At 37.4% G+C, this 72089-nt stretch overlaps 4 protein-coding genes and 3 pseudogenes across 4 annotated transcripts; all 7 read left to right on the plus strand.

Moving 5' to 3' along the window:
* Positions 1–8733: 8733 nt before the first annotated feature.
* LOC118978409 (taste receptor type 2 member 20-like) lies at positions 8734–9677 on the plus strand (annotated as a pseudogene).
* Positions 9678–16650: 6973 nt separating this feature from the next.
* On the plus strand, positions 16651–17568 carry LOC118978375 (putative taste receptor type 2 member 33). The gene has a single exon (XM_037033830.1). The coding sequence runs from the start codon at positions 16651–16653 to the stop codon at positions 17566–17568; it is 918 nt and encodes a 305-aa protein (XP_036889725.1).
* Positions 17569–25948: 8380 nt separating this feature from the next.
* On the plus strand, positions 25949–26866 carry LOC118978374 (putative taste receptor type 2 member 33). The gene has a single exon (XM_037033829.1). The coding sequence runs from the start codon at positions 25949–25951 to the stop codon at positions 26864–26866; it is 918 nt and encodes a 305-aa protein (XP_036889724.1).
* Positions 26867–35587: 8721 nt separating this feature from the next.
* LOC118978410 (taste receptor type 2 member 46-like) lies at positions 35588–36506 on the plus strand (annotated as a pseudogene).
* A 14631-nt stretch (positions 36507–51137) lies between these two features.
* LOC118978480 (taste receptor type 2 member 66-like) lies at positions 51138–52055 on the plus strand. Its single transcript, XM_037033966.1, has one exon. It carries the CDS (start codon positions 51138–51140, stop codon positions 52053–52055), a length of 918 nt encoding a protein of 305 aa, XP_036889861.1.
* Positions 52056–60525: 8470 nt separating this feature from the next.
* On the plus strand, positions 60526–61500 carry LOC118978412 (taste receptor type 2 member 31-like). Its single transcript, XM_037033866.1, has one exon. It carries the CDS (start codon positions 60526–60528, stop codon positions 61498–61500), a length of 975 nt encoding a protein of 324 aa, XP_036889761.1.
* An 8307-nt stretch (positions 61501–69807) lies between these two features.
* Positions 69808–70750, plus strand: LOC118978413 (taste receptor type 2 member 31-like; annotated as a pseudogene).
* The last annotated feature ends 1339 nt before the right edge of the window (positions 70751–72089 follow it).

A 72089-nucleotide genomic window follows, 5' to 3' on the forward strand; every position in this document is an offset into this window, starting at 1 on the left:
TCCTTGGTGAGACACACCAAGAATTTGCAGCTCAACCTTATGGGCTCCAGAGACTCTAGCACAGAGGCTCCTAGAAGGGCCATGAAAATGGTGACCACCTTCCTCCTCCTGTTCATCACTTACTTCATTTCATCACTTACTTCATTTCCACTGTAACAGCAACTTGGAGCTTCATTCAGGTACTGGGAAATCAGGCCATGATGGTCATCATGGTGATTTCCACTCTTCCTCAACCTACTCTTTCACTATAATTTTGTGGAAAAGGAAGCTAAGACTTGTCTCTGGGAGACGACTGTGGCATCTTAAATTGTCTGAGAAAAGCAAAACCACTCACTTGATAGACAGAATTTGAAAGAACTTTTTGTATTCTATGGGAAAATATCTAACAGAAAACCTTGTAGGATCTCTTTCAATTACAGCATTTATCTTCATCAGGTTCTTTCAGGTTTTGTTAAATAGCACTGAAATTTTCCTTATAGCATGTCTTTAAGTAATTATATTTTCTCAAGCAATTTGACGTAATTTTAGTTGTAGGGAAATAATTCTGCTATAATAACACTTTCTTGTAGCAAATATAGTTGAGAAGGAAATTTAGAAAATTATATTTTGAAATAATGATAAATGTATATACAATATGCAAATCAATAGAATATATATACATAAAATTACAGCCACAGAAAGTGAAAAAGTATTGCAATTTTTTTGTCTAAAGTTGAAGGCAAAATTAGAAGAGAAAAAGTATCATAAAATGTTAAGTGTAATAATAATTTACTAAATACAAAAGTATAAATATTAGTGTGATGTTTTCAATTTTTAAAAGGATCTGAGACAATGGGAATTTCATACTATAATCCTATTATGAGTTGGTAAAACAACTTGGTGCATCAGTACGCCTTCTGTTTTTTAGGTGAAGAGACACACCCTAAGACCCATTAATTGTACTTATATTTTTATACTAGAGCATTTTTGGTACTTGTGCATGAGTATATATATATTTACCATAATATGAATGTTCTACTGTTCTCCTTCTAAGCCAAATGAACAACCATGTTCAAAAGTGGGAATTCTGTCCACTAGGAGGGTTTCCCATCAGCACTGGCCTTTGAGGATGTCCCAGAAAGGGATACAGTGCTGCTGCAGGGGTCCACTTGGGACGGCACCTGCATGTTGTGGGGAACCAGCTGTTAATAAGGCTCAAGTCTTTTCTTCATTTGTCACGTAATTGCCAGGAACTCCCCAGGAGGCAAATGATGGGGACAGGAAAACAAAAAGCAGTGCAGTATGAGTGACATTATGGGCTCTTAGGTCACTTCATGCAGCTTCCTGGTGCGCCAGGGACTGCTTGGGCCTGACCTTGTAGATGCCATGTGCATCTGATGATTGCACACGCCCACCTCTATAGCTCTGTGGGTCGGATAACAGTTCATAAGAAGCAGCTTAGGTCACATGGTAACTTGGTGCCCCATGGTTGAGAGTTTTGTCTGGTAAGGCCCCGTAGCAGGCTAAGAGCTATTTCTCTAGCTGCAGAGGATGGGATGGCTTTGCTTCACCATCCTCAGGACCTGCACTGTGATTCACCTATGAAGGATTGCCAAAGGCTCAGTATAGCATTTCTCTCTGTCACTGACACTGTGTATAAAATACTATAGAATCTATTGTATTATTAATGTTCTCCAGAATAGGCAAAGATTTAATACACAACGTAGAGGAAGGCTTTTGTTAATTGTGTATAGACATACAGAGTGTGCTGTGCTTATTGTACAATTTCAGTGTCAGCTCACGATTATTGGGAACCTATCTGCGTGGTATGGTGGACATAGGCCAGCTTCTGACTTGGAAAAACTAGTGGGGAGTGAGTCAGCACATAAGAACCAAGCCCGTGGATCTGTTTTCCCATGGGGAATCAGGCCTGCATTGTACCTAGGCTGCTTTGAGGCTTGCTTTTTGTTAAAACTCCCTCACCCTGGATTGAGGCAGCAAATGATTACTGCATATCTCTAAAGTACCTTCCTAAAATCTGTGCTAAACCTCCCAAGTATGGAGTGCAACCAGTTCAACCACTTTTCCTCCTTAATCTGAAACATCCTTCTCTTTGAAGTAATTCTCAACATTCTTTCCTTTGTTATCTGTAAAAGGTCATCACCCACAGCAAACCTGTGCATAGTAAATGAGGGTGATCCTCAATGTAATGTACCCAGAAAAGCAATAAAGGCCTGTCTAAGTAGGGGTCAGGGCCCTCTCTCACTCAGAGAGCAGCTGCGCCATTCTTTTTTCTCCACAGGACTTCTATAGTTTGTGTGAATTTGTTCGTCTCAGCCACAATCCACGGACCCCATGGGCCAGAGTCCGCATCACACAATAAATATAGATAACAGCAATTCAGTAGTACAGATCTAAAAGCACCACAACCCTTTCCAGAAGAAGGATATTCTTACACAGGCACATAGACAAACCCAAGACTAGCAAAGCAAATTCTGGGGCTTTTCTCAACAGACAGAAAAGAAATATTTCTCTACCAAATAGATCAAAGCTAAACCCCCAGTGCTTGGTGCTCTTTTTATTTGCAATTGCTGCTTAACAGATTAACCCAAAGTTAGTGGCTAAACCCCACAAACACATGGAAATATTATTATCCATTTATTAGGTCGGGCGTCTGGACAAGGCTTAGGGGTGTTCTCTGCTTCAGGGCCTTCCCAAGCAGCCATCAGAGTTTTCAGTGCACTGCCTTCTCATGGTCAGGCTTGACTGGAGAAAAATTCACTTCCAAGCTCACACAATTGGTTGCCAGAATTCATCAGCAGCTCTCTCCATAGAGAATTCATAACTTGGCTGCTTCTTTTTTAAGTTTTTGAACTTATATTTTATTGATTATGCTATTATAGGTGTTCCAAGTTTTCTCCCTTTACCCCCTTCAACCCAGCACACACTCAGACAATCCCCCCCCCCCCCACTATTTGTGTCAATGGATCATGTATGTAAGTTCTTTGGCAACTCTATTTCTTATGCTTGCACTTAAGAGCCCCCAACCTATCCTGTAACTAACAATTTGTACTTCTTAATCTCTTCAACTTTACTCTCATTGCCCCAGACACCTCGTCCAAGTGGTCACCATCCAATGTTCTCCATATATAATTCTGTTTCCTGTTTGTTTCATTTGTTTTTATATTCAATTGTTGATAATTGTGTATTTGTTGCCATTTTAATGTACATAGTTTTGATCTTTTTCTTAAATACCATTAACATTTCATATAACAATTGTTCGTTGATGGTGAACTCTGGCTTTTTTGTTGTCTGGGAAGTGGTTTATCTTCCCTTGATTTTAAATGATAGATTTACTGGGTAGAGCATTCTTAATATGGGTCCCTACTTTTCATGTCTTCCAATATTTGTTGCCAATCCCTTCTAGCCTGCAAAGTTTCTTATGAGAAATCAGCTGACAATCTTGTGGAAACTCCCCGGTAGGTAACTAACTGCCTCTTGCTTCTTTTAGGATCCCCTCCTTATCTTTAACCTCTGGCATTTTAATTACTATGTGGCTTGGAGTGGGACCCTTTGCATCCACCTTTCTTTGGACTCCTTGTGCTTCCTGGATGTGCTTGCTTATTTCTGTCACCAAATTCGGAAAGTTTTCTTTCATTATTTTTTCAAAATGATTTCCAATTTTTTGCTCTCTCTTCTCTTGTTCTGGCACCCCTATGAGGTGAATGTTGGAATGCTTAAAATTGTCTTTGTGGCTGCTTACACTCCTCATTTTTTGGATTTTTTTCTCCTTGTTTTTATTGGTTGTTTTTTTTCTCCCTGATGTTCCAAATAATTGATTTGGTTCTCAGCTTCTTCCACTCTACTGTTGTTTCCTTTTAAACTGATTTTTATTTTAATTAGTGTATCTTTCCTTTATGATGATATTGTTTTTATGCTGTTGAGGTCCTCACTAAGTTCCCTGAGCATTCTTATCACCAGTGTTTTGAGCTCTGCATTTGATACCTTGCTTATTTTCATTCTGTTCAGTTCTTTTTCTGAAGGTTTGATCTGTCTTTCATTGGGGCCATATATCTTTGTCTTCTCATTTTGGCAGCATCCCTGCATTCGTATCTATATATTAGGTTGAGCTGCTATGACTCCCTGTCTTGGTAGCATGGCCTAATCTAGTAAGTGTCCTTTAGGGCCCATTGGCACAGCCTCTGTTAGCACCTAAGATGGGTACTCAAAGTGAACTTTTCATGTGGGCTGAGAACACCCTTCTCTTGGTGTTGAGTCTTGGTTCTGTTGGTAGGGAGGAATTTAACAAGGCCACTCAGCTATAAGGATTGGCTGTGACCATTGACCATCAACATCTAATCTCTGTGGAGGATCAGCTGTGCAGAGGTAGGGTAGTGGTGTGCCCATGAGGTCTGTAGCTTTCCACTGCGTGCAGTGTCTCTGAGGTTTCCCAGGTGGTAGATGTCAATGTCAACCCCCCTCCTCCTGTGTTTAATCCAGGACCACCCTGCTTGAGCAACAAAGCAATCTAAGATAGCTGCTAGTTTTGCTGGGTTTGGGATTCCCAGTCAAAACCAAACCGAGAATCTGGCTGGCTGCTCCTAGTGCTGGGCCTGGGACCACTTAGCAAGAGGTACGTGGGCTGGGGATTCACTAGGCTGGCTGTGGCTTGTTTGAAAAGATTTAGAAAGTCTGGAGCATGAGCCAAGGCCTGTCATTCATGTGGAAAAGCCACTGTAAACAGCTGTAAGGTTGGTGGGCTAGAGCCTCTGGAAGATATCTGGGGTAGGGGAAACAGTGTTAGCCAGGTTGATGGAGTCTCAGACATGGCAGCTTCCTGCTGCCTCCGCGGCTCTGGGCAGGGAGGGAGGTTTCAGAGAGGAACAACGTCCTCTGCCAGTCCTTCTGTGAGGGACAAAGCTGTCCCCCAGCTCTCACCTCGATGTCAGACACTTTACTTCCTCCCTGTGTTCCGCAGGTGCCTTTCAAGCTGCTACCCCAGTGCTGCAGCTCAGAGGAAGTGAGCCTGAGTAATGTGTGGGTTCTTTAAGAGGAACCGCTTGGGACTCCAGAAGTTTCCTCCACCAACTCAATCCCTCCTGTTTTTTTGCAGCCAAAAGTTATGGGGACTTATTTTCCTGGCCCTGGAATCCTGGGCTGGGGAACCTGGTGTGAGTCTGGGACTCTTCACTCCTGAGATATCCCTCCCGAATTTTTTACACCACATGTGGATGTGGGACCAGCTTGTTCTGTATCTCTGCTTCTTCTACCAGTCCGGACACATACAGTTTCTAATATTCTGTAATTATCAAATTTCCATTCAACTAGATTTCTGACAGCTCTGAGTGATGATGGTTCTATAATTTGGTTGTAATTTTGATGTGCTTATGCGAGGAGGTGAGCCATGTTCCCCTCTGTTGCCGTCTTGACCAGTAGTCCTGCTACTCCATGTCAATCTTTATTTGATTAACTCAAAATAAGTTGATTTTGGATCTTAATTGTATGAATAATCCCTTCAGGTTTGCTATATTTTGCAGGGTGAAGGAAACTCATGGGTCCTGCCCTTCTAAGGGGGAGGAAATTACATGGGGCCTGAACATCGGGGAGGAGTAATCATTGAGACCCCTGTGGGGTCCACACAGCACAGCTGCCACAAATGAGAAATAATATCTTTGCAGTGCACAAATTAAAACCAAAACCAGCTTGGCCATGTAAATGTTCCCAGAAACCTCCTCTGTACTAGTCAAACTGCTGTAAGTGCGTCTCCCCCGCAGCTGTAAATCAGCGGAGCATTGAGGGCTGGGATTCTGAGAGGATTGAAATGACCTCATATTGTAACGCTATATATAGTCTATCCTAAGACTTTAATTTTCTTGACTGTGTCTTTAATTCGTTACTTTTTAATTTTGCTTGTAGAGTGTGAACGTGTGGGTTTGCTTTTACATCCTGGCTAAAAAATTGTTGCCTATCCCCAGGTCACAAACACATTCTACATTTTTTTCTTGAAGCTGTATTTTATTATCTTTTACGTTTAGGTCTATGGTCAGCTCAAAGAAATTTTATTGTTGGGTATGAAATAAGAATTGAAGTTAACTTTTTATGCTGTTATTCGCCTTTACAGCATCTCTTACTGAAGAGAATTTTATTTCCCATTGAATTGTTTTAGTTTCAGGGTTGAAAATGAACTGACTGCATATGTGTGGGTCTATTCAATATTCTGTGTTGTCCATCGATGTACTTGTGTAAGTAAACAACAATTCACATGGACTTAATTATTGTAGCTCTACAGTCTTGAAATTTATTTATTTCACAGAGCCAAAGTTTTCAATTTTTATGTAGTTCCGTTTATTGATTTAAAATTTTTATTCTTCACGCTTTCGGTGCTGTATCTAGTAGGCCGACAGATATAATCCAAGTGTATGAAAAATGTATGTGAATACTTACTCTAAAAGTATTATTGGTTTATCTCTTCCATTAATGTCTCTGAACAATTTTAAGTCAATTTTTGTATGTGGTATAAAATGAGGGGCTAAGTTTTTTATTATGAATGTGGATATTCAATTTTACCAGCATCATTTGTTGAAAAAATAAGATATTTTTTTTCCCTATTGAGTTGACGTGGACCCTTTTTAAAATCATCTGACCATGATGGTGAGTTTTTATATCTGAACTTCAATTGTGTTTCATTGACGTATAAAAGTGATTTTCGGCCAGTGAACCACAAGAATTTTTAAAACATGCAAAACCCTATTTAGTCAGGATCGCTTATCTTTTTCTTCAGTTTGGCAAATAACAGTGAATATAACAAGCTATCTGGTGTGAATAAACCAAAATTAAACCTATTTTTTGTAAGATTGGTGAAAATATATTTTTAGGTGAGCTACAGGATTGTAGTAATTTATGTGTGCTGTGAGATTAAAAAAGGGTCGAATATCACTGATATAAATAAGTCTATTGTTATTCAGGTAGGACACTATCATTGTAGCTAGCTTTGGTATTAGGAACTGTTTGCCTCCAACTTCCCTCCTTTAAAAAATCTTTTGGCTATTGTGAGTATGTGGCATTTCCATAAGCATTTTGGAAAAAAATTCACTTTCTGCAAAATAGCCTTCTGGGACTTGATATTGACTGCCCTGAATACATTGATCATCTATCTATTTGTTAAAGACTCTTCTTTTACCTGGGTTTTAGCTCACTGGTCCTCCTTCCTTGCACTGCTCTGATGCAATTAAAACATAATTTTGACAACTTATTTCTCTTATCTTAGGGATCAAATGCATAACAATCCTCCATGCCTGTTTTCTGTACAGAGAGGCACGATCGAAAGCACTCTATCCAAATATTATACGCACTTTTCACAAACACCACTGGAAAGCTTATCGTGATTATCTGATTCTTTCTGGTGATTATACTGAGGCAGAGCAGTTTTAAAAGAGAGTTGAAGGTCAGAGATACACAGAGCAGAGCGTCTGGGTTTATTTTCATGGCAGTCCAGCTCTAAGCTCATCCTCTAAAACAGTTGTAATATAAACACTGAAACAATAACTGATTTTAACATTTATTAATCTTAAAATATGAAGTAGTTAGAAATGAGTTAATCTGAGAAAATAAAACTGAATTTTCATATACAGAGAAATCCAGAGTCTCCAATGGAAACCACATGTTCTTTTAATTTTCTGAAGAGTATTTATAACATTTCTGGACATTTTAATTAGACAATCATTTTAAATATTCAGTAACCTCAAAAGGGCACCATTATCAGAGACCTAACATGAGAGATACATTTGATTTCAATTCATAATGAAATAATGAAATAAAAGATGGATTTAAACCTAGATGACCTCATTGTGTCTCATTTTTCATTCTGAAAACTATGGAACAATACTTCCTTCCATCACTGAGATGTATGTGTGTGTATGTGTATGTTTTTTTGTGCTTGTGCATTTATAAACATACAGAATATAATTAAAGGTTAGTTATTAGCAACCAGCCATTAGTGAGTATTGGCCTTCTTGGGGTACTCAGGAAAAGCTTGATGATTTAATAGAAAAAGCTAGGATTTTCTCCCCATAAATCTGACATAAAAACAAAAAAAAAAAAAAGAAAAGGAAGGGATAAATGGTGGCAGAAGGAAATTGAATTTTTTGTGAACGCACAATATAACATATGGGTGATGTATTACAGAATTGTACACTTGAAACAGATACCATTTTATTAACCAATGTCACCCCAATAAATTCAACAATCATTCATAAAAATTCCATAATGATGATCATCCTATCTATGACCAACCTTTATTGAACAAGTTAGCATTTACTGTTTATTCAGTGTATTGTGATGTTAAATTTCACTAAGGACACAGTTGATGAATGGAAATTACGGAGAGGATAAACAAAGAAAATCGCAAAACAATGAAAGAGAATACGTCTATATTTGCATGATAGGAAATGAGAATTCAGTTTTCACAAAAACATCCATTATGAAATATTCCAGCCTACAGAAAATCCAGTAAGGACATAAAGAATTTGACAAGTAGGTAATTTGAGCTGTGTGGGGCATAACAATGTTTTTCATAAAGAAAGCATTATGCTCTCTCATTAACATGCTCTGGTGCTTTCATGCTTGACATTGGTCAGAGGTTTAAAAAAACATAAGTATTTTATATACATTCAAAACCAGCTGCAAATAGAACTTAAGGTCAGGTTATTAAAGGAATCATGACCAGTGATATTAGATTGGCCTTTTTCCCTAGACATGATGAGTTTATTACAGAGCATTCTTTCTACCCTAGTGATAGCAGAATTCGTTCTAGGAAAATATCACCAATGTCTTAATAGCCCTGGTGAATGGCTTTGACTGGGTCAAGAAACAGAAGCTCTCCTGTGCTGATGGAATTCTCACTGCCCTGGCGGTCTCCAGGATTAGTTTGCTCGGCTCCATGCTATTAAATTTGTATGGAACTGTGTATAATCTAGCTTTCTACAGGTTAGAAATAAAAATTATTGTTCATGTTATCTGGGTAGTAAGTAACCATTTTGGCCTCTGGTTTGCTGTTAGCCTCAGCATACTTTATTTGCTCAAGATAGCCAATTTCTCCAGCCTTTTCTCTCTTCACTTAAGATGGAAAGCTAAGAGTGGTTCTCGTGATATTTTTGGGCTCTTTGGTCTTCTTGGTTTGTCACCTTCCGGTGATGATCTTAGAATTAACAATGTGAATGAATTATAATGAAGGAAACATCACTTGGGTGAGCAACTTGTGGCACACTGCACATCTTGCAAATATGACTGTATTTGCAATTATACATGTCATACCATTTACCATGTCCCTGATGGCTTTACTGCTGTTACTCTTTTCTCTGTGGAAACATCTCAAGAAGATGCAGCTCAGTGGCAAAGGATCCCAAGATGCCAGCACCAAGGTCCACGTAAGAGCCATGCAAACTGTCAACTCCTTTCTCTTGCTATTTGTCATTTTCTTCCTGGCTGAAATCACCTCATTATGGAATTCTAATACTTGGAAGATTAATTCAGTTCACATGGTTTTTGGACTTCTGTATTCTTCACGCCACTCACTCATCCTCATTTGGGGGAATAAGAAGCTAAGGCAGGCTATTCTGTTATTACTGTCACCACTGAGGTGCTGGCTCAAAGAAAGAAAGAAGTGGGGAACCATGTGTCTTCTGGCAGAAAACTGGTAGAGTGTAACATTTTGGTGTTCCCACTACATTTACTAATGTGTATAGGCTTTGATAAGGTACACCTAAAAAATCTTTTACCTTAGCTCATCACAAAAATTTATGCGTGTACATGTTTGTGAAAAATACAAGAAAGATTATGAATGATAATATTTTTTTCATATAAGCAAACTAATTTCTACAAAATAGTGTAAGAAATTCCTCAAGATTGTGAAGTTATGCATTTCATATACATATTCTATGTCATCATTTTAAAATTAATAATTTTATGATCTATGTTTATACATATTTAAAGACTGACAAGTCATCTTGGGAAATCATTCTTAATTTCTGTTCTAATTAGTAGCACACAATGATCCCAGAGTGTGTTTAGATTTTTTGTGAAAAAAAATCTGAACCTCCAATTTTTTGGATAGTAATAATATTCATTCTAAGTCATACATTGAAGATGGATGAGCCCTGGCTGGTGTAGCTCAGTGGATTGAGCGTGGCCTGGGAACCAAATGAAGATGGATGTTTGGGGTAGATATTATTCCAACATGAATTATCACTTCATGGTTAGTAGCTATCAGAACCATTTAGAGAACATATACATAATGAAATTGAAGTGCAATAAAGGTATTTAGAATATGTTTGATATTTATGTAAAATAAAATAAAAATAAGATAAAAGTAGTAGAGATTATTTGGTTTAATATAAGCAGGTAAAAGCTTATAAAAAAGTACTGTGATAGGGATGAAGAAGAAAGCAAAATAAATCAGTTCTTTTTAATGTTGCTATGTTTACATATGCAGTTAGAATAGTCATTTCATAGAGTTTTCAAATTCAGAAGACCTTTTTTGAAGTCAGACTCTGACTTCAGTTTATTCGCTTTACCCCTAAACCATCATTGGGCCTCTGAGTTGCCCGTCATCTTCTCCATCTTGTCATCTAAAAATTTCTTTTAAACTTCACAGAAAGATTCAAACTTCCCTATCTTAAAAATATGCTTGCTATAAAAATAGTAAAAAATTACGGTACCTACATCAATTATTTTTCTGCATATATGAAAATTGTTACTCCTGACATGTATGTAATCATTATAAAACTGTTCTGAGGATCGGTTTTTATTAAAATTGTGTAGAAAATGATAAAATCGAAAGTGTGTTGACATAGATTTGGTCGTAAGGTCTATCATAAGAAAAAATGTGTCACCTTGTTCAATAACTGAATTTACATGTCCATATTATTCTTAGTATTAAGACATTTTAACAGCATTATCTATACCTTAAAATAAATCTTTCCCACATCTTATTTCTTTTACTTTTTAAATCATCCCTCTGCTCCAGTAGAATATAAGCATTATAATGTGGGATGGTATCTATACTGTTTCCTGCTGACTCCTAAGGACATAAAAGCCAATCCAGGCCCTGGCTGGCGTAGCTCAGTGGATTGAGCACAGGCCTGCAAACCAGAGGATCGCGGTTTGATTCCCAGTCAGGGCACATGCCTGGGTTGCAGGCCAGTTCCCTGCAGGCCAACTCCCAGCAGGGAACGCATGAAAGGCAACCATACATTGATGTTTCTCTCCCTCTCTCCTTCCCCTCTAAAGATAAATAAATAAATAAAATCTTTAAAAAAATGGGATAATTCATGAAAATGATATTCTGAAGACTAAATAAATGAATGAATAAACTATATTAGGTATGGAAAACCAATGATCCCACCATGGGGAGGATAGCCTGGGAATCCTGAAACCACATTTCAAAAGAACCTATGCACCCCAATGTTCATAGCAGAATTATTTACAATAGCCAAGTGCTGGAAACAGCTTAAGTGCCCATCAATAAACGTGTGTATCAAACACTATGGTACACTTACACAATGGAATAATATGCAGCATGAAGAAAAAAGGAGCACCTTCCCTTCATGACAATGTAGATGGACTTGGAGAGTATTATGATACATGAAATCAGCCAGGTGGTGAAAGACAAATACCATATGATCTCACCTATAAGTGAAGTTGAGCCTAATCAACAAAACAAACAAATGACCAAATAAAACTAGAGACATGAAATAAAGGAACAAAGTGACAGTGACCAGAGGGGTGGGGCTAGGGGGAAAATGGAGGAAAGAAGGGGAAGTTTATAGTCATGGAACTTGAATGAAGGAACTGGTAATGGACAACTGGTGTGGATTAACGGAGGGAGCAGGGGTGGGCTGGGCAGGGGAAAGCAATGGAGGGAATAGTTGGAACAACTAAAATAAAACAATAAAAAATGAAGTTTCTAAAATAAAAAATAATAATTCATTTTCAGAAATAAAAAAAATCAATGACGAGAAAACTGATTGTAAAATCTATAGGTGGCCTAGATTTCTTGGTTCTGTTTCTTCACCCTCTAAACTCACCTAAATAAATCTGTACATGCTCAGTTCTGATCAGTGCCTTAAACTGGAGAAAGGAACTTCTGCCACAAAAAGGCTCCAAGACATAAAGCGCCTCGTGCATAATCTGAATTTAGTATTGCTTTTCTAACAGTCCTGATGTGTCTGAGGAGCCTCTGTATGCAGAATCAGGCTGATCGAGAGTATGCCAGTTTGAACATGGGGTTTCCAAGATTGCCTTGGAGCCATTCCCATTCTAGTCAACGGGGAGGGGAGAGATGTGTGGGGAGATTTGTGGGGGGGGACAGGCTTGTAAATGACGCACATGATTTTAGCTCACAAGACACTGATCAGATTCAGTCACATTGCCACACCATTCGTAAGGGAGATTGAAACACACAGTCACTCTCTACCCCAGAAAGAAGACGAGACATTGATTTAGGACAAAGGTGTTAGAGGGTACTTAATAACATTTTATTGGAAAAGCCAAGTGCCTTGGCAGGTGAGGCTCCCTGGATTGATTACTGTCCTGCAAACCAAAGCCTTTCTGGTTGGATTCCTAGTCAAGGCACATACCGGAGTTGTAGGTCAGGTCCCCAGTAGGGGGCACACAAGGGGCAACCATACATTGATGTTTCCCTGCCTCCCTCCCTTCCCTCTGTCTAAACAGAAATAATAAATAAAATCTTAATAAAGAAGGAAAGATGACAAGTTATTGTAAGACAAAAGATATTCACTGCTTACAAGGGGGCCATAGCTTGTTCATGTCACTATCATAATTTGACATGCCCTTCCATCAGTGTTGAATTTGTTTCTCTCATTCTTCATAAATTCTAAATAGTTCAAGTTCCCGCTAAATATTCCTGTCTTCATAAAACCATAAATGGTTTTGCATTGTAGTGTGTATAGCCTCCTCATGTAAGTTCTTTACATGTTTTGCTTATAACTTCTGATTTAGCTCCTAAAATATGTCTTACTAATTATGTTTAGTCATTTTGTCTAGGAACTGCATGTTGTCTTTGAACTAGAAATAGTCACTATAAATTATTTTTGTAAATCCAATGACATCAACAAAAATACTTGCTATGTAAAAAGATCTTAAGTGAGTAACAACTAATGACAAAACTATATAAAGTTTCTTTTCTTAGCAATCAGTATTCATTATTCAAAACACTTGCATCTCAGGGAGATGAAAACACAAAGTGGTGAAAAAAGCCTCTCTAATAGTTGCATATTTAGATAGTTGCCTTCACTGTTTTAGTCAGTGGCACGAATGGAAATTTGCAGCAGGTGCCTAGATAGTGGACATCATTTGCCTTTACTTTAGTAATTATATAGTAGGGGACAGTAAGTAACATGATAGTGGTCTATGAATCTTGTTTCTTTATCTTTAGTATATTTTATTGATTGTGCTATCACAGTGGTTTGAATTTTTCCCCCTTTACCCACTTTGCCCAATAACCCAATTCCCTCCAGCACTACCCCCCTTAGTTCATGTCTATGGGCCAAACCTATAGGTTCTTTGGTTTCTCCATTTCCTATGCTGTTCTTAACCGTCCCCTGTCTATTTTGTATCTACAAATTATGCTTCTTAATTCCTGCACCTTTTCCTCCATATTCCCCCTTCCCCCTCCTCACTGATCACAATCCATGTGATTTCCATTTCTGTGATTCTGTTCCTGTTCTAGTTGTTTGCATAGTTTTGTTTTCGTTTGTTTTAGATTCAGTTATTTATTTATTTTTTAATCAAAATTTTAGCTTTTCTCTCTCTTTTTTTTGTTGTTGCCCAAGTACAGTTGTCTCCATTCCCCCCTACTCTGCCTCCACCCCACTAATCCCCACCTTCTACTCTCTGTCCTACCCACCTTTGGCTTTGTCCACATGTCCTTTATACATGTTCCTTGATGACACTTCCCCCTTTTCTTCTTGTTATCCCCTCTTACCTCTCCTATGGTTACTGTCAGGTTGCTCTTAATTTCAGTGTCTCTGGTTGTATTTTGCTTGCTTGTTGGTTTTGTTGATTGAGTTCCGCTTACAGGTAGATCATATGGTATTTGTGTTTTATTGCTTGGCTTTATTGCCATTTCACTCAGCATAATGCTCTCCAGATCCATCTATGTTTCCGTGAAGGGTGGGAGCTCCTCTTTTTCTGCTGTGGAGTATTCCATCATGTAAATGTACTCTAGTGTTTTGATCCACCCATTTATGGATGAGCACTTAGGTTGCTTCCAGCACTTGGCTATTGTAAATTGTGCTGCTGTGATGATTGGGGTGCATAGATTCTTTTGAATTTGTGTTTCAGAATTCTTAGGGTATAACGCCAGCAGTGGAATTGCTGGGTCAAAAGGTAGTTCCATTTTTAGTTTTCTGAGGAAATTTCATACTGTTTTCCATAGTGGCTGCACCTGTCTGCATTCCCACCAACAGTGCACTAGGGTTCCCTTTTCTCCACAGCTTTGCCAGCATTTGTTTATTGATTTGGTTATGATGGCCATTCTGACTGGTGTGAAGTGGTATCTCATTATGGTTTTAACTTGCATCTCTCTGATGGCTAGTGATGCTGAGCACCCTCTCATGTGTCTCTGGGCCCTCTGTATATCCTCCCTGGAGAAGTTTCTGTTTGAGTCTTTTGCCCATTTTTTAACTGGATTTTTTTTGTCTTTCTGGAGTGGAGTCATATGAGTTCTTTATATAATTTGGAGATCAAATCCTTGTCTGAAGTATCATTGGCAAATATATTTACTCATATGTTTGGTTCCCTGTTCATTTTGCTGATGGTCCTCCTTCCTTACTCAGCTCTTTGATGCAGTTAAAACAAAATTTTGACAATTTATTCCTCACATCTTGGTTGTTGCCAGAGGTAATCCCTCTTTTTTCTACTGCTACATGTACTCTTAAGTGGGAGTTCTCTCAGGTTAACTTTGAAGAACCAAATATCATGGCATCAAATGAGTAACAATCCTCTGTGCCCGTTGTCTGTACCAGGCAGGCCCAACTGAGAGTACCTACCCAGACAGTGTACTCCTCCTCAGAAAGACCACTGGAAGCTTGTCATGGTTGCCTGATACTGTACTGAGGATTATGGTGACAGAGAGTGGTTGTAGAGGAGAGTCCAAGATCGGAGGTACACAGAGCAGAGCATCGGGGCTTTCCTTCATGGCAGTTTAGTTTTAAGGATGTCCTCTAAAAATTACTATGACATAAAAACTGAAGCAAAAAATGTGAGGGTAGTGGTATATTTTACAATTATTTATCTTAATATATTAAATAGTCGGGATTGAACAAAAAGGAGAAAGGACTCACAGACATTGGCAGCATTGCATTGATTGCTGGGGCAAGAGGGGTGTAAGGGGATGAAATGGTAATAGAAAACTATATAATAAAATTATATAAAATATATATTCAATAGTCAGAAATACACATTCAGTTGAACAGAGAAAATAAAAATGAATTTTTGTATACAGAGAAGTCTCAACTTTCTGATGAAAATCAAATGTACTTTTCTCATGTTTGTTTTTTAAAGATGTTATTTATTTATTTTTAGAGAAGAGGAGGACAGGAGACAGAGAGGCACATCATTGTGTGATAAACTAAGCAGTACCTCTCACACGCCCCCCACCAGGACATGGCCCGCAACCCAGGCACGTGCCCTAAGTAGGAAATGAAATAATGAAATAAGGTAGACTTAAACTTAGAGGACCACATTCAGACTCATTTTCCATTTTGAAACTTATGAGGTGTGTGCCCAGTTTGCTACCTCTTGCCTTTACAAACAACAAAATTACACTTAAAAGTTAGTTATCAGCAAGCAGAACTTAGTGAGCATTGGTGTTGCTGAGATATTCAAGAAAACCTGGATGCTTTAATAGAAAAAGCTTGAATTCTTTCTTCATAATACTGACATTAAAAACAAAAAACAGACAATGGTGAAAATGGTGAAAGAAAGAGACGTGACTTTTGGTGGTGTTCACCACCAAAATGCAATATGCAATATGCAGATGATATGTATTGCATTGTTCACCACCACAATGCAATATGCAGATGATAAGTATAGAATTGTATACTTGAGACCTATGTATTATATTAACAAATGTCACCCCAAGAAATTCAGGAAAGATTAAAAATGCTATTGTGATGATGATCCTAAATATGACCAAGCTCTATAAAACAATTTAGCATTTACTATATTCAATGTATTTATTGGGACATTAAATGTCACTAAGAACAAAGTTGATGAATACAAATGATGAAGAGGTTAAATAAAGAAAATTCTATTATGGTTAAAGAGAACATGTGTGTATTTGCATGATAGCAAATGAGAATTCACCTTTCACAACAACATCAGCTATGAAATATTCCAGTGTAAAGCCAGGTCATAACCTATTTGAATAGGAATTAATTTGAGCTGTGTGGGGCGTAACAATGTTTTTCATAAACTAACATTGAGTTCTTTCATTACCATACATTGGAGCTTTCATGTTTGACATTGGTCACAGATTTAAAAAAACAAGAATTTTATAACCGGTCAAGATCAGCTGCAAATAGAAATTACGGTCAGAATATTAAAGGAATCACAGCCAGTGATATCAGATGTGGCCTGTTTTTTCTAGACATGAAAAGTTCATTGCTGAGCATTCTTTCTACCCTAGTGATAGCAGAATTTGTTTTAGGAAATTTTGCCAATGTCTTCATAGCCCTGGTGAACGTCATTGACTGGGTGAAGGGACAAAAGGTCTCCTGTGCTGATGGAATTCTCACTGCCCTGGCAGTTTCCAGGATTGGTTTGCTCTGGGTAATATTATTAAATTCATATGCAACCGTGTACAATCCAGCTTTTTATAGTTTAGAAATAAGAACTATTGTTTATATTGCCTGGGTAGTAAGCAACCATTTTAGTCTTTGGTTGGCCGCTAGCCTCAGCATATTTTATTTGCTCAAGATAGCCAATTTCTCCAGGCTTTTCTTTCTTCATCTAAAATGGAAAGCTAAAAGAGTGGTTCTCATGGTCCTGGTGGGCTCTTTGGTCTTCTTGGTTTGTCACCTTGCAGAGGTGAGCCTGAAGTTAAAAATGGGGATGAAGGATAATGAAGGAAACATCACTTGGGCGATCAAGTTGGAGCACATTTTACGCCTCTCAGATATGACTGTATTCACGATTGTGCACATCATACCATTCACCATGTCCCTGATGACTTTACTGCTGTTACTCTTCTCTCTGTGGAAACATCTCAAGAAGATGCAGCTCAGTGGCAAAGGATCCCAAGATGCCAGCACCAAGGTCCACGTAAGAGCCATGCAAACTGTCATCTCCTTTCTGTTGCTTTTTTTCATTTACTTCCTGGCTCGTATCACCTCAATGTGGAATTCTAATACTCTGGAGGACAATTCGGTTGCCATGTTTTGTCGGGTGCTTGGACTCCTGTATTGCTCATTCCACTCATTTGTCCTGATTTGGGGGAATAAGAAGTTAAGACAGGCCATTCTGTCATTTCTGTCACAGCTGAAGTGCTGGCTGAAAGACAATAAATGATCAACCATGTGTCTTCTGGCAGAAAATGAACTGAAGAAGTGCAACATTTTGTGGTTCCCGCTACATCTGTTAATGTGCATAAACTTAGGTTAGATATTTCTAAATAAACTTTTATCTCAGCTTATCACAAAAACTCATGTGTGTGCATGTTTATGAAAATACAAGAGATTATAAAATTACAATATTATTATTTCATATAAGTATTTATTTCACGCACATATTCTATGTTATCGTCTTTCAATTATGTTTTCATTTTCTCTCATAATATGTACTACACATAGCTCCTAGAGTATGTTTATATATTTTTGTTAGAATCTCCAATCTTTTGGGTGGTAAAAATATTCATTCTAAGTCACACAATGAGGATGGATGTTTGGGATTGATATCAACCCACCATGACTTCTTACTTCCTGGTTAATAGCAATCAGTACTGTGAAGAAAAGATATACATAATGCCAATGGGGAGTGATACAGGCATTAGAATATATCTTATATATGTGAACAATAAACAGTACTAGAGATTATTAGATTTCATATAAGCAGGTAAGACCTTAGACAACATTTCTATAGTAGGGATGAAGAAGAAACCTAAGTGATCATGAGGTTTTAATGCTGCTGTGGTTCCACATGCAGGTAAAGAAGTCATTTCTTACACTTTTTGAATTCAGAAGACCTTTTTTGAAGTTGGAAACTGATGTCAGTTTCTTCATTTTACCCCTAAACCACCTTCAGGCCTCTGAAGTCCCAGTGATCTTCTCCATCTTGTGACCTAAAAATTCTTTTACAATTGAAGATAGAATCAAATCTCCCCCACTTAAAAATATGCTTGGTATAGAATAGAAAAAATTATGAAATTTAAGTCAGTGACCTTTCTGGATATATTAAAATTATTACACATAATGTCTGTGTTATAACCATAAAAATGTCTTCAAGATCTGTTTTTAGTAAAATCTTATGGAAAAGTATAAAATAGAAAGAGCACTGAAAAAATTTGGTAGCAATGTCTATTACATGAAAGAAATGTATAATTTTCTTCAACAACTGAATTTACATGTCTGTATTATTATGAGTATCAAGAAATTTTAACAACATTATCTATACTTTAAAATTAATCTTTCCCACATGTGAATTTTTCATTGTTTTAGTTATATATCTGCTGCAGTAGAATATTAGCATTATAATGTGGGATGATATCTACCTTGTTTCTCTCTGACTCCTCAGGACATGAAAGCCAGCCCATGAGACGGTTCATGAAAATGACATTCTAAAGACTAAAACAATGGATGAATAAACTATATTAGTGCTGGAAAACCGATGACAACAAAACCCATCACAAATTCTGCAGGTGGCTTACTTCCTAGTTTTGTTTCTTCATCCTGTAAACACTTGTAAACAAATCTGCACATGCTCAGTTCCAGTCTCTGCCTAAGACTGGGGAAGTGAACTGCAGTCACATACATGCTCCAAAGCACAAAGTGACTCACACATAACCTGACTTTAGTATTGCTTTACTGACAGCCCTGATGTGTCTGAGGAGCCTCTGTATGCAGTTACCTGGGAATCAGACTGATCGCAAACACACCATCTTGAACACAGAGTTTCCAGGATTACCCTGGAGTCATGCCCATGCCAGAGAGAGGGAGGGGGAAGATATATGGAGGAGCACATTTGGGGAGACTTTTGGGGATGGGCTTGTAAATGCTGCACATAATTTCCACTCACAGAATATTGTTCAGATTCATTCACATTGCCACACCATCTCTAAGGCAGGTTGAGACATACAGTCACTGTGTAGCCCAGAAAGACTAAAATAGTGAATTTAAGACAGAGATGTTGGAGGGCACCTCATAACATTTCTATTGAAAAGGCAATAAGTTTTGGTAACACAAAAGAAATTTCTTTGCTTAGAAGGGTGCCGTAGCTTGTTTATGCTACTTTGAAAAATTAGACATGTCTTTACATTAGTCTTAAATTTTTCTCTCTGTCTTCATAAATTGTAAATAATTCAAGTTCCCACTAAATATTAGTCTTCATAAAATGATAATCAACTCTGAATTGTGGCACTTGTAGCTCCCCCATGTGATTTCCCAGTCTGATTTGCTTATAACATCTGAATGAATTTTTAAAATATTTCTTATTTTTTATTTGAACTGTTTGTTCTTGGGTTGGTTGTGGCTTTGAACTAAAAATAACTTCAATTAAACAAATTACATCAAAAATTACTTGATACATAGAAGGATGTTATTGATGAGTAACAAATAGCTACTTAATTATATAAAAGTTTTCTGAGCAATTATTGCTCAAAACCTAAAATATTTCCTTTATTCTTCATTGATTTGTTTTTGATGGCCATCCTGACTAGTATAAAGTGGTTTCTCACTGGTTTTACAATGAAATACTAGTTCATCATGGTCAGAATGGCGACCAGAATTAAATCAACAAACAACAAGTGCTGGGGAGGCTGTGGAGAAAAGATAACCCTACTACATTGTGGGTGAGAATGCAGACTGGTGCAGCAACTGTCAAAAACACTATGCAATTTCCCCCCATAACTGAAAATGGAACTGCTTTTGATCCAGCAATCTCACTTCTGGATTATACTCTAAGAATCCTGAAACACTAATTCAAAAGAACCTATGCACCCCAAAGTTCATAGCAGCACAGTTTACGCTAGCCAAGAGTTGGAAGCAACCTAGATGCCCATTGGTAAATGACTGGATCAAAAAGCTATGGTACATTTACACAATGGAATTCTATGCTGCAGAAAGGAAGAAGGAGCTCCTACCCTTTGCAACATCATGGATGGAACTGGAAAGCATTATGCTGAGGGAAATAAGCCAAGCGGTAAAAGACAAATATCATATGATATCACCATTAACAGGAATCTAAACAACAAAACAAACAAGCAATCAAATTATAACCAAAGACACTGAAATATGGAACAGGCTGACAGGGACCAGAGGGGAGAGGGGAGAGAATCACAGGGGAAAAGGCAAGGACTCACATGAACAAGTATACATGGACAATAACTAAGGTGGGGGGTGGAAATGGGAGGGAGGAGGGGAGAACTGGGAGGGGGGAGCAGGGCTGGGAAGATAAGACAGAAAACTGTACTTGAACAAGAATTAAATCAAAAAATTAAAAAAATGAAAAAAAATATTGTTCAGGGAGATGAAAGTGTGAAGTGATGGAAAACAATCTCTCTCATATTTATATGTTTACATACTTGACTTAACAGTTTAAGTCATTGGTACAAATGAAAATTTGCGGCTGTGCTAAGATAAGTGGGTACCATTTTTGTTTATTCTGAGAGTTACATAGCCAGCCCCACCTCAAGAGGCTGCCATTACTGGACTAAAGCTTAAGGTACACACAGATGGGGTTGGTAGCACAGTAACTTTCTTATCAGTAGGCTACTGGGGCCACCTACTCTGTCTGTACTTCCTTAATTAGGCAACTCTTCTCACGATCCCGCACCATACTATGAGTAGCAGAAAGGTTTACAACCACAACTTTTTTCTTACTTTTAAATAGACAGATTCACAAACACATAAGCAACAACTAACATGCACTGTCCAGCTTAAGGGATTTACAGACAGCCCTCATTTGTTCAGCAGAGCATCAGCAGAGGAGGATTTAAGGGACTTGTCACTTGAAGGGGTTAGCCTAGTAAACCAATATGTAAATGACCTACCAATCTATCCACCACAGAGGAACTGGCCGTAAACATCTAATACAAAACCGAAACCTTCTTGTATTATTAATCTATGGCAGTTACAAAAAACAGCACAGAAATATAGAAAGAAACTTAAGGCTACAACACAAACAAGTATAACTGCAGACCCAGTCTATGTAAGAGTTTGGAGGGATGGTTCCCATAGTCTTCATTTATAGCCCTCACTGAAAGGACCCCTGCCTATGCTCATGTCTTCCCCAGCAGCCATCAAGGTCCCTGTCATCTCCTGCTAAATGCATCGCTCTTCAGTCAAACTGTGGAAGGATCCAACTCCCTCAAGATTTTGGAAACTGCAGGATAATTTCACCTACTCCTGTAGGCTGGCAGAGGACCTCAAATTCCTGTTTAAAAAACAAAAGCCTGTCACCGATAAGTAATACAACAACTGGGCCTTAGTTAATTCTCTCTCTCATATTTGTACCTGCTTGTCAATATGCTCAGCCTCTGCCCTCAAAAAGGAATTTTTGTAACCCTGTTAGATTTAACACTTACCAGATAGTGTCCTAGGCCCTCCACTCTACTAATCTTTCTGTCAAATTTGTCACCCTCAGGATACAACAATCACCATCTACCCTTAGGCTCCTAGGCTTCGAACATCTATCAGGGACCAATGGACATGAACTTCCCTCCAACTCCTCTGACTAGTAATTCGCCAATGGATGGAACCCAGAGCAGTACCAATGTCCCTTTTACAGCAGGAAGTAGCCAGAACAGTCATCTTTCAAAGTCCATAAGATTTGGGTCCTGAATGCTTGAGGGGCGATGTTAGGTGGGATAGGTATTAAACTAAGACTGGAAGGGGGAGGGAGACATGTCTCTCCCATTGACTCAGCAGTTCTGAGCCCGGTCTCATAAGATTGCCAGGTGCTCTGAACGTCAGAATCAGGGATGGCAGGAGGAGGGGAGTCCTTGAGACTCTGTGCTGAGAAGGGGAACCTTGGTAGCAATTTCATTGACTAAGACACAGATCCTCTAAGAGCTGAAAGGGAAACCTCTGTAGCTGTACATTATTCCCCAGGTTTGGAGCCAGAAGAGGGGTACCTACCAGAGGACTGATGTACACAATCCACAACCCCCACAGCAGGCACAACTGAGATGAACTTAGTGCCCACCTGTACCCTTGGCTCAGGTGTAAGGAACAAACTGACTAAGAAACTCACTACAACGTTACTGCCTGTATACACAGGGCATCTAGACTAGCTGGCAGCCTGCTTGCTGCTTTGTGCTTATATGTGTTTCATAAACAAACTTTCTATCTCATTTCCACTATATGCATTGTCTCCACTTGAATTCATGTCCTTCAGCAGGAAAAAAATGGAGGAACAAGCTGCAGGTGGGAGGAGGTGGGGTGGTTCTCTGACTCGGCTCTCTCCCTGTGACAGAAGTATTGAAGTGCATTTTTATACTATTATTCACTTTCCCAGCGGCATTGATGAAGAGCATGTTGCTTCCCATTGAATTTTCCAGTTTCTTCATTGGAAGTGAACTGACCACACATGTGTGGGTCTACTATTAAGCATTGTGTTCTACCCATTAATCTATTTGTATAAGCACCAACCATATCACATTGAGTTGCTTACTGTAGCTGCACATTTTTGAATTCAGAGATTTATATCACTGAGAAAAAATTTCAATTTATGTAGTTTAATTTATTGTTTAAATTTTATTCATCATGTTTTGGTGTTACATTTAATTGTTACCCTAATCCAAGTTTGCACAACATTTCTCCTATGTTTTACTCTAAAAGTGTTATTGGTTTATGTCTTCCGTTTAGATGTCTGATCAGTTTTAAATTAATATCTGTATATGGTATAAAATAAAGGGGTAAATTGAGGTTTAGGTGTGTGGATATTCAACTTTGCCATCACCATTTGTTGGGAAAATGAAAGAGATCATTTCCCCATTGCATTGCCTTGGTACCTTTTCAATGGTCATCTGACCTTGCTCTTGGTGAGTGTGAATATCTGAACTTCAATCGTGTTTCATGGTAAACACCAATAATTTTCAACCAGTGTGGTGCCAGAATATTTAAAACAGTGATACCTGACAATTTAGTCATTGCCACTACCTCTTTTATCTCAGATTGTCCACTGCAGATAAGACATTATGGTCCAATGGGAACAAATCAGAATTTTACCTGTGTTTTGTCAGATCAGGAAAAATATGTATTTCATTGTGCTGCAGCATTTAAGTAGTTAGTTTATGTGCTCCATGAGATTAAAAAGCACTGAAAATCACTGATATATATGTCTGTCATTGTTCAATTGGTATACTATCTTGGTTAAAGAGCTTTGCAGCAAGTTTTAAAATTAGGAACTAAAGAATTATAGTTCCTAATTTTGTTTTTTTAAAGTTCCTGTTTTGTTCTTTTAAAAGATTCTCTGGGGTCTTGTGAGTGCTCTGCATTTCCATAAATGCTTTAGAATTAGTTTCACTTTCTGCAACATAGCTTTCTGATATTGATAGTGATGCATTGAATATGCAGAATACCTGTTCAGCTAAATACTCCCCTTTTACCTGGATTTTAGCTCACTGGTCCTCCTTCCTTACTCAGCTCTGACACGCAGTTAAAACAACATTTTGACAATTTATTCCGCATGTCTTGGTTGTTGCAGTAAGAAATGTGTCCTTTTTCTACTGCTACATGTACTCATAAGTGTAAGTTCTCCCAGGGTGACTTTGAAGAACCACATATTGCAGGATCAGATGAATAACAATCCTCTGTGCCTGTTGTCTGTACCAGACAGGCCCAACTGAGAGCACCTACCTAGCCAGTATACTCCTCCTCAGAAAGACCACTGGAAGCTTGTCATGGTTGCCTGATACTGTACTGATGATTATGGTGACAGAGAGTGGTTGTAGAGGAGAGTCCAAGATCGGAGGTACACAGAGCAGAGCATCCCGGCTTTCCTTCATGGCAGCCCAGCTCTAATCTCTTCCTCTAACGAGCAATTATAATGTAGAAACTGAATCAATAAAATCTAGGGTAGTTAATCTTAATGTATTAAGGAGTCAGAGATGAGTTGAACAGAGTAAATTAACTCAGCTTTTATATACAAAGAAGTCTAGACTCTCCCATGTATATAATATAAACAACCTGTATATATTTCTAAGATAAATACCTTCTTTTAAAAAGATCACATTTATTTCTGTTTAGAGAGAGGGAAACAGAAGGATACGGAGAGAAACACTGCTGTATAAGAGCAAAACAGCTGACACACCCCCACCTAGGGCCATAGTGCACAACCTAGGCATGAACCCTGATCTGGAGTGAAACCAGCGACCACAGGGTTGGCAAGCTGGGCTCAGTCCATTGAACCACAGCAGCAAGGGCTGGAAACCACATGTAAATCTGAAGTTTCCACGGAATACTTATAAGATTTCTGAACATTTTTTTTTAAAGATTTTATTTATTTATCTTAGAGTGGAAGGGAAGGAGAGGTAGAGAGAGAGAGAGAGAAATATCAATGTATGGTTGCCTCTTGTGTGTCCCCTGCCAGGGGCCAGGAACTGGCCTGCAACCCAGGCATGTGCCCTGACTGGGAATCGAACCGCGATCGTGTGGTTCGCAGGCTCGCGCTCAATCCACTGAGCTACACCAGCCAGGGCAGATTTCTGAACATTTTAATTAAAAATTAATATTTAAATATGAAATAGACTCAAACGGGAAACTTCATCAAAGCCCTAACATGAGAGGTGTATTTGATATCTATAAACAAGGAAATAATGAAATAAAAAATGGGCTGAAATAAAAGACCTTATGACATTCATTTTCCATTTTGAAACTTATGGGACAATAAATCCCTCCATGCATGAGGTGTGTGTATGTACATATTCATATCCCAGTGCTCTACAGACAATGAAATTATACTTCAGTGTAAGTTATCAGGAAGCAGATCACAGTGATCATGGGCCTTGCTGAGGTCCTCAAGAAAACCTTGATGCTTTAATAGGAAAAGCTGGAATTGTTTCTTCATATACCTGACACGAAAAGCGAACACCGAAAAGGGGAGATAAATGGTGACGGAGATAAATGGTACACTACTTTGGGTAGTGTATACACAATGCAATATGTAGATGGTAATAATTGAATTGTATTATTGAAACCTATATAATTATACTAACCAATATCACCCCAAGAAATTCAGGAAAGTTTAAAAATGCCATAGTGGCGATGATCCTAACAATGACCAAGTTCTATCGAACAATTTACCATTTACTGTATTCAGTGAATTGGGATGTTAAACACCATCAAGAACAAAGTTGATCAACACAGATTATGGAGAGGTTAAGCAAAGAAAATTCCAAATGGTGAAAGAGAACATGTGTGTATTTGCATGATAGCAAATGAGAATTCACCTTTCACAACAACATCAGCTATGAAATATTCCAATGTAAAGCCAGGTCATAACCTATTTGAATAGGAATTAATTTGAGCTGTGTGGGGCGTAACAATGTTTTTCATAAACTAACATTGAGCTCTTTCATTACCATACATTGGTGCTTTCATGTTTGACATTGGTCACAGATTTAAAAAAACAAGAATTTTATAACCGGTCAAGATCAGCTGCAAATAGAAATTACGGTCAGAATATTAAAGGAATCACAGCCAGTGATATCAGATGTGGCCTGTTTTTTCTAGACATGAAAAGTTCATTGCTGAGCATTCTTTCTACCCTAGTGATAGCAGAATTTGTTTTAGGAAATTTTGCCAATGTCTTCATAGCCCTGGTGAACGTCATTGACTGGGTGAAGGGACAAAAGGTCTCCTGTGCTGATGGAATTCTCACTGCCCTGGCAGTTTCCAGGATTGGTTTGCTCTGGGTAATATTATTAAATTCATATGCAACCGTGTACAATCCAGCTTTTTATAGTTTAGAAATAAGAACTATTGTTTATATTGCCTGGGTAGTAAGCAACCATTTTAGTCTTTGGTTGGCCGCTAGCCTCAGCATATTTTATTTGCTCAAGATAGCCAATTTCTCCAGGCTTTTCTTTCTTCATCTAAAATGGAAAGCTAAAAGAGTGGTTCTCATGGTCCTGGTGGGCTCTTTGGTCTTCTTGGTTTGTCACCTTGCAGAGGTGAGCCTGAAGTTAAAAATGGGGATGAAGGATAATGAAGGAAACATCACTTGGGCGATCAAGTTGGAGCACATTTTACGCCTCTCAGATATGACTGTATTCACGATTGTGCACATCATACCATTCACCATGTCCCTGATGACTTTACTGCTGTTACTCTTCTCTCTGTGGAAACATCTCAAGAAGATGCAGCTCAGTGGCAAAGGATCCCAAGATGCCAGCACCAAGGTCCACGTAAGAGCCATGCAAACTGTCATTTCCTTTCTGTTGCTTTTTTTCATTTACTTCCTGGCTCGTATCACCTCAATGTGGAATTCTAATACTCTGGAGGACAATTCGGTTGCCATGTTTTGTCGGGTGCTTGGACTCCTGTATTGCTCATTCCACTCATTTGTCCTGATTTGGGGGAATAAGAAGTTAAGACAGGCCATTCTGTCATTTCTGTCACAGCTGAAGTGCTGGCTGAAAGACAATAAATGATCAACCATGTGTCTTCTGGCAGAAAATGAACTGAAGAAGTGCAACATTTTGTGGTTCCCGCTACATCTGTTAATGTGCATAAACTTAGGTTAGATATTTCTAAATAAACTTTTATCTCAGCTTATCACAAAAACTCATGTGTGTGCATGTTTATGAAAATACAAGAGATTATAAAATTACAATATTATTATTTCATATAAGTATTTATTTCACGCACATATTCTATGTTATCGTCTTTCAATTATGTTTTCATTTTCTCTCATAATATGTACTACACATAGCTCCTAGAGTATGTTTATATATTTTTGTTAGAATCTCCAATCTTTTGGGTGGTAAAAATATTCATTCTAAGTCACACAATGAGGATGGATGTTTGGGATTGATATCAACCCACCATGACTTCTTACTTCCTGGTTAATAGCAATCAGTACTGTGAAGAAAAGATATACATAATGCCAATGGGGAGTGATACAGGCATTAGAATATATCTTATATATGTGAACAATAAACAGTACTAGAGATTATTAGATTTCATATAAGCAGGATATAAGACCTTATTCATATAAGACCTTAGACAACATTTCTATAGTAGGGATGAAGAAGAAACCTAAGTGATCATGAGGTTTTAATGCTGCTGTGGTTCCACATGCAGGTAAAGAAGTCATTTCTTACACTTTTTGAATTCAGAAGACCTTTTTTGAAGTTGGAAACTGATGTCAGTTTCTTCATTTTACCCCTAAACCACCTTCAGGCCTCTGAAGTCCCAGTGATCTTCTCCATCTTGTGACCTAAAAATTCTTTTACAATTGAAGATAGAATCAAATCTCCCCCACTTAAAAATATGCTTGGTATAGAATAGAAAAAATTATGAAATTTAAGTCAGTGACCTTTCTGGATATATTAAAATTATTACACATAATGTCTGTGTTATAACCATAAAAATGTCTTCAAGATCTGTTTTTAGTAAAATCTTATGGAAAAGTATAAAATAGAAAGAGCACTGAAAAAATTTGGTAGCAATGTCTATTACATGAAAGAAATGTATAATTTTCTTCAACAACTGAATTTACATGTCTGTATTATTATGAGTATCAAGAAATTTTAACAACATTATCTATACTTTAAAATTAATCTTTCCCACATGTGAATTTTTCATTGTTTTAGTTATATATCTGCTGCAGTAGAATATTAGCATTATAATGTGGGATGATATCTACCTTGTTTCTCTCTGACTCCTCAGGACATGAAAGCCAGCCCATGAGACGGTTCATGAAAATGACATTCTAAAGACTAAAACAATGGATGAATAAACTATATTAGTGCTGGAAAACCGATGACAACAAAACCCATCACAAATTCTGCAGGTGGCTTACTTCCTAGTTTTGTTTCTTCATCCTGTAAACACTTGTAAACAAATCTGCACATGCTCAGTTCCAGTCTCTGCCTAAGACTGGGGAAGTGAACTGCAGTCACATACATGCTCCAAAGCACAAAGTGACTCACACATAACCTGACTTTAGTATTGCTTTACTGACAGCCCTGATGTGTCTGAGGAGCCTCTGTATGCAGTTACCTGGGAATCAGACTGATCGCAAACACACCATCTTGAACACAGAGTTTCCAGGATTACCCTGGAGTCATGCCCATGCCAGAGAGAGGGAGGGGGAAGATATATGGAGGAGCACATTTGGGGAGACTTTTGGGGATGGGCTTGTAAATGCTGCACATAATTTCCACTCACAGAATATTGTTCAGATTCATTCACATTGCCACACCATCTCTAAGGCAGGTTGAGACATACAGTCACTGTGTAGCCCAGAAAGACTAAAATAGTGAATTTAAGACAGAGATGTTGGAGGGCACCTCATAACATTTCTATTGAAAAGGCAATAAGTTTTGGTAACACAAAAGAAATTTCTTTGCTTAGAAGGGTGCCGTAGCTTGTTTATGCTACTTTGAAAAATTAGACATGTCTTTACATTAGTCTTAAATTTTTCTCTCTGTCTTCATAAATTGTAAATAATTCAAGTTCCCACTAAATATTAGTCTTCATAAAATGATAATCAACTCTGAATTGTGGCACTTGTAGCTCCCCCATGTGATTTCCCAGTCTGATTTGCTTATAACATCTGAATGAATTTTTAAAATATTTCTTATTTTTTATTTGAACTGTTTGTTCTTGGGTTGGTTGTGGCTTTGAACTAAAAATAACTTCAATTAAACAAATTACATCAAAAATTACTTGATACATAGAAGGATGTTATTGATGAGTAACAAATAGCTACTTAATTATATAAAAGTTTTCTGAGCAATTATTGCTCAAAACCTAAAATATTTCCTTTATTCTTCATTGATTTGTTTTTGATGGCCATCCTGACTAGTATAAAGTGGTTTCTCACTGGTTTTACAATGAAATACTAATTCATCATGGTCAGAATGGCGACCAGAATTAAATCAACAAACAACAAGTACTGGGGAGGCTGTGGAGAAAAGATAACCCTACTACATTGTGGGTGAGAATGCAGACTGGTGCAGCAACTGTCAAAAACGCTATGCAATTTCCCCCAAAAACTGAAAATGGAACTGCTTTTGATCCAGCAATCTCACTTCTGGATTATACTCTAAGAATCCTGAAACACTAATTCAAAAGAACCTATGCACCCCAAAGTTCATAGCAGCACCATTTACAATAGCCAAGGGCTAGAAGCAACCTAGGTGCCCATCAGTAAAAAAGTGGGTCAAAAAATGGTGGCACATTTACACAATTGGAATACTACCCAGCAGAAAGAAAGAAGGAGCTCCTACCCTTCCCCACAGCATGGAGAGAAGTGGAGAACTTATGCTAAGTTAAATAAGCCAGGTGGGGAAAGACAAGTGCCATATGATTTCCCCTACAAGTGGAACCTAATCAACAAAACAAATGAACAAGCAAAATATAACCAAGGGCATGGAAATAAGGAACACACTGACAGTAACCAGAGGAGAGAGCAGAGTAGATAATGGAAGTCTAATACGAGAAGGATCATCAAATAACGTGGATAAAGGACCCACGGACTAAGTGAAATAGGGGAAGGATTGAGGGTGGGAAAGTGGCAGAGGGAAAACACACACAACTACACTTGAACAACAGTAAAAAAGATTTGTATTTAAATGTATTGTTCATTCATTTTTAGTTTTCTTAGAAAATTCCATACTGTTTTCCATAGTGGTTGTACCAGTCTGCAATCCCACCAACAGTGAACTAAGGTCCCCTTTTCCCCACAACCTCTCTAGCATTTGTTGTTTGTTTCTTTGTTTATGATAGCCATTCTGACCCGTGTAAAGTGGTATCTCATTGTGGTTTAATTTGCATCTCTCTGATAGCTAGCAATATTGAACATCTTTTCATGTGTCTCTGGATCCTCTGTATGTCCTCCTTGGAGAAGTGTCTGTTCAAGTCCTTTGCCCATTTTCTAATTGGGTTTCTCGTCTTCTTTGAGTGGAGTCGTGTGAGTTCTTTGTATATTTTGGAGATTAAACCTTTGTCTGAGGTATCATTGGCAAATATGTTTTCCCAAACAGTTGCTTCTCTTTTTATCTTGATACTCTTTTCCTTAGCCATGCAGAAGCTTTCAATTTTGATGAGATCTCATTTGATTATTCTTTCCTGTATGTCCCTTGCTCTAGGGGATGTATCAGTAAAAATATTGCTAGGTGGAATATCTGAGATCTTCCTGCCAATGCTCTCCTCTAGGGTTTTAATGGTTTCACGGCTTATATTTAAGTCTTTTATAACTCTAAGAAAACTAAAAATGAACGTGCCTTTTGATCCAGCAATTCCACTGTTAGGAGTATATCCTAAGAACCCTGAAACACCAATCCAAAAGAACCTATGCACCCCAATGTTCATAGCAGCACAATTTATGATAGCCAAGAGTTGGAAGCAACCTAGATGCCCATTGGTAAATGACTGGGTCAAAAAGCTATGGTACATTTACACAATGGAATTCTATGCTGCAGAAAGGAAGAAGGAGCTCCTACCCTTTGCAACATCATAGATGGAACTGGAAAGCATTATGCTGCGCGAAATAAGCCAGGCGGTAAAAGACAAATACCATATGATATCACCATTAACAGGAATCTAAACAACAAAACAAACAAGCAAGCAAATTATGACCAAAGACATTGAAATATGGAACAGGCTGACAGGGACCAGAGGGAAGAGGGGAGATAGTCACAGGGGAAAAGGGGAAGGACTCACATGAACAAGTATACATGGACAATAACTAAGGTGGGGGGTGGAAATGGGAGGGAGGAGGGGAGAACTGGGAGGGGGGAGCAGGGCTGGGAAGATAAGGCAGAAAACTGTACTTGAACAAGGATTCAATAAAAAAATTAAAAAATGAAAAAAAATAAATATTGTTCAGGGAGATGAAAGTGTGAAGTGATGGAAAATAATCTCTCTCATCTTTATATGTTTACATACTTGACTTAACAGTTTAGGCCATTGACACAAATGAAAATTTGTGGCTGTGCTAAGATAAGTGGGTACCATTTTTGTTTATTCTGAGAGTTACATAGCCAACCCCACCTCAAGAGGCTGTCATTACTGGACTAAAGCTTAAGGTACACACAGATGGGGTTTATGTGCTCCATGAGATTAAAAAGCACTGAAAATCACTGATATATATGTCTATCATTGTTCAATTGGTATACTATCTTGGTTGAAGAGCTTTGTGGCAAGTTTTAAAATTGGGAACTATAATGTTAACTTTGTTCTTTTAAAAAATTCTTTGGTCTCTTGTGAGTGCTCTGCATTTCCATAAATGCTTTAGAATTAGTTTCACTTTCTGCAACATAGCTTTCTGATATTAATAGTGATTCTTTGAATGTATAGATCATCTGTTTACCTAAATACTCCCCTTTTACCTGGATTTTAGCTCACTGGTCCTCCTTCCTTACTCAGCTCTTTGACGCAGTTAAAACAACATTTTGACAATTTATTCCCCATATCTCAGTTGTTTCCAGAGGTAATCTCTCTTTTTTCTACTGCTACATGTAGTCATAAGTGTAAGTTCTCCCAGGTTAACTCTGAAGAACCAGATATCACAGGATCAAATGAGGAACAATCCTCTGTGCCTGTTGTCTATGCCAGACAGGCCCAACTGAGGGCACCTACCCAGACAGTGTACTCCTCCTCAGAAAGACCACTGGAAGCTTGTCATGGTTGCCTGATACTGTACTGATGATTATGGTGACAGAGAGTGGTTGTAGAGGAGAGTCCAAGATCAGAGGTACACAGAGCAGAGCATCTGGATTTTCCTTCTTGTCATTCCAGCTCTAATTTCTTCCTCTAACAAGCAATTATAATGTAGAAATTGAATCAATAAAGTCTAGGGTAGTGGTTGATTTTAACATTTACCAATCTTAATGTATTAAAGAGTCAGAAATGATGTGAACAGAGAAAATTAACTCAATTTTTAATGCAGAGAAGTCTAGACTCTCCCATGGAAACAATATGTACATTTTTAATGCTAAATTTGCTATTTTAAGAAGATTGTATTTTTTACTATTTAGAGCGTGGAGGACAGAAGGAGACAGAGAGAAACACTGCTATATGAGAGCAAAACAGCTGCCTGTCACATGCCCCCACCTGGCGCCATGGTGTGCAACCCAGGCATGAACCCTGATCTGGAGTGAAACCAGCAACCACATGGTTCTCAGGCTGAGCTCAGTTTATTGAAACACAGCAGGAAGGGCTGGGAACCACATGTAAATTTGAAGTTTCCACCGAATATTTATAAGATTTCTGCACATTTTAATTAAAAATTAATATTTAAATATGAAATAGACTCAAAAGATAAATTTCTTCATAGCCCTAACAAGAGATGTGTTTGATATTTATTAATAATGAAATAAATGATGGGTTGAAATAAGAGGCCTTATTGACACTCATTTTCCACTTTGAAACTTATGGGACAATCAAATCTTTCATCCGTAAGATATGTGTGCATATATTTGTGTCCTTATGTCTTTATAAATAGTAAAATTATTCTTAAATGTAAGTTATCAGGAACCAAATCATAGCAAGCATTGGCCATGCTGAGTCCTCAAGAAAACCTTGATGCTTTAACAGGAAACGCGTGAATTCTTACTTTATAAATCTGACATGAAAAACAAAAACAAAAGTGGGGGCAAATGGTGATGGAAGGAGACTTGACTTTGGGTAATGAACACACAACATGAAGATCATAATGACAGAATTGTATGCTTGAGACTTCTGGGCAAGATGGAGGTGCAAGTAGATACACTTTGATTCTTCACACAACCAAAAAAAGGACAACGACAGATTTAAAAGCAGAAATAAGTAGAACAGCTAGAAAATAGAACTGTATGCAAGTCCAACCCAGGAGTTAAACAAGTCACAGCATTCAGAATGGTAGGAGAAGGTGAGATGGGCAGTCATGGTGGAGAAAACAGGGGGCAAGGTGGTGGCTGGAAGACTGGGTCACCTGGGCTGGAGGCAGCAGCTGGCAGCCTAGGAGGAACAAATGGTGAGTGAGACAGATCGCACCATCCAGGGTTCCAGGGTGAAAAAGGAAAGTCTCAAAACCTCTGGCTGTAAAAATTTGTGGTGGTGGCAGTGGCAGGAGAAACCCCCAGCCTCACAGGAGAGTTTGTTGGGGAGACCCATGGGGTCTTAGAATGTGCACAAACCCACACACCCAGAAATCAGCAACATAAAGACCCAATTTGTTTGTGGGTGGCAGGGGAAGTAACTGAAAACTGGCATTGTTTGCTCTCTGACCTGTCCCCCACATATAGTTCCATAAAGCAGCAAAATGTGTTGCCCTGCCCTGGCAAATACGTAAGGCTCCATCCTTTACAATGCACCAAGACAAAGAAAAATGGCCCAAAAGAAATAATAGATCAAAGCTCCAAAAATAGAACTAAGCAATGAAGAGATGGCTAGCCCATCAGACTCAGAATTCAAAACACAGGTAATCAGGATGCTCACAGAATTGGTTGAGTATGGTTGCAAAACAGAGGAAGAAGTGAAGGCTATGCAAAGTGAAATAAGGAAAAACATGCAGGGAACCAACACTGAAGGGGAAAAAACTGGGATGCAAGTGAACAATTCGGAGCAGAAGGAAGAAATAAACATTGGTCCAGAACAGAATGAAGAAACAAGAATTAAAAAACATGAGGAGACGCTTAAGAACCTCTGGGACAACTTTAAATTCTCTGACATCTGAATCATATAGGTGCCAGAAGGAGAAAAGAAAAGGCAATAAATTGAAAACTTATTTGAAAAAAATAATGGAGGAGAACTTTCCCAATCTGGCAAAGAAAATAGATTTCTAGGAAGTCCAGGATGCTCAGAGAGACCCAAAGAAGTTGGACCCAAGGAAGCACAAGCCAATGCCAATCACAATTACATTACACAAGATTAAAGGTAAGAAGAGATCTTAAAAGCAGCTAGAGAAAAGGAGACATTTACCTTAAAAGGAGTTCCATAAGTCTATCAGATGATTTCTCAAAAGGAAACTTGCAGGCAAGAAGGCACTGGAAAGAAGTACTTGAAGTTGTGAAGGCAAGGACCTACATCCAAGATTAGTGTATCCAGCAAAGCTATCATTTAGAATAGAAGGGCAGATAAAGTGCTTCCCAGAGAAGGTCAAGTTAAAGGAGTTCATCATCACCAAACTCTTATTATGTAAAACATTAAAGAGACTTAATCTAAGAAAGGGAACATAATCAAAACTATGAATGGTAGAAAGACAAGAAACTCAAAACTAGCAAAAACTGAACCTAAAAACAGAAACAAACTAAGCCAACAACTAGAACAGGAAGAGAATCACAAAAGTGGACATCACATGAAGGATTATGAACAGGGTGGGTGGGTGGGGGAGAATGGGGGAAAAGGTACAGGGAATAAGAAGCATAAATAGTAGGTACAAAATGGACATGAGGAGTTAAGAATAATACAGGAGATAGAGAAGGCAGAGAGCTTATACGTATGACCCATGGACATGAACGAAAGTGGGGAATGCTCATGGAAGGCAGGAGTGCGTGGTGGAAGGGAACAAAAGGGAGAAGAAAATGGGAGAATGTAATAGCATAATCAATAAAATATGCATTAACTAAAAGAATTGTATGCTTGAAACCTACATCATTTTAGTAACCAATGTTACCCCAATTAACTAAAAATGAAAAAATATCCGTAGTGGTGATGATCCTACAGCACTGACCAGCGCTCCATTGAACCATGACCACATCCACATGACCAAGCTCTATTGAGCAATTTAGCATTTATTGTATATTCAATATATTGGGAGGTTAAATTTTACTAAAAACACAGTTGATGAACACAAAATATGGAGAGGATAAGCAAAGAACATTGCAAAATGATGAAAGTGAATATGTCTATATTTGCATGATAGCAAATGAGAATTCAACTTTCACAACATCAGTTATGAAATATCCCAGCCTTCAGCCAGGGCATAAAATATTTGAATAGGAGTTAATTCGAGCTGTTTGGGGCATAACAGTGTTTTTCATAAAAAAGCATTGAGCTCCTTCATTACCATACATTGGTGTTTTCACGCGTGAGATTGGTCACAAATTAAAAAAAATAAAAGTATTTTATACACGTTCAGATCAGCTGCAAATAGAACTTAGGATCAAAATATTAAAGGAATCACAACCAGTGACATCATACTTGGCTGTGTTTTTCTAGACATGTTAAGTTTATTACACAGCATTCTTTCTATCTTAGTGATAGCAGAATTTGTTCTAGGAAATTTTGCCAACGTCTTCATTACCCCGGTGAACGACACTGACTGGGTCAAGAAACAAAAGCTCTCCTGTGCTGATGGAATTCTCACTGCCTTGGAGGTCTCCAGAATTGGTTTGCTCTGGGTAATATTATGAAATTGGTATGCAACTGTGTTTAACCCAGGTTTCTATAGTTCAGGAGTAAGAATTATTGCGTATATTGCCTGGACAGTAAGCAGACATTTTAATAGCCTCTGGTTTGGTACTAGCCACAGCATACTTTATTTACTCAAGATAGCCAGTTTCTCCAGCCTTTTCTTTCTTCACCTAAAATGGAAAGCTAAAAAAGTGGTACTCATGATATTGTTGGGCTCTTTGGTCTTCTTGGCTTGTCACCTTGTAGTGGTGAGCTTAGAAGACAAAATAGAGATGATTGAATATGAATGAAACATCACTTGAGTGACCAACTTGAGGAAAGCTACACCTCTCAAATGTGACTGTGTTCACCATTGTACATGTCATACCATTTACCATGTCCCTGATGGCTTTACTTCTGTTACTCTTTTCCCTGTGGAAACATCTCAAGAAGATGCAGCTCAGTGGCAAAGGATCCCAAAACGCCAGCACCAAGGTCCACGTAAGAGCCATGCAAACTGTCAACTCCTTTCTCTTGCTATTTTTTATTTACTTCCTTGCTCAAATCATCTCAAAGTGGAATTCTAATGCTTGGCAGAACAACCTAGTTGGCATGTTTTTTCAGGTCCTTGGTCTCCTGTATTCTGCAACACACTCATTCATCCTGATTTGGGGTAACAAGAAGCTAAGACCAGCTATTGTGCCATTTCTGTGGCATCTGAGGTGCTGGCTGGCAGAAAGGAAATAAGTGGGGAGCCATGTGTCTTCTGCCAAAAACAGACTGATGGAGTCTGTAACACTTTTACATCCTGCTATATTTCTCATAGTGTGTAAAATTGGTAAGGAATACCTAGAACAACTTTACCTCGGCTCATCACAAAGATTCACATGTGTGCATGCTTGTGAAAAATACAGGAAAGATGATAAAATCAGAAAATTACTTTTTTTATGAAAGAATCTAATTTTACAAAGTAGTATAAGAAATTTCTTATAATTATGAAGCCATGCATATTTCACATACATTTTTTATGTTTTGATCTTGCAGTTAAAAATTTATGATCTACATGTAGGCATATTTAAAGACTGAAAACTCATCTCAAGAATCAGCCCTATTTTCTACTGTAATTACTACCACACATAAGTACTTGAATGTGTTTAGATTGTTTTGTTTGAACTTCCAACTTTTGGATTGGTAGGAATATTCATTCTAAATCATACATTGAAGATAGGTGTTTGGGATAGATATTATTTTATTGAATTGTTACTTCATGGTAAACAGCAATCAGAACTGTTAAGAAAAATATATGTAATGAAATTAAGAAGTGATAAAGATATTTAGAATATATTTATATACATATACCATCAACAGTACTAGAGATTATTAAATTTAATACAAATAGGTGAAGACTTAGAAAAAAACAAATTCTATAATAGGAATGAAGAAAACAACAGAATGACTTTGACTGTTTTGTAATGTGGCTAGAGTCTTTACTTATGATCTGTGTAATAATTATAAAAATGTCTTCCTATCTGTTTTTATTAAAATCTTGTGGGAAATGATGAAATAGAAAGTGTTTTGAGATAAATTTGGTAGCAAATGTTTTATAAGAAATGTCTAGCCTTATTCGACAATTGAATTTATGTGTCTGTATTATTCTTAGAATAGGAAATTTTAACAACATTGTCTATACCTTAAAATAAGTCTTTCCCACTGAAATAGAAAACAGGCTGACAGTGACCAGAGGGGAGAGGGGAGGGAATTTCAGGGGAAATAAGGGAGGGATTTAGAGGAACATATATAAAGGATACATGGACAACAACTGAAAAGGGTGGAAATGGGAGGGAGGGGGGAGCACAGAGGGTGGGATGGGATGGGAGTAATAGACAGAAAACTGTACTTGAAAAATAATTAAATAAAAAAGTTTGGGGGAAAAATAAGTCTTTCTCACATCTGAATTTTTCATTGTTTTAGTCATCTGTCTGCTGCAGTAGAATATAAGCATTATAATGTGGGATGATGTCTATCCTGTTTCCTGCTGACTCACCAGGATATAAAAGACCAACCATGGTACAGTTCATGAAAATGATAATCTAAAGACTAAATCAATGGACGAATAAACTGTATTAGTGCTGGAAAACCAATGATGACAAAACCCATCACAAAATCTGCAGGTGACTTAGATTTCCTAGATTTGTTTCTTCACCCTGCAAATACCTCTAAAGAAATCTGCACATGCTCAGTTCCAATCCCTGCCTAAGATTGGGGAAATGAACTGCAGTCACATATATGCTCCAAGACACAAAGCAACTCAGCATAACCTGACGTTAGTATTGCTTTTCTAACAGTCCTGATGTGTCTGAGAAGCCTCTGTATGCAGTTAGCTGGGAATCAGGCTGATCGCGAGCATGCTATCTTGAACATGGGGTTTCCAGGATTGCCTTGGAGCTATTCGCATGTCAGTCAGTGGCTAGGGGAAAGATTGTGGAGAAGCACGTGTGCGGAGATTTTGGGGACAGGCTTGTAAATGATGCACATAATTTTAGCTCAAAGACATTGATCAGATTCAGTCACATTGCCACACCATCTGTAAGGGAGGCTGAAAAATACAGTCACTGTGTAGCCCAGAAAGAATATTAAAACCCTAAATTTAGGATGGAGAGTTGGAGGGTGCTTAGTAACATTTCAATTGAAAAGTCAATACATTATTGTAATATAAAAGGAGTCCCTTTGTTTAGAAGGATGCCATTACTTATCCGTGTCACTCTGATAATTTGACATGCCCTTACATCAGTCTTGAATATGTTTCTATCTTTCTTCATAAATTCTAAATAATTCAAGTTCCCACTAAATATTCTTGTCTTCATAAAAGCATAATCAACTCTGCATTGCAGCGCTTGTAGCTTCCTCATGTGATTTCCCAGGCTGATTTGCTTATAACTTCTGATTTAGTTTCTACAATGTTTCTTACTAACTATATTTAATTATTTGTCCATGGACTGATTGTGGCTTTGAGCTAAAAATAATTGCCCAAATTGCTTCTATAAATCAAATTGCAACAAAATAATTGATATATAGAATGATCTTAATTATGAGTAAAAAATAATGACTAAATTATATGAAGTTGCTTTCTCTTAGCCATTAATATTCAAAATTTAAAATATTTGCATTTAAATGTATGGTTCAAGGAGATGAGAGTACAAAGTCGTTGGTAATAATCTCTGTCATATTTGCATGTTTATATACTTGACTTCACTGTTTTGGTCAGTAGCATTGTGGTGAACTCTGCCCAGCAGAGTCCACCTGTTGTGACTGAAAGAGAGAATAAATGCACAGGAGACAGCAATCCTGTGGAGAAAGAGGGAACAGCACTGCTCCCCTCTAGAGGGGAGAGCACCTCTGAGTGCCTCCGTTATTCTCTCAAGAGGAGAGTGCACCGACTGTTGCCTAGACAGGCTTTTGTTGTTTTTCTCAGGTCTTACATCAAAGAAGGATTCATTATCTATTACATAGAATATTATTGTCTACATTTAGGTACCATCGAGGAAATGAAAATAACATATGCAGAAGGGAAAGGCAGTGAGCTGATTAGCTCTGTCCTTGGGAAAATTCACACAGGCTTTGGAAATTACCTTGATGATAGACAATACACATTTGTTGTTTTAGACCAGGGGGACGGAGTTTTAGCAAGTTTTAGCCATAACAGTCTGTGTGCATTTTCTAGGCCTGATTCGCACAGGAAAACTCGGTTTGAAGGTCTGGCTCCTGCCCACCACTTGGCTTCTGCAGGTTTTCCATACAGAGCAGAGTCACAGTTGCCAGACCAAAACAAGCTGGTCCCCTACAATTCCCTCCTTTTTTTCTTTTTGTTAAGGCTGCTTGTGGTGACACATTCCACAATATTTGCTACTTGCTGGCCTCTTTTGCCACCCTGGGCAAATACTTTGTAAATGCATTGGAATATACAAAGCATTATTAAAATCAGTAAACAACCAGCAGCTCCAGGGACTCACAATCTTAGGTTGAGACAATCAAACCAATGTTTTGGGTTTAGTGAGTGAGATTATCTTTAAGTGTTTGAAGAATTTCCTGCTTAGTGAAGCGTTGAATGTCCTGCAACTGTTGGTGTAACCCCAGTTGCAATTTATTAATTTGTCCCTTTAAATTAGTAGAAAAAGCTCTTCTTAGGTGATGTTGCATATCACTCCAGGAGTATTGGCTGGAGTTTCATTGTAGTGGGGTGACACACAGTTTGGAAAAAGCAGGGTTCCAGGTTAGCTGCTGGTGGGTCACTAGCGCGTCCTGGTGTTCACTGATCCAGTTGAGGGCTGATTCCACTGCTGAAAGGTTAGTCAGGATTTCTTGATCGATCTGGGTCTGTTGAAGGAATTGGTTAAGAGAACATCAACAGCATGAGCAGTTTGAACTGGTCCAACCCTGATGGTTGCCGTGGCAGCAGTAGCTGCTACGACTATAGCAGAGACAATAAATGCAATTAAGATGCCAACAGACCATCAGACTCTTAAGGAGGCCAGCACATTGTTAAGCACCACTATGCCATGGGGATCTTCCCATTCTCTGGTTATATTAACTGGCACCCATACTTGAGTTTGTCTTCTAACTATATAAGCGGTTGTGAGGTTTAACTGAGTAATATTGAGAAGAGTAAGACGGCTGACATATATGGAGCTTACAGGGACAGGCAGAGAATAAATTTTTGCTGATTTATTATAAAAGACTTGAGCTGTCCCTCGAGTTGCCAAAACTGTGACCCAATCCTGTTTTAGAGGGCCAATTTGATAAAAACATCCTTGGATACCTTTAGGGTCACATACAATTCTTATATACAAATGCATACTAGTGATAAAAGGCAAGCCCATTTTCCAGGAATTGTAATGCCAAGGGCTAGTGTGGTTGGGAGAAACAATTCTAATAATAGGTGCCCCAGTACCAGGCCCCTCCTGGTATTAGTATAGGGGATTTGAGGCAGAGCTAAAACTATTGTTGTGCCAAGATTAGCCAGTACCTTCCAATTAGCTCCCCAGTTCTCTATTACAATAGGACTTTGGGGGAGAAAAGCAATAGTGACATTTGGTCTTCTGCACAAAGACTGAGAGACTGAGTCTTTACAGCTAGTGTCTAAAGTACAAGAAGGAAACGGAGGGGGATTAAGGGGATGATAAATCCTCTCCTGAGTATGCAGGCCAATTGTAGTTACTATGAAAAGGTAATAGTAATTACTGTATTGCTTTTTGCTAGCAGCATAAAGTTACTCCTTTAAAGGAAAACACAAAATGTCAATAAGAACAGAAAAATAAACTAATGAATACTTAGCAACATAAACTGTATTTTTTGGCACTGGAATCCAGTGCTTGTTTTCTTCCAGTGGGCTATCTGGTCTGTTAGCTGATTAGTTATCATTTCCAGGTAGTGGAGCTTGATGTCTGTTTTGTTCATGATAAGGTTTCATTCATCCTTTCAGCTGGAAGCCAGACAGGACCTGTAGGGATGGAAACATGTGCATACCCTCTTCTCCATGTTAGGAGGTCTACAGGACCCTGTCAAGTGCCATCTCCCAGCAGATCTCTGTATAGAACTTGAGGATAAGATGACTTTAGTTCTTTCTTCTGAATATGTTTCTCAGTTGGAGTACAGAATGATTCATCACAGTTTAGAAAATTATAGGTTAATATGGCTAACATAATCAAATTTTGGGGGGTAGACTCCTGACTCCCCCTTTTTTGTTTTTTTAAGATTTTTAAAGGTATGATGTGCCCATTCAACAATTGCCTGACTGGTTGGATTATGAGGTATTCCTGTTTTATGTTGGATACTCCAACGCTGAAGGAAGACTTAAGTAGAATGGGCAAGATTTCCTGGGCCATTATCAGTTTTAATTGGCTGAGGCTGACCCAAATGACTGAAGGCTTCAAGGGAAAGGGCTTGTATATTTTTAGCAGATTCTCCTGTGAAAGCAGATGCATGTAGGGCACCAGAGTAAGCTTCAGTAGAAATATGAATGTATCTGAATTTTCCAAAAGGAGAATACTGAGAGACATCTGCTTGCCAAATCATTTGAAAACTTAGTCCGTGAGGGTTAACTCCCGTGGATGGAGGTGCCTTAGTAAGGGCTTGGCAGTCAGGGCATTCTTTAATAATTTGCTTAGCTTGGGAATGATAAAGAAACAGTCTTTTAACTTTTTCTATTGCAATGAGTTTGCAAGCAGAAAGGGGAGAATGAGGGAGGTTCTGCTCAAATATGTTTTAGACAAAGGTGGTTACATGCCAAGGGACTTTCTTGATTCGATTGACTAACCGTTCCCTCCGGGAGAATAGCCAGTTCTTTCCAAAGGAAACAATCAGTGTTTACAGGTACTGAGTTAAAATATAACACTTAGTCTTCCATGGAGAAGGGCTAATTCTTCCCGGGAGACAGTACACTTGCATTTTACTTTTACAATAAAAGGCCATGGCTCCAGCATAAACGAGGAGGATTCTTAATTTTTCTTTAACACGCCGCACCTCCCATCCCACTTATAGCATGCTTTAGATTGATAAATTTATGAACACATTTGTAACTTTTAGAAATAGTTTTTCTTATAAAGACAAATACATTTACTTTTTTCTTTATTCTTGGTAATTACTGCATTCCTGCAATGTGCTCAGAAGTGAGCTGTCTTATTATCTAGTGCCCTTGACAACTTCAGAGAGGGTGGAGAAAGGGAGGAAGATGCTAAGCTGGGCATAGCTTGTTCCCAGGACTGAAGCAGTCCCTGGGTCTTCAGAAAGAGGATTCAGCGTGGTTAAAAGGCATATTTTCTTATTGTTTTTCTTCCCGCAATTTTTACTATCTGAGGGAAGTGAGATTTTTTCTTTTAAATCAATTTAAATTCTTTCTGAGTAAAATCCTTATAACATTAGAGATCTCATTCTATTTACCAAAACATTTTGAAACTGAGACGTTATTTTTAAAACAGAAACAAAACCAAAATTTAAGCAAGCAAGTGTTTTCAAATTAAATCCTGTAAAGGAGGGAGTGAGACACTAGCCTTTATTTCACACCGCGTGGTGCTGTTTCCACTTTCGCCCAACTTTTTCCCTAAATAACTAAGTCTAGAGATCCCTTACCAGGGAGACATCTAGCAGCCTTAAAAATCTGCTGAATTAGGGTAAAACATTGCTCTTGCTCTTCAGAGAACCTGTTCCTCGTGATTGAGGATTCACAGAAGCTTTTTTAAAAAGTTTTTTAACAAGTAAAAGAACCTGTTTCTGATATTCCTCCTGCCACAAATGTGGCAATTATAAAACCAGTTTCGCTTTCACTCCGTCTGCACCTTTAAATCCTACTTGTTTTTAGTGAAAAGAATGTAGTGGGTCAAAATGTGCTGTTGGTGAAAACCGCCAGGGAGGGCTGCCTGGTATCCAGGGAACCCTAACTCCACTTAGGGGTTTCAGATTTCCCTCACACGTTTAAGACTGCAATGGGGGGCTCAAAGCGCCAGGTGACCAACTTTTATATTGTGCTCCCTGAACGAGCTCAGAGTTAAATTACTGTGATTGGAATTCCAGGGATGGAATTCTCTTTAGAATTAAGGGATGTGAGGCCTCTGTACATCTTAGAGATTGACCTCAGACACCTTTGCAAGGCCCCTACTCAGGTAGGAAGGCCTGAGATCTCAAGCCGGAGGGAGGAAGTGCCTCTTATCTTCGGTGTTTCTGCAAGAAGCTGAGACACTCATAAACAACCTTGTTAACTTTAACTCTGAGTTCCCAAAGCCATCTTACGAGTCCGGTTGAAACCAAAACACTCATTTACCGTCTGCTTTTCTGTTCACAGGCGGGCGGAGCGAAAAGGTAGAATCAAAAGGGCTGCAAAGAGCAGCTTTTAAAGAAAGAATGAGCAGAGGTGCTTGTAAGAAAAGAAGCTAATTAAAAGGAAAATTCATTGCTCTCTTTCCCAAGCCTAAAACCTGACTGGGGGTTGTGCCTCGGGGATGAATGGGCTTGTAAATGTTTTTACATCGTGCCTCTGACTGCAGGGCTTTTGCTTGTAGTTGTCAGGAAACCTAGTGCTCTTCCCCAGCCCATGTCTAGACGTAAAAAAAAATGTTCAATCTCAAAAGTCTTCTTAGTTTGACCTATGTTATTCCCTTTCTCCTGTCCCTGAACCCTTTGCTCCTTTTATTTCTGTTCTTGGTGAGGCACAACTAGAATTTCCAGCACAGAGGCCCATAGAAGGGCCGTGAAAATGGTGACCACCTTCCTCCTCCTGTTCGTCACTTACTTCCCACTCTAACAGCAAGTTGGTGCTGTTTTAAGGTACAGATATATCAGGCCACGATGGTTCATGGCGATTTCCACTCTTTCCCTCGGGCCACTGTTTTACTATAACTTTTGGAAACATCAAGCTAAAATGGATATCTGTGAGATCCATGGCATCTTAAATTGTCTGAGAAAAACAAAACCACTAACTACAGACAGAATTGGAAAGAACTTTCTGTATTCTGTGGGAAAATATCTCAGTAGAAAACTTTGTAGGTTTTCTTTCAATTTCAACCTTTCTCTTCATCAGGTTCTTTCAGGTTTTTTAATTTGTTTGTTTGTTTGAAAGTGAGATTTAATATAGGTTTTCTTAAATAGCACTAACATTTCCCTTACAGTATGTCTTCAAGTAATTATATTTATTCAAAGCAATATGACATAATATTAGACGAAGGGAAATAGCTCTGCTAAAATAACACTTTCTGGGAACAAATATGGTGGAGAAAAAAGTTTATACAACTCTATTTTGAAATAGTGATAAATGTATACACCATATGCAGTTTAATATGAATACATGCATATAAAGTTACAGTCACAGAAAGTAAAAATGCAACAAATTTTTCTAACTGGAGATAAATTTGAAATTAGAATAAGAAAAGGATTGTAAAATGTCTAGTGTAATAATTTATATAAATGTAAAAGTGTAATTATTAGTCTGAAGCTTCCAATTTGGGGAAGGGTATGAAATAGTGGACATTTTTATAGTATATTCCTAGCATTATTAAATTATAAAGCAATTTTGTGCAATTGTCTGACATTCAGTTTTTGAGGTCATACATATCCTAGGACCCACTAATTGTACTCTTGTTTTTTATAGTAGGGCATTTTGGTACACGTGTATAAGGATACACACACATGTATATATGGCACACTTGCAGGTGTCATGTATACATGAGAGATGTGGCACATGCCACACACATGTATGTGACACACATGCCACAATGCACACGCTCTACTGTTCTCCAGTGAACAACCAGATACAATTGGTCAGAATTCTGTTCATTGGAAGGTTTTCCCATCAGCACTGTCCTTTGAGGATGTCCCAGAAAGAGGCTATAGTGGTGTTGCAACTGTCCTCTGTGGGATGACACCTTCACGTTGTGGAGCACCAGCTGTTAACCAGGCCCAAATCTTTTCCTATTTTGTCACATGACTGCAGAGAACTCCCCATAAGGTCAATGATGCAGGCTGGCAGACAACACAGTGCAGCCAGAGAGGGCCTATGGGCTTTCAGGTCGCTTCTTCATGCAGCTTACCAGTGCTGCCAGGGACTTCTTGAACCTGATCGTGCCTATAACACTTCCATTAGATGATCGCACATGCTCAAAATTATAGCTCAGTGGGTCAGATAACATTTAGTTTACAATGGGCAGCTCAGTCACATGGTAACTTGGTGGACCACAGTTAAGAGTTTTGTCTAGTAAGGCCCATGTGCAGGCTAAGTACTGTTTCTCTGGTTGCAGAGGATGGAAAGGTTTTTCTTCACCATCCTAAGGACCTGCTCTGTGATTCACCTATAGAGGCTTGCCAACATATCCATATAGCATTTCTCTCTGCCACTGACACTGTGTATTAAACACTATAGAATCTATTGTACTGATGTTTTTCAGAGGTAGGCAAAGTTTTAATATTCACACAATAATAGGTGAAGGTTTTTGTGAATTGTATATGGACACACAGAGAATGTGATGGTTTGATTGTACAACCTTAGCTTCAGTACAGTATAAATATAGGTGACACCATTCAGTAAAAGATCTAAAAGCACCTATAAATATAGGTGACACCATTCAGTACAGATCTAAAAGCACCACAACCCTTTCCAGAAGAAGGATATTCTTACACAGGCACATAGACAAACCCAAGACTAGCAAAGCAGATTCTGGAGCTTTTCTCAACAGAAAGAAAAGAAATATTTCTCTACCAAATAGATCAAAACTAAACCCCCAATGCTTGGTGCTCTTTTTATTTGCAATTGCTGTTTAACAGATTAACCCAAAGTTAGTGGCTAAACCCCACAGACACATGGAAATATTATTATCCATTTATTAGGTTGGGCGTCTGGACAAGGTTTAGGGGTGTTCTCTGCTTCAGGGCCTTCCCAAGCAGCCATCAGAGTTTTCAGTGCACTGCCTTCTCATGGTCAGGCTTGACTGGAGAAAAATTCACTTCCAAGCTCACACAGTTGGTTGCTAGAATTCATTCGCTACTTCTTTTTTTGTTCTTATTTTTTAAGTTATATTTAATTGGTATGCTGTTACAGTTGTCCCAGGTTTACCCCCTTTGCCTTGTTCCACTCAGCCGCCCCCTCTCACTCAGGCAATCCCCACACCATTGTTCATGTCTATGGGTCATGCATATAAGTTCTCTAGCAACTCCATTTTCTACATTTTCTCTAAATATGCCCCTGCCTATTCTGTAACTACCAATTTGTACTTCTTTTTTAAAATTCTGTTCAAGTACAGTTGTCTCCATTATCCTCCTAGCACTTCCCCTCCACCCCCAACCATCCCCACCTCTCACCCTCAATCCTACCTCCCTTTGGCTTTGTCCATGTGTCCTTTACACACATTCCTTGACAACGCTTCCTTCTTCCCCCCCCCTCCATTATCCTTTCAAAACTCCTCTCTGGTTACCGTCTGCTTGTTCTTAATTTCAATGTCTCTGGTTATATTTTGCTCACTTATTTGTTTGTTGATTAGGTACCACTTATAGGTGAGATCATACAGTGTTTATCTTTCACTGCCTGGCTTGTTTCACTTACCATAATGCTCTCCAGTTCCATCCATGTTGTCATAAAGGACAGGAATTCCTTCTTCCTTTCTGCTCCATAGTATTCCATTTTGTAAATGCATCACAGTTTTTTGACCCACTCATTTACTGATGGACACTAGGATGCTTCCAGAACTTGGCTATTGTAAATTGTGCTATTCCTTAATCCCTTCACCTTTTACCCCATTTCCCCAGAAGCCATTTCTAAATGCCCATCCATGGACGCAATGTTTTCCATATCTATGTCTGTTTCTCTTCTGTTTGTTTGCTGCATTTGTTTATTATTTTTTATTTATTTTATTTTATTTTTAAAATTTTATTGTTCAAGTACAGTTGTCTCCATTTTTACCCCATCACAGTCCCCCACCCCACCCATTCCTACCTCTCATTTTCAAACCTACTCCTTTTGGCTTTGTCCATGTATTTTATACCTGTTCCTTGATGGACTTTCCTCTATTTTGCCCCATTATCCCTCTCCTCCCTCTTTCTAGTTACTGCCAGTTTTCTTCTTTGTTTCAGTGTTTCTGGTTATATTTGGCTTGCTTGTTTGTTTTGTTGATTAGGTTCCATCTATGGGTTCCATCATATGGTATTTGTCTTCAACCCCTGGCTTATTTCACTTAGCATAATGCTCTCCATATCCATCCATGCTATTGCTACGGGCAGGAGTTCCTTCTTTCTGCTGTGTAGTATTCCATTATGTAAATGTACTGCAGATTTCTGATCCACATTTACTGATGGGCACTTAGGCTGTTTCCAGCACTTGGCTTTTGTAAGTAGTGCTGCTTGAATATTGTGGTGCATAGATTCTTTTGAATTGGTGTTTCAGGATTCTTAGGATATAGTCCCCACAGTAGAATCACTGGATTGAAAACCATTTCCATTTTTAGTTTTTTGAGGAAATCCCACATTGTTTCCTACAGTGGCTGCACCAGTCTGCATTCCCACCAACAATGTACCAGGGTTCCCTTTTCTCTCAGTCCTCACCAGCACTTGTTGTTTTATTGATTTGTTAATGATGACCATTCTGACTGGTGTCAAGTGGCATCTCATTGTGGTTTTAATTTGCAACTCTCTAATGGCTAATGATGTTGAGCATTTTTTCATGTGTCTACGGGCCCTCTGTATGTCCTCCTTGGAGAAGTGTCTGTCCAGGTCCTTTGCCCATTTTTTAATTGGATTGTTTGTCTTCCTGGAGTGGAGTTATGTGAGTTCTTTATATATATTTGGAGATCAAACCCTTATGCAAAGTATCATTGGCATATATGTTTTCTCATATGGTTGGTTCCTTTTCCATTTTGTTGGTATTTTCTTTAGTCATAGTAGGTAAAAAATTGTTGCCAATCCCCAGTTCACAAACATATTATACATTTTTTCTCTTGAAGCTTTATTTTAATTTATATTTAGGTTTATGAACACCTCAAATAAATTTTATTTTTTGTCATGAAATAAGAATTGAAGTTCACTTTTTATACTATTATTCACCTTTTCAGCATCACTTATTGAAGAGAATTTTATCTCCCAATAAATTGTTCTAGTTTCTTTGTTGAAAATGAACTGATCATACACATGTAAGTCTAGTCAACATTCTGTTTTATGTATTGATCTATTTATATAAGTAAACAACAATATCACATAGACTTAATTACTATAGCACTACATTCTTGAAATCAGATATTTACTTCACAGAGCCAAAATTTTCAATTTTTAGTTTTATTTAAAAGTTTTATGCATAATGCTTTTGTTACTATTTCTAATAGTTTGACATAATCCAAGTTTACAAAAAATGTAACATTTATTTTAAAGTATTATTGGCTTAGATTTTCCATTTAGATCTGTGGTCAATTTTGAGTTAATTTTTGTATATGGTATAAAACAAGGGGATACATTTAACTTTATAAATGTGGATATTCAGGTTTGCTAGTGTCATTTGTTGAAATCATTTCCCCATTGAATTCACATGGAACCTTTAAAAGAAATCATATGACTATAGTAGGAAGTGTTAATATCTGAACTTCAATTGTGTTTCATTGATGTATATCAGCGACTTTTAACCAGTGTGATTTTTTTTTTTTTTTAGAGAGAGGAAATTGTGGAGAGAACATCAAGGTGTGGTTGCCTCTTGCATACCCTCTACTGGGAACCTGGCCTTACAACCCATGCATTTGCCCTGACTGAAAATTGGACCAGTGACCCTTTGGTTCACAGGACGGCACTCAGTCCACTGAGCCACAACAGTCAGGGCAGCGCAGAATTTTTTAAACATGCAATATCTTGACTACTTAGTTGGGACCACTGACCTCTTCCCTTTCCTACTGACAATTAAAGCAGTGAACACAATAAGACTTCTGGTGTGAATAAATCAAGATTAAAGCAATTTTGTCAGATTGGCAATAAATATATTTTTGGTGTATTGCATGATTGTAGTAATTCATCTATATGTGCCATAAGATTAAAAAAGTTTGAAAATCATGGATATAAATGTGTCTATCCTTAATCATATAAGACACTATAGTGGTTAATACAGCATTGTAGCAATCTTTGATATTAGGAACAGTAATCCTCCAGCTTTGTTCTTTTCAAAAATATTTTGGTTATTGTGACAACTTTGCATTTTCATAAGTATTTCAAATATAATTTCACTTTCCACAAAATAGCCTCCAGGGATTTGATATTGATTGTAATTGAATATATTGACCACCTATCTGTTCCTCTAAAGATCTCCCCTTTACCTGGATTTTAGTTCACCCGTCCTCTTTCCTTACACTGCTCTTTGATACAGTTACTACGTAACTTTGGCAATTTATTCACCTTAGCTTTGGGATCAAATGAGCAACAACCCTCCATTCCCGTTGTCAGTACCAGACAGGCGCAACTGAAAGCACTGTACTCAGATAGCAGACTTACGTTTCTCAAAGATGACTGGCAAGCTCGTCGTTATTATCTGGTATTTGACTGGTGATTATATTGAGGCAGAGAGTAGTTTTAGAAGAAAGTCCATGATCAGTGATAGACAAAGCAGATAATCTGTATTTTCCTTCCCGTTAGTCCAGCTCTAAGATTGTCCTTTAAAACAATTATAATATAAATGCTGAAACAATAGCTGTTTTTAAAATTTATCGATAATAAAATATTAAGTAGTTAGAAATGAATTCATCTGAGAAAACAAAACTGAATTTTTTATATACAGAGAAGTCTAGATTCTCCAATGGAAGCCACATATTTGAATTTTCCAGAGAATATTTCTGAAGATTTTAATTAGATAACTATTTTAAATATTAAATATACTTAAAAGAGCACTGTCTTTAGAGACCTAACATGAGAGATATATTTGATATCAATTAATAATGAAATAATAAAATAAAAGGTGGATTTAAACCTAGGTGACCTTATTGCATCTCATTTTTCATTTTTGTGACTGTGGACAATAGTTCCTTCCATCACTCAGATGCATGTGTGTGTGTGTGTTTGTGTGTTTGTGTTCATTTATTTTATAAATAAACAGGATATAGTTTAAGTTTAGTTGTCAGCAACCAGCCATTAGTGACTATTGGCCTCCTTGTGGTACTCAAGAAAACCTTGATAACTTAAATAAGAAAAGCTGGGATTCTTTCCTCATAAATCTGGCATTAAAACAAAAGAAAAAGAAAAAGGTGTTAATGGTGACAGAAGGAAACTGACTTTGGTTGGGAACGCACAATACAATATGCAGATGATGTACTACAGAATTGTACACTTGAATCAGATACCATTTTATTAACCAATGTCACCCCAATAAATTTAATAAAAATGTACAAAAATTCCATAGTGATGGTGATCCTATCGATGACCAACCTCTATTGAACAAGTTAGCATTTACTGTACATTCAATCTATTGGCATGTTCAATTTCACTAAGGACAAAGTTGATGAACAGAAATTATGGAGAGGATAAACAAAGAAAATTGCAAAACGATGAAAGAGAATACGTCTATATTTGCATGATAGGAAATGAGAATTCAGCTTTCACAACAACATCAGTTAGGAAATGCTGCAGCCTAGAGCAAGGGCATAAAACATTTGAATGAAAGTTAATTTGAGCTCTGTGGGGCATAATAATGTTTTTCATAAAGAAAGCATTGTACGTTCCTATTAGCATGCTATGGTGCTTCCATGCTTGACATTGGTCATAGAATTGAAAAAAACCCCAAATATTTTATACCTATTTAAGATCAGCTGCAAATAGAACTCAAGGGCAGAATAATAAAGGAATCACGACCAATGATATTAGATCAGGTCTTATTTTGTAGACATGATAAGTTTATTACCGAGCATTCTTTCTACCCTAGTGATAGCAGAATTTGTTGTAGGAAATTTTGCCAATGTCTTCATAGCCCTGGTGAATGGCATTGACTGGGTCAAAGGTCGGAAGATGTCTTGTGCTGATCAAATTCTCACTGCCCTGGCGGTCTCCAGGACTGGTTTGCTCTGGGTAATATTATTAAATTGGTATGCAACTATGTGTAATCCAGCTTTCTATTGTTCAGTAGTAAGTACTTTTGCTTATGTTGTCTGGATAGTAAGCAACCATTTTAGCCTCTGGCTTTCTGCTAGCCTCAGCATACTTTATTTGCTCAAGATAGCCAATTTCTCCAGTCTTTTCTTTCTTCACCTAAAATGGAAAGCTAAAAGAGTGGTTTTCACAATACTGTTGGGCTCTTTGGCCTTCTTGGTTTGTCATCTTTCTGTAACAGGCATAGATGAAAAAATGCAGATTCGTGCATGTGAAGGAAACATCACTTTGGTGATCAACATGGAGGACATTGTGCGCCTCTCAAATGTGACTGTGTTCATCATTGTACATGCCATACCCTTTAGCATGTCCCTGATGGCTCTACTGCTGTTATTCTTTTCCCTGTGGAAACATCTCAAGAAGATGCAGCTCAGTGGCAAAGGATCCCAAGATGCCAGCACCAAGGTCCACATAAGAGCCATGCAAACTGTCATCTCCTTTCTCTTGCTATTTGTCATTCATTTTGTTGCTCAAATCACTTCAATGTGGAATTCTAATATTCTGAAGAACAATTCAGTTGGCATACTTTGTCAGTTTCTTGGATTCCTCTATTCTTCAAGCCACTCATTTATCTTGATTTGGGTGAACAGGAAGCTAAGACAGACCCTTGGGTCATTTCTGTGGCAGCTGAGGTGCTGGCTGAAAGAAACAGAGTAAGTGGGGAATTATGTGTCTTTTGGAAGAAAACAAACTGATGGAGTTAAATTTTGTAGTACCCACTACATTTATTAATGGGTATAAGCTTCAATAAGGTGTACTTCAAAAAACCTTTAACTCATCACAAAAATTTATGTGTGCATGTTTGTGAAACAAACAAGAAAGTTTATAAAATTACAATATTTTTTCATGTAAGAAACTAACTTTACAAAATTGTGTAAGAAATATTTTCTAACTAGGAAGCCATGCTTAGTTCACATACATATTCTATATTACCCTCTTATAATGAAATATTTATGATTTATGTTTATGAATATTTAAAAACTGACAAGTCATCTCAGGAAATCATCCCTAATTTCTATTGTAATTAGTACCACTCAGTGGTACAGTGTTTTTTTTTTTGTTTGAACAAAAAAGCGAAAACAAATTTGTTTTTTTGGATGCTAGTAATATTCATTCCAAGTCACACATTGAGGATGAATGTTTGGGATCGATATTATTCCATCATGAATTCTTACTTCATGGATGTTAACAATCAGAACTGTTAATAAAAGATGTACACAATGAAATTAAGGAGCAATAAAAATATTTAGATTATGTTTGATATGCATGTCCAATTAATAGTACTAGAGATTATTAGATTTAATGCATGTATGTGAAAACTTAGAAAAAATTTCTACAATAGTAATGAAGAAAAAACCAAAATGATTATGATGTTTTAATGCTGCTATCATTTCATATGCAGTTAGAAATTTATTTCTTACAGTTTTTAAATTCGTAAGACCTTTTTTGTAGTTGGACTCTGATATCAGTTTAGTGGTTTTATTTCTAAACTACCTTCGGGCTCCTGAATTGTCAGTCATCTTCTCCATCTTGCAAACTAAAATTTCCTTTTAAACTTCACAGAGAGATTCAAATCTTTCTATCTTAAAAAACATACTTGATATATGACTAGTTAATAATTATAGTACTTAAGTCAATGAGCTTTCTGCACATGAAAATCATTACTTATGATGTCTATGTAATAATTACAAATATAGCTTCAGGAAACGTTTTTACTAAAATGTTGTAAAATTTCTTAGTAAAATCTTGTAAAAAATTTTTTACTAAAATCTTGTGCATAATAAAAAATAGAAAGTGTGTGGGCATAAATTTGGTAGCAAGATCTAAGAAATAATGTATTACCTTGTTCTACAACTGAATTTATATGTTTATATTATTCTTAGTATTAAGAAATTTTAACATTTTGTGTATTTAAAATTGATCTTTCAACATCTGAATTTTTCATTGTTTTAGTCATCTGTCTGCTGCAGTAGAAAATAAGCATTATAATGTGGGATGACGTCTATGCTGTTTCCTGCTGATTCACCAGGATATAAAAGACAAACCATGGTACAATTCATGAAAATGATAATCTAAAGACTAAATCAATGGACGAATAAACTGTATTGGTGCTGGAAAACCAATGATGACAAAACCCATCACAATATCTGCAGGTGGCTTAGATTTCCTAGACTTGTTTCTTCACCCTGTAAATACTTCTGAAGAAATCTGCACATGCTCAATTCCAATCTCTGCGTAAGATTGGGGAAATGAACTGTAGTCACATATATGCTCCAAAACACAAGTTGACTCATACATAACCTGACTTTAGTATTGCCTTTCTAACAGTCCTGATGTGTCTGAGGAGCCTCTGTATGCGGTTAGCTGGGAATCAGGCTGATTGCAAGCACGCTATCTTGACATGGGGTTTCAAAGATTGCCTTGGAGTCATCACCATTCCAGTCAGCAGGGAGGGGAGAGATGCGTGGGGAATGGTGTGTGGGGAGATTTTGAGAGGATGGGCCTATAAGTGGTGCATATAATTTTCATTCACAAGCTGATAATTCATCATATTTGGTCACATTTCAACACCATCTATAAGAGAGGCTGAAAAATACAGCCACTCTATGCCCCAGAAAGAAGAGGAGAACACTGAATTTAGACAAAAGATGATGGGAGGCACTTAGCAACATTTCAGTTGAAAAGTCGGTAAGTTATTGTAACACAAAAGAAGTTGCTTTGTTTAGAAGGGTGCCATAATTTATCCATGTCCCTTTGATAATTTGACATACCCTTACATCTCTCTTGAATTTGTTTCTCTCTTTCTTCATAAATTCTAAGTAATTCAAGTTCCCACTAAACATATCTGTCTTCATAAAACCATAATTGATTCTGCATTATAGCATGTGTTGCTTCTTCATATACATTCCCAGTATATTTTGCTTATAACTTCTGATTTAGCTTCTACAACATTTCTTACTTCGTGTTTAGTTATTTGTTCATGGATTGGTTGTGGCTATGAACTAAAAAAATTGCAAACATTATTTATATAAATCAAATTGCAACAAAATAACTGATATATAGTACGATACATAGAATTATGAATGAAAAATAATGACTGAGTGACATAAAGTTGCTGTTTCTTAGAAATTACTATTCAAAATTTAAAATATTTGCATTTAAATGCATGGCTCAGGGAGCTGAAAGTGCAATGTGGTGGAAGATAATCTCTCTCATATTTGCATGTTTACATACCTGGCTTCGTGTTTTAGTCAGTGGCACAAATGGAAATTTGCAGCCAGTCCAAGGCAATTGGATACCATTTGCATTTATTCTGAAAATTATATAGTAGCTGACAGTAAGTAAATGTTAGGGATTTATTAATTGTTGTGTTTCTTAATGGAACTGTTCTATTTTACCACTGGATTTACAATATAAATAGAATGAAGTATTCTTTGTGAAGATCTCTGGAACTCTATCACAATGTAGAATTTGGGTTGTACTTCTGGAATTATGATGACAATATTTACAGAAAGCATCATAAATGGATGTCCATCTGCAACTGTTTCACTATAAAGCTGTCAGCGAGGCACAACATTAGCAACTTTCTTACACACATGTCACTTGGAATGAAGGTCGCCTTTCTGGTAGTGGCAGCAGGAGAACTCATCTTAGGAATGCTGGGAAACGGGTTCACTGGGCTGGTGACCTGCACTGAGTGGGTCAAGAATGGGAAGGTTTCCTCAGCCGATGTCATCCTCACCAGCTTGGCTATGGCCAGAATCATTCCACTGTGGGTAACACTAGTGGATGCATTCATTCTGGGGCTAGCTCCACAGGTGCGTGGTACTGGTAAACTAGCAAAAGTGGTCACCATTTGGGGGGCACTAACTAATCACAGCTACCTGGTTAGCCACCTGCCTGAGAATGGTCCTTACACGGGACCCAAGGTTGGTCTCTGCCACTGGCAGATTGGGCATTCAGCAGTGGTCACTTTGTCCCTCCAACTCAAAGTATGTAGTTCATGAGCTCATTTGGTGATGACAGGGGTGGCTGGGGAAGGGCTGTTATCCACAGAACATGTCACCTTATCTACTTGTTTATTAAAATTCTACTGTGTCAATGACAGACATCCTTTGGGGAACAATCACATGCTACACAAATATATTCACAGTTTATGCCCATTCAGGGAAGTCTGTCCACATACCTCTTTCTCAAATTGTGTTGTCACTAATTTTCCAGTCATATTCCATCCAAGTTGCTGATCATCCAGCCAAACTATTGACCACAGTCCTTAAGTCAGTATGTATGACCATATCTACCATTTTCTCCTTCTAAGCCAGCTGGACAACTGGATACAGTGGTCAGAATTCTGTCCACTAGGAGGGTTTCCCATCAGCACCGTCCTTTGAGGATGTCCCAGGAAGGGATGCAGTGCTGCTGCAGAGGTCCGCTTGGGACGGCACCTCTTTGTTGTGCACAACTGGCTGTAGCTTGGCCCGTGTCTTCTCTCCCTCTGTCAACTGGTTAAAGGGAACTACCCAAGAGGTCAGTGGTGCAGTCAGGAAGAAAAAGGCAGTCAGCAGGAGTGGGGACCATGGGCCTTTGAGTCATTTTTCATGCTGCTTACTAGTATTGTTAAGGCCTTCGAGGGCCCGATGGTGTCTACACCACTTCCATTGGATGATGGCACCTGCCCAGCTTCACTCCTCAGTGAGTCAGATAACACTAACTTCACAATGGGAAGCTCAAGTCACATGGTAACTTGGTGGACTGTGGTTAAGGGTTTCATCTTGTAAGGCCTTGTAACAAGCTAGGACATATTTCTTTAGCTGCAGAGGATGGGAAGGATTTGCTTCACCATCCTAAGGACCTGTGCTGTGAATCTTCTATCCCCATATGTTACTGGGACGGTGTGTGAGAGGCTATAGAACTTATTGTACTAATGTTCTCCAGAGGTAGGTAAAGTTTTAATACTCAATAATAGGTGAAGGCTTTTGTTAATTGTCTACAAACATACAGAGAACTTGCTGCTTTGATTGTACAGCTTCAGCTTCAGCAGAGGATAAATATAGGTAACAACAATTCACTAGACAGACCGAAATGCATTAGAATCCTTTCCAGAACAAGGATATTTTTACACAGACACATAGGCAACCCCAAAACTAGCAAACCAAATTCCTGGTCAGATAGAGAGGAGCTTTTTCACTACCAAATAGACCAAAACTAAATTCACAATGATCACTGCTATATTCATTTGCAAACACTGTGTAAGAAATTAACACAAATTTAGTGGCTAAACCTTACACACACACAAATATAATATTTCAGTTTATTGGGTCAGGAGTATGGGTAAGGCTTGGGGGTATTCACTGCTTCTGGGTCTTGCCAAGCTGACATCAGAGTTTTCATTACACTGCCTTCTCATCTTCAGGTTTGAGTGGAGAAAAATTCACTTCCAACCTTATGTAAGCTGTTGGCAAAATTCTTTAGCAGCTCTCTCTCTCTTGGGCGAGTCCCAGCCATTCTCTTGGAAGTTTTACCTAATTTCATCAGGTCAATGGAGAACAATCGTTCTTTGATTAGCTCAACATCAGTTGATTTTGGATCTTAATTGTACAAAACATTCCTTCAGGGTTTGTCACATTTTACAAGGTAGAAGAAACTCATAGGTCTTGCCCACACTAAAGGGGAGGAAATTTCATGGGACATGAACGTCAGGAAAGGGTAATCATTGAGACCCCTGTAAGGTCCACACAACACAGCTGCCACAGATGAGGACTAGTGTCTGAGCAGCACACAAAGTGAAACCAGAATGAGCTTGTCCAAGTAAATGTTCATGAAAGGGCCCTCTGTACTAGAATGGCTGCTGTGAGTGAGTGTCACCAGCGATTTTAGTTCTGCAGAGCACCGAGGCAGGTCTTTTCAAAGGATTGAAATGGCCTCACATTGTAATGCTAGTATATGCCTTTTTATGAAGTTTAATTTATTATTTTGTTTTGTTTAGAGTGTTCGTGTGTGTGTTGTGTGTACATCCTATTTAAAAATTGTTGCCTATCCCCAGGTCACAAAAACATACATTTTTTCCCTAGAAACTTTATTTTATTGTTTTTTATATTTAGGTCTATAGTCACCTCAAATAAATTTTTGTTTGGTATGAAATAAGAATTGAAGTTCATTTTTTACACTGTTATTCACTTTCCCAGGATTCCTTATTGAAGAGAATTTTATTTCCCATTGAATTGTTTTAGCTCCTTGGTTGAAAATGAACTGACCAAACATGTGTGGGTCTATTATTAAACATTCTCTTCTATTCATTGATCTACTTGTGTAAGTAAAAACCAGTATCACATAGACCTAATTACTATAGTTCTACATTTTTGAAATCAGGTATTTATTTCACAGAGCAAAAGTTTATAAATTTTGTGTTGCTCAGTTTACTCAGTTTTAGCTTCAGAGATCAGACGAGATCAGGCGTGTTCAGGATGGTATGGCTGTGGACAATTTATTTAGTTTTAAATTTTATTTAGTTTTAATCTAATATTTAGCTGAGTATTAAACTGTAATTATCCCAAAGGAGACAGCTCCAAGAGAAAGGTGAGTGGATGTTATAAACTAGAAGGATCACAGAAGCATCCAGTATCAATGGACTTCAGGATACACCATAAGACAGAAAACTTGAGACTCGGCACTTTTTCTATGCCATGTTTCCATTGTATTTGCTGTTATGTCTAATAGATTGACATAACTCAAATTTATAAAACTTTTCTTCTAGGTTTTACTCAAAAAGTGTTACTGGTTTAGCTCTTTCATGTAGGTCTCTGGTAAAGTTAAACATAATTGCCGTGGATGGTACAAAGTAAGAAACTCACTTCAACCTTATGCACATGGACATTCAATTCTGCCAGCATGATTTATTTAAAAATATATATTTCCACATTGAACTTTTTAAAAAATCATCTGACCATGATGGGAAGTTGTAACATCTGAACTTCACAATCGTGTCACATTGATGTACATAGTGATTTTCAACCAGTGTGCTGTAAGAATTTTTAAAACATGCAATACCTAACAATTTAGTCATTGCCACTGACCTTTCTTACATTAGATTGTAAATAAAAAGGTGACAACACACAACATAACACGTGTCCAACATAAATGAATCAAAATTTGGCCTATTTTTCATCGACAAGAAAAAGTATGGTTTTTGTTGTGCCACTGAATTTTAGTAATTACTTTTGTGTGCCATGAGATAAAAAGCATTGAAATTTGCTGACATATATATCTATTGTTATTCAAGCAATACATTCTCTTGATTAATGTAGCTTTGTAGCAAGCTTTAAAATTAGAAACTGTAATTCTCCAACTTTGTTCTCTTTAAAAATTTCTTTTGGCTATTGTTACTATTTTAAATTTCCATAAACATTTTAGAAATAGTTTCATTTTCTGAGAAATAGATTTCTGGTATGAATATACAGATCATCTGTTTATCTAGAGGCTCCCCTTCTGCCTGGAGTTTAGTTCATTGGTCCTCCTTCCTTACTTAGCTTTGGGATGCAGTTAAAACATAATTTTGTCTATTTATCATGGTGGTTGTAGGGGGAAATCTCACCTTTTTCTACTGCTATATCATATTCAAAGTGGGAGTTCTCTCAGGCTAACTTTGAAGAACCAAATATCATGGCATCAAATGAGTAACAATCCTCTGTGCCCGTTGTCTGTACCAGGCAGGCCCAACTGAGAGCACCTACCCAGACAGTGTACTCCTCCTCAGAAAGACCACTGGAAGCTTGTCATGGTTGCCTGATACTGTACTGGTGATTATGGTGACAGAGAGTGGTTGTAGAGGAGAGTCCAAGATCAGAGGTACACAGAGCAGAGCATCCCGGCTTTCCTTCATGGCAGCCCAGCTCTAAGCTCTTCCTCTAATGAACAATTATAATGAATCAATAAAATCTAGGGTAGTGGTCGATTTTAACATTTATTAGTCTTAGTATATTAAGTGATCTGAAATGAGTTAAACAGAAAATAAAACTGGATTTTTGTATACTGAGACAGTCTATCCTCCAAAGGAAACCACATGCTCTTTTGCATTTTCTAAGTAATATTTATAAGATTTCTGAACAATTTAATTCAATAATTAATATTTAAATATTAAATAGACTCAAAAGAGAAACTTCATTAAAACCCTGACATGAGAGATTTGTTTGATATATATTAATAGTAGGCTGAAAGCCCTGAATGAAATAAAACATATTATTTTCACCTCAATGACCTGATGGAGACTCATTTTCCTTTCTGAAAACTGTGGGACAAGAGTTCTTCCACAGGTGATGTGTGTGCAGTGTGTGCGCATGTTTGTGTGCTGATGTGTTTACAAACAATAAAATTATACATTAAAGTTAGTTGTCAGCATCCTGATCTTAGTGGGCATTGGTACTCCATAAAACCTTGATGCTTTAATAGGAAATGCTTGGATTCTTTCTTCATAAATCTGACATTAAAAACTAAAATCTGAAAGGGTGGATAAATGGTGATCCGAGGAGGCTTGACTTTAAGTGGTAGACACATGGTAAAACATACAGATGATGTATTAAAGAATTGTACTTCTGAAACTGATATAATTTTGTTAACCAATGTCACTCAATATGTTCAATAAAAATTAAAAAATTCATAGTGATGATGATCCTAGTGTTGGCCACAAAATTTTGAACAATTTAGCATTCACTATATAGTCAATGTATTGGGTTATTAAATTTCACTATTGAAAAAGTTGATGAACACAAGTTATAGAGAGGTTAAACAAAAAACATTGCAAAGCATTGAAAGTGAATATCTCTATATTTGCATACTAGCAAATGAGAACTCAGATTTTACATCAGTTATGAAATATTCCAGCCAACAGCAAAGACATAAAGTATATAAGTAGGAGTTAATTTGAGCTGTTTGGGGCATAACAATGTTTTATAAAGAAAGCATTGAGCCCTTCTATTAACATTCTATACTTTCCTGCTTGACATCAGTCACAGAATTTAATAGAAACAAAAGTTATATGCACATTCATGATCAAGGGCAAATATAACTTAAGATCAGAGTATTAAAAGAATAAAGGCCAGGGGTATTAGACTTGGCCTTTTTATTTCTAGACATGATAGATTTATTACTGAGCATTCTTTCTACCCTAGTGATAGCAGAATTTGTTCTAGGAAATTTTGCCAATGTCTTCATCGCCCTGGTGAACGGCATGGATTGGATCAAGAAACAAAAGCTCTCCTTTGCTGATCAAATTCTCACTGCCCTGGCGGTCTCCAGGATTGCTTTGCTCTGGGTAATATTATTAAATTGGTATGCAACTGTGTTTAATCCAGCTTTCTATAGTTCAGAAGTAAAAACTATTGTTTATATTGCCTGGATAATAAGCAACCATTTTAGCCTCTGGTTTGCTGTTAGCCTCAGCATACTTTATTTGCTCAAGATAGCCAATTTCTCCAGCCTTTTCTTTCTTCATCTAAAATGGAAAGCTAAAAGAGTGGTTCTCATGGTACTGGTGGGCTCTTTGGTCTTCTTGGTTTGTCATCTTGCAGTGGCGAGCTTACATGGAAAAATGCAGATGAACACTTATGAAGGAAATCTCACTTGGAAGACCAAGTTGAAAGACATTGTACAACTTTCAGATATGACTGCATTCACACTTGCAAACTTCATACCATTCACCATGTCCCTGATGGCTTTACTGCTGTTACTCTTTTCCCTGTGGAAACATCTCAAGAAGATGCAGCTCAGTGGCAAAGGATCCCAAGATGCCAGCACCAAGGTCCACGTAAGAGCCATGCAAACTGTCATCTCCTTTCTTTTGCTGTTTCTCATTTATTTCCTGACTCTAGTCTTCTTAATTTGGAGTTTTAGTAGTCTTCATAATGAACCAGCCTTCCAGTGTGGCCAAGTCCTTGCAATTTTTTATCCTTCAAACCATTCATTTATCCTAATTTGGGGGAACAAGAAGCTAAACCAAAACTGTCTTTCCGTTTTATGTCAGGTGAGATGCTGGCTGAAAGAAAGGAAACCTCCAACACCACAGATCAATAAGAGGGGAATAATTTGTGTTCTAGCAGAAACAAAGTGATGCAGCCTCTTACTGGTGTTACCACTGTGTATGTAACTAAAAATTTTTCAAAGTTTTACCTAGAAAATTCTTACCTAAGTTTATCACATAAAAGTATATGAACGTATGGGTATATGAAAAATATGACAAAACCAGAAACTTATTCTTAATAATCTTTTTCAGATAAATAATATAATTATATAAAATACTGAAATTCCTCAGAATTATAAAGCCATTTGTATTTCACATACATATTCTATGTTATCATGTTCCAACTGAAGAATTTAGGAGCTGTATATATGAATTTTTAAGAACTGATAACTTCTTTCAGGAAATCATTGTTATTTTTAACTGTAATTTGCACCCCAATATGTTTAGATTTCATTGTTGAGAACTCTAATCTTTTGTATGGTAAGGATATTCAATTCTAAATCATACAGTGGGATGTTCATTTGGAACAAATTGTATTCCATCATGAATTCTTAATCAATTGGGTTTTGGCACCTTAGTTTTTTGATAAAATTTCTCATGTTATTCACGTTGGTTTTCTCCACTTGAAGATCACCTGCTTTTACTTTGTAGCTGTTTTCTAAATTTCCATTTTCTTTTGATGGTTGCAATTTTATTAGATTCTATAATTGTAAATATGTATATGATAATTCACTGAATCTAGAATGTATGGGCCAGAACACATACCATTGTTTTATGTACCATGATTAACATGTATTATTGTTTTAATTGGTAAAAAAGGGAAATATATGATCAGTATAAACTAACAAAACACATTTCATATTTTTATGAAGGTTTTATTAGAGTAACATTCACAAAAAGATAGGAGAGAATGGTTTTTAAAGACAATTTTTAAAAGTATTTACCCCAAAGTTTAAGGCAGTATTATATTTATTGATGACACTCTCCATTTTTTAACAAAGGTGCCAATTAATAGCACAGTTACTTCACATTTTAAAAGTCTGAACCATTTCATAAAACAAGCCAACACACAATTCTAAATAACTAAAAAGAGGAAGTAAAACAATCATTACATGCAGATGATATCATTTTCTATCTGCAATGACAAGAGAATGAGCCTTTACTGTATATGCTGTCAAAGTGAGCACAAGAATATCAGATTTTAAAACTCACATGTGAGGCCCTGGCCAGTGTGGCTCAGTTTGCTAGAGCATTGTCCTGTAAGGGAAAGGGTGAGGGTTTGATTCCTGGTAAGGCCACATAGTACCTAGATTGTGGGTTCCATCACCGGTCCTGGAGTGAATGGCATCAATGTTTCTCTCTCTCTTCCTTCCTCTGTCTCTAAAGAAAATGAAAAAACGCCCTCATGTGAAGACAAAAAAACCCCTAAAAAACACACATGAGCACTTATGACCAGATGATGGTATAAGTTAATGGGGTACTGAAATCTCCCACAACTATTTCAAAATTACAACTAAACTACAGAAAAACCATCATACAGAACCATTTGAAATCTAGTCGAATGGAAGTCCTACAACTAGAGATTTAAAGATGAAGCCACATCGACACTGGTTATGTAACAAGTGAACCCTCTCAAAATGGGGAAGGGGTTTGGAAGCACCAACAACTACACATAAGTATGTTGCCCTGGCAACTGGGGCAATTCACCAGGCAATTCACCTTTTCATGACTCAGCAGAAAAGGGTATGTAAGATTCTGGGAGCTGCTCTGCCTAGTTTCAGGAATTGTAGCCGTCTAAGGCTTAGTGAGCAACCTCTGAAATGTGATCCACGGGGAGACAAAAGTCTCTGGTAGCAGATGCTGCCCTTGCTTCATCCCCCTGCCCCCAAAGCATGGTCAATGATTGATGATGGGTAAGACCCCCTGGGAGGGGGCAACCTAAGCCAGACATGATCACTTGGGAGGCCATCATGGAAGGACTCGGGGGGCTGGGACAAAGAGGGAGTGATAGACCCTCAACCCCCAGCTATCCTGACATAGCCCAGTCCCCATGTCCTCTGGGAGAAGTGCTTCCTGGCTCTAATCCACTTAAGCCTGAAAACCTGTGACGGGGAAGATGGTGCAGCCTTTATCAGCTAGAGCAGGGTCCAGGTAATCTGGCAAAAGAAAGAATTCCTAACAATCCTGGGAAGTCTGCTTTGCTAAGAATGCTTTTAGTTAAATGTTTTTATTTTCCTACAGTTTTATAGCCTTTTAGTTGATAGACTCTGATTTAGAAGAAGCCCTAATGGTTCTTTGTATACCATCTACTGTTTACTGCCTAACAATGATTAAGTTGTACCTGAATTCCTGTGCAAGAAACCCAATAAAAGCCTGTCTAGGCAGGGGTGCATGGCGCTCTCCCCTAGAGAGAGTGTCCTGCCCCTTTTCTCCACAGGACTCCGTAGTCCATGTGAATTTGTCTTGATCATCCATAACTCCGAGGGCACTGCTAGTCAGTGCACGAGTCAGTAAGACACAGGTGTTGAGCTACAAAGGAATTTTGGGAGCGGCCTAGTATTGGCCTGACCTGGCAGAGCGTGGCAGGGTTATTTTTCTTGGGATATTTTAGAAGGAATGGTCTTTGAGGTAGAAAACTGTCTCTGTTTTGAATTCTATGCTCATTAAATAAAAGGTTCCTTTTCCTTTCCACCAAACTCTATCGTCAGCACGTTTGCCTGTTTGGCAGCCAGCAGTAGAACCCTCATTGGCTGGCTTTGGTAATAGTAGGAGGGGCAGAGACATGACATATAATGGGCTGGTCTCACACGTATGTGTGGCCAATAAAAATATGAAGTATATATCTGTTGGCCCTGCAGAGGTACCCCTGAAGAGTGAGGGGTCACAGCCCAACATCAGGTCCCCCAGACCAGGATTCCAGTGTCAGAAAGAGAAGTCGCCATACTTTCTGGCTGCTGTATAACTATAATTCCAACTGTTTAGCTAAACATTTATTCTGAATTAAATTGTAGCATTTCAAAATAAAAAAGAATTGAGCTATTTTCTACAACACATGTCCTCACTGAAAATGCTGCTAATAGATCTAGTTCAGTAATACTGTTATGGACTAAATCTCGCCCCCCACCCCAAATCCACACATTGAAACTCTAACCCCAAAGAAAGTATGTTTGGAGATGGCGCCTCTAAGGACGTGGTAAAGGTTAAACGAAGTCATAAGTGTGGGTCCTAATCCAATAGGATTGGTGTCCATATTAGAAGAGGAAAATACACCAAGAGTCTCAGAGGAAAGACCATATGAAGACATAGTGAGAAGGCAGAGATCTGCAAGCCGGGAAGAGAAGCCTCTCCAGAAACCAACCCGAATGGCCCCTTGATCTTGGACTTCCATCCTTCAGAACTATTCAGAAATAAATTTGTGTTGTTTAAGCCACCATTTGTGATATTTTGTTATGGTAGTCCAAACAGACTAATACAAAAACAAAAAATAAATTAAAAGGAAAACATTGGGATAGAAGGAGCAATGCCGAACAAATGAAATGTTAAAATAGACTGAGGAAATCAGAAAGCATTGGCTGTGTGAGTTGTAATGGAACTGATATTTTGTACCTTAAAGCAAGTTAGTGTTAAATTCTATACAATGTGAACTGTGCATTGTAATTACTAAATTTTATTCTATATAAATTATCCACCTCAACAAAGCTAGTTATTAAACCAAAAAATATATACATGTATTATGAGAAGTGGCAAGTACAAAAGAATTTTAACAATGCTAGTGCATTTGCCTGTATTGAAAGGAGACAGTGTTTAATTTAGACATGATTATAAAAAAACATGGCAAACATATTAAAGAGTGTATTTTACTTTATAAAAAATATGCAAAGTAAACACACTCCTAAAGAGGTAATAGGAAAAGGGAATTCCAACAGATTTATCAAACCATGACAAAGCAAAGAAAATTAGAGAAGAAATGAGGAAGTATGACTGCAAACCACAAGTACAACCTTAGAAATGTGTCCAAAATTATTAAAAACACTAAATAAATTGTTAGTCATTAAAAGGTAGACACTCTCAAACTTTAGGTTAGCAAATATATATTATATATGGTATAATGTTAACATTTTATAGTATGAAATCTTATATGTTTGTGTATTTTATTTTTACTTATATTTTATATATACTTATATATTTTATTTTATATTCAAGACACATTTAGAAGAAAGAAAGGAAAAAAGACTGAAAATACACAGATGAAGCAGTAAGAATATAGGCCCTGGCTGGTGTGGCTCATTGGATTGAGCACCAGCCTGTGAACCAAAGGGTCACTGGTTCAATTCCTAGTCAGGGCACATGTCTGAGTTCAGGGCCAGGTCCCCAGTAGGGGGTGCACTAGAGGAAAACACACATTGATATTTCTCTCCCTCTATTTCTCCCACCCTTCCTCTCTGTCTAAAAATAAATAAATAAAAATTTTTAAAAAAGAAGAAAGAATATAGATGATCAGAGGATTGAACGATGTTTTCTAATATTCACTCTTCTCTTCTTAGTTAGTGACAAAACCCTAATATTATCGCATGCATTTTGTTTTTCAAACTACTTATCTTTGTACATTTTTGTTAGAGGAGAGAGAGAGAAATTTCCATCTAATTAAATCACTAAAGTTGAACTGTGAACTAATACACCCTAAATAAACTAAAGGTAGTAGAGTAATGCTAATATCAAATTAAATAATTTTTAAGGAGAAATTCATCAATACTTGAAGAAAAATACTTAAAATAATACTTAATATAATACTTAAAATAACAACAATAATAAAGAGGCAATAATTACAGATACGACTGCTTTTTAAAATGTAGTAACAAATTAAGTGAATTAATTTTTTAAAAATGAACAAAATGTTAATGTATAGTGATAACTTTAAATATTTAATGAGCTGATAAGTATACTTAATAATTACAAAAAGGATAATACAATAAATTTAATGTGATATGTGCAGAGTCCTGTAATAGACCATACACAATTATTTCAAAGAAACATTTAACTTTGCAAACATAATCATCTAAAAATCATCAATAAACAAAAAAGATTATCACACAAAATATATTCTTCCATTACCACATTTCTATAACAGTTGAATGAAAAATACTACCACTAATAATGTTATTTCATAATTTGATAGTAAATTATTTATTAATTCAATCATAAATAAAACAAAACAAAACATCTTGGCAGTTAATCCAAAATTTAGAACTGAACAAAACAAAAGCACTATCTAAATTAAAGCTTGAAAATTTCAGCCAGTACTGGGCAATTCTTATTTACAAATGCATTTATTTTTTAAAAAAGTTTAAAAATATGAATTGGCCAGTTATTTAACTCAAGAAAATAGAAATGCTAACAATTTAATTAGTGTCTATGGAATCAAGCCAAACGTTATCACTCAATGAATAGGTAAAGCAATGCAAATGATACAACACTGCAAATTCTCAAACACTGGGCTGTGTATAAAATACCACCCTAGGAGTCTTCTCTGAATGCACTTTGACCTTAATGATACAAGAGTTTACATGTAAATCTGATGCCACAGTCCAAACCTTGGTCAAAATGTAACTTTTAAAATAATATGTAAAATATTAGACTAAATATTAGACATCTGTCTGTCTAATATATTAGACAGGTATAGTATCTGTCTAATATATTAGATATAAGGTCATTTTTATTACCTATGCTCACTGAATTTACATAAAATGTAAATGAGCAGTAAAAATAGAAATGAATGACAAAATAATCTTTAAAAATATAAAGAAGTTAGGAACAGAATAATATTTACCTAGCATTATTGTATATAAAAAATAGTTTCAGTGCTCTACCAGTATTGCCATATTTAATCCTGAAAATAATTATACTACCCTTGGTATGGAAGGAAACTGAGGAATAAAAAAGGTTAATACATTGCCCAAAGTCACACTAGAAAATGGGAAAAAATCAAAACGTTAGCACCAGCAATCCGATTCCCACGCTTACATTCTTTACTCCTTTGTAATCTGCATCTAATAATAAATGAAGAAATCAGCGACACAGAATACTAAAATAATATATAGATGAGGGTAAAATCAAAGGATTTTTTGTGAAAATCAATGAACAGACAAAAATCAAAACACGTAACATTAGAAACATAGTAACTGTACATATTTAAAAACTAAAGGTATATAACACAGGTTTTCACCCCAAAACTAAAAATTCGGGTAATCTGCACATTTTATAGTACTTGACTCATAGCCCAGCAGTCTCTCCAGGGCAGGGTGCCATCCTGGTGCACGCTGATGACCAGCACCATCTTCCCAGCATGCCCCACTGAGCTGGTTTACTGCAGAGCTCTTCTGACAAGGACATTTCTTGGTGAACAACTTTCCCAACCTCCAGGAGGTAGATTTCTGGCACGATCTGAACAATGGATTTCCAGCAGTTTCTGGTGGTGCAGCTCGGTGAGCCACAGCTGTGCCATCTTCAGCCAGGTCTGGTTCTTAGCCTTGGATGAGTGGGTTAAGTTTCTGTGGAGGCTCTGCTTTGGGGGCATATCTGCGCCCTAAGGTAATGACTGTTCCTCGTATCGCCATTTCTGTCATTCGTAGTTCTCTTTACTACTTTCTAGCCAAGCCCATTACTCCAATCCTCTGTTGAATCAATAAATCTCTATGTTAAACGTTTTCTCACCAAACCTCTGTGTGCTGCATCTCCTGAGTGAACTCTGAATGCTGAAATATTTTTAGACCAAAGTTTTCATTGAACCAATATATGTGGAAGAAAATGATTGTAAATGGATAAAAGAGGTACACTAAAGCAACACAGGAAAATTATGCTTAATAGTGAAATGTGGAATCTTTTTAAGACTAGGATTAAGAAAAACGTTGTGTTAGCAGTATTAGCCAACACAATAAGAAAAGAGAAATAAGTCCTATGAGAATTAGCATGAAAATGACAAAAAACAATTTTTCTTGCAGACAACAGGTTTGCCAATGGATAATCCAAAGTAATCCACAAAAAATAAGTAATAAATTCACCTAATAAAATGAGTATATTTACAAAACTGCCAGATAAGACATTCATCTATACCTCTTCACCAATAATAGTGAATTAGATGATAATATTTGGAACTGAACTTTTTTTTACAGTGGCAATAAAAACTATAAGGTGTGTGGAAGTTACTCTCAGACATAATATACTGTATTTTATTGAATTGTTTATTAAGATGTATTAAAAATCATAAAAGGTGATTTGAAAAAATGTGCATATGGATCACGTTCATGGACGGGTAGAATTAACTTCCTAAGGTGGCAACTGTGCTCAGATCCTTGTGGCAAATTACAATCAAAATGGCAATGGAGTTTCAAAATATTTTGAAATTACTATTTGCTGAATATTTTGATTACATAGACTCAAGAGGGAAACACTTGTAAAAGAACTAAGTATGAGAAATATGCTTGATAAATATTATAATGGGCTTTTTAAAAAGCCTGATATAAGAGAAAGGGATTTAAATTTAAAAAAACTACCATGAGATTTAGTTTTCATTTTAGAAATTACAGGAAAATGGTTTGTATCTCCCAGTTTCCCAGAATTTCTCAAGAGAACAAATGAAATGTATAGGTGGTGTGTGTGTGTGTGTGTGTGTGTGTGTCTGTGTTAGCTTTTAAATAATGAAACTATTTATAAATACTAGTTATCAGCACCCAGTTTTAGGGAGTATCAGCCTTCTTGGGAATCTTGGGGAAACTAGAAAGTTTTTGAATAGGAACACTTGAAAAACCAATAGATAAGTTTTTAAAAAGTCTTTCTGCATGGATCCAGCATTTTTGTTAAAATAAATTCTCCTCAGCAATAATGAGCCATTATGGTCATTACCAGATAGTGAAGATCCAGTGACCAGTTGAGACATACACCACAGGTTGTATGTTCAAGATTTTTAAATTTTACTAGCTAACATCTCAGCTTGCTTAATTCAAATTATGTAAAAGTAAGACAAGGCAGATAATTGTAAAACAATGAAAGAGAATCTGTCTTCATTTGCATGTTGACAAATTAGAACTCAGCTCTCGTTGCAACGTGAACTATGAAATATTCTGTCTACGGCAAGCGCCACAGTGTGTGGAAAATAATTCATTTAACCCATTGGGGCAATGTTTTTCCTAAAAACAGCTTTGAACCCATACCTTACCATACCTTGGTATTTTCTGCTTGGCCTTGATCTTGGAATTTAAGAGAAAAGAAGAACATTACCGCACATCTAGAAACCAGGTAGGCGTAGGTGGAACTTTGAGATGTTAAGGAATCACGATCATTGATATTAGGTTTGGTGTTTTTGTTTTCTTTTCCAGGCTTGGTTCCCCCACTCCCTCAGACATGATCAGTTTATTACTAAATATTTTTTCTGTACTAGTAATGACAGACTTTGTTCAAGGAAATTTTGCCAGTGTCTTCATAGCCCTGGTGAACAGCATTGATTGGGTCAAGAAATAAAAGATCTCTGCTGATCAAATTCTCACTGCCCTGGCGGTCTCCAGGACTGGTTTGCTCTGGGTACTAGCCGTAGATTGGTATGCAACTGTGTTTAATCCAGCGTTCTATAGTTCAGGAGCAAGAGCTATTGCGCATATTGCCTGGGTAGTAAGCCACCACTGTAGCCTTTGGTTTGCTGTTAGCCTCAGCATACTTTATTTGCTCAAGATAGCCAATTTCTCCAGCCTTTTCTTTCTTCACCTAAAATGGAAAGCTAAAAGAGTGGTTCTCATGGTCCTGGTGGGCTCTTTGGTCTTCTTGGTTTGCCACCTTGCATGAGCTTAGATGAAAAAATGCAGATGAATACATATGAAGGAAATGTCACTTGGAAGACCAAGTTGCAGGGCATTGTATACCTTTCAAATATGACTGTATTCATGCAAACTTCACACCATTTACCATGTCCCTGATGGCTCTACTGCTGTTATTCTTTTCCCTGTGGAAACATCTCAAGCAGATGCAGCTCAGTGGCTAAGGATCCCAAAATGAGAGCACCATGGTCCACGTAAGAGCCATGCAAACTGTCATCTCCTTTCTCTCGCTATTTTTCACTTACTTTCTGGTTCAAATCATCAGAGTTTAGAATTCTTATATTTTGAAGAACAATTCAGTTGGCATGTTTTTTGATGCTCTTGAATTTCTGTATCCTTCAAGCCACTCCTTTATCCTGATTTGGGGTAACGAGAAGCTAAGACGGGCCATTCTGTCATTTCTGTCGCAACTGAGGTGCTGGCTGAAAGAAAGAAAGACACTGGGTGACCATGTTTCATTTTGCAGAGAACTGTGAGTCTTGGTAAATCTAGTGTATGTGCAAAGACAATACTGATTTGATGGCACAGATAAGGAAGATTAACTTTAATATAAATTAGTAGAAAGCTTAGAATATTCAAGTAATATAAAAAGATAAAGAAAAACCACAAAGAAGAAAAATCATAGCCATGACTTGAGATTACTGATGTTACAAGGTTCTTTCTTATGTAATTCTTAAGTAATTCTTTTAAGGAGAGGGGAGAGAATCATAGGGGAAAAGGGGAGGGACTCACATGAATAAGTATAAAGGGCACATGGACAATAATTAAGGTGGGGGGTGGAAATGGGAGGGAGGTGGGGAGCACTGGGGGGGCAGGGCAGGGAATATAAAACAGAAAACTGTACTTGAATAAGAATTAAATTAAAAAATATAAAAGAAAAAAAAAGACTTACTTTTCTAAAGAAATTTTTACAACTTGAGAGCTTTTTCCTTAGTGTGATTTAATATAATTTCCCAGCACTACTTTCAATCAGACTCATTTATTTGGAGACATTAAAATGGGAAACATTTAAAATATGAAACATGAATAAATGTACATTTATGTAAGATGTAGTTGCTATGCAGAAAAGTTATATTTTTATTTGTATCACATAACACAACTTCCTTATCTGTTAATACTCTGATGTGTATTAAAATACCTTCTTGATCATGCTCTTTTTAAATAGTATGTCAGTACTAACCTCCAGTTTGGAAACAATTTACTGAATAAGTCAATTAAAATGATACACTGGATTTTTATGGAGAATCATCTGGAATAGATGTCATGAATCATTAAAATTGTGAAATACTTCCAATGGAGATTTTAAAAATGATGCTTATGTAGATCAGATGCATGTATAAGAATACTCATAACAACATTATTATGAGCGTATTCCATCAGCAGTAGAATGCACCAGTAAAATATAAAATCATCCAGTTAAATACAATAATTCAACAACAAAAGTAAACTATAATTATGTACTACCACATGGATGATCGTTTCACATAAATATAATCTTAAATGAAAAGAAACTAGACCTCCCCCTCAACCAAAAAATAAAACCAAATTTAAAAACCCATGTAAATTATTACAATATCCTAAAACTCAATTGCAGGCAAAACTTCACTATAATATCTAAAAAGCATATGTAGACACTAAAACAACACAGATAAGTATGAACATTACTTCCACAAAGCACAGTGTGTTCTGTTTGGGAGCCAAACAAGTGGGTGACAGGAAGGAACATGCAGTGAGCATTAAAGGAACATTAGTTACTTTATTCTAGAAAAGTGTTTTGTTTTATTTTTGTGTATGGTAAAACTTCATGTTTTTGTT

This window comes from Sturnira hondurensis, unplaced genomic scaffold (genome assembly GCF_014824575.4).
Source record: "Sturnira hondurensis isolate 20B ecotype Veracruz unplaced genomic scaffold, ASM1482457v3 Scaffold0021795, whole genome shotgun sequence".
Lineage (NCBI taxonomy): Eukaryota > Metazoa > Chordata > Mammalia > Chiroptera > Phyllostomidae > Sturnira > Sturnira hondurensis.

Bases quoted from the DNA above. Each gene is read 5' to 3' on its own strand.
- LOC118978375 (XM_037033830.1), top strand. From the start codon at position 16,651: ATGAAAAGTTCATTGCTGAGCATTCTTTCTACCCTAGTGATAGCAGAA.
- LOC118978374 (XM_037033829.1), top strand. From the start codon at position 25,949: ATGAAAAGTTCATTGCTGAGCATTCTTTCTACCCTAGTGATAGCAGAA.
- LOC118978480 (XM_037033966.1), top strand. From the start codon at position 51,138: ATGATAAGTTTATTACCGAGCATTCTTTCTACCCTAGTGATAGCAGAA.
- LOC118978412 (XM_037033866.1), top strand. From the start codon at position 60,526: ATGATAGATTTATTACTGAGCATTCTTTCTACCCTAGTGATAGCAGAA.